Source organism: Acinonyx jubatus, chromosome A1 (assembly GCF_027475565.1).
Source record: "Acinonyx jubatus isolate Ajub_Pintada_27869175 chromosome A1, VMU_Ajub_asm_v1.0, whole genome shotgun sequence".
Lineage (NCBI taxonomy): Eukaryota > Metazoa > Chordata > Mammalia > Carnivora > Felidae > Acinonyx > Acinonyx jubatus.
In genome coordinates this window covers 101003977-101076065 of record NC_069380.1, presented here as the reverse complement: position 1 = coordinate 101076065, position 72089 = coordinate 101003977, and positions in this window count along the sequence as shown.

The following is a 72089-nucleotide window of genomic DNA, read 5'->3' as shown; positions in this document are numbered from 1 at the left end:
CTAGTCTGAAAGCTCCACGAGCTTTCTCTTCCTACTTTCTCCCCAGTACCTCTTACTTACGGGAGCTCAGTGAATAAACGAGCTGGGAAGAAAAGGCTCAGTCTTCGGTGCCATCAGAGTCCCGTTCTATGGAAGGAAGCACATAAAACCTAAGTCCAAGATTTATTTTCTACTGTCAGTGGTGAAATGTTTACCTAATGATCATCTACATTGCTGTTAGGTAAACAGGTGGGGGATTCTAGGAAAAACCAATTCATTTGTCAATACTTCCCTAACCTGTCTTGCTTCTGCTGCATAGATCCTGCGCCTTATTTCCTGCGCTGTCAATCTGGCAAGATGTGGGCACTAAATCACCTCCACAGAACGCCACCTAAACCTCCGTGTATGACAGTCCAGTTCGTGAGGCAGTAGATAGATGAACCACGCTCCAACATCGGAAAAGCATGGCTGCTTTTGTAATCTTTCTCCGTTTCTGCATCAGGGTTCACAGACTCAAAGGCAGGTAGGCTGTGTAAATGAGAAAGTGGGCGTAAATGAGAAAGTGGGCGTAAATGAGAAAGTGTTGGCCGTAAGAGAATGATGCCGACTGTGGTCTATATATTGATAAGCATGCTCCCTAGTAAGGTCACACCGTTTAATGCCACTTGACAAGGGGCCACCCGTTGTTGGCATATTGGCAGATGTTCAAGTGTTTGAAGGCAAGATGGAAATGTGGAGTTTTCTGTGCCATTTGCAGATTTTAAAAACACAGTGTGGACGGAAAGTAAGGTAGGTGACAGTTTTGCAACTTCCCAATAAAAATCAGTGGACTAGGGGCTCCTGGGTGTCACTTGAGTGTCTGACTCTCAGTTTTGGCTCAGATCATGATCTCACGGTTTGTGGATTCGAGCCTCTTATCGGGCTCTGCACTGACAGTGCTGAGCCTCTTCGGGATTCTGTCTCCCTCTCTCTCTGCACCTCCCTTGTGCGCTGTCTCTCTCTCTCTCTCTCTCTCTCTCTCTCTCTCTCTCTCTCTCACAAATAAATACATAAACTTCAAAAAAACTAATTAAAAAAATCAGTGACCTAAGCTGCCACTAACAGCTCAATTCTATTTAGTATTCTTAGAACTTTGAAAAAGCACGGGAGGTTTTCCTGAAACATTTTTTCCCCCTTTTAAAACTGGAGTTTTGGGGCGTCCGGGTGGCGCAGTCGGTTAAGCGTCCGACTTCAGCCAGGTCACGATCGCGCGGTCCGTGGGTTCGAGCCCCGCGTCAGGCTCTGGGCTGATGGCTCGGAGCCTGGAGCCTGTTTCCGATTCTGTGTCTCCCTCTCTCTCTGCCCCTCCCCCGTTCATGCTCTGTCTCTCTCTGTCCAAAAAATAAAAATAAAAAACGTTGAAAAAAAAAATTAAAAAAACTGGAGTTTTATAAAATGGCCATTTGGGAAAGACATAAAGCTTAATGGGCATCCAGCATCTCACCAACTGAGCCTCAATATCGTATGTAGGGAATGTGAAGTATTAGTCTTGAAGGTGATTGGTTCTTTAATTCGTAACTGAAGTGGTCTGATTTTCAAGTGAAGAAATTGACCAATGGTTGCTCTGTGAAGGTTCTTCTTGGTGTTACCAGAGTTTTAAAGTGATCTGAGGGTCTCTTTAACTGTCATGGCCTCCTCAAAGGGCAGATGCCTTCTCTTCTCCGTGAAATCACACCCTTCGCTGGTGGGGGTGGGTTCTCATTTTCTTGGTCAGTCTCCGCCCTCTCCTCCCCCCTCCCCCCCTCCCCCCCTGCGCCAGCCCAGCTATTTAATCTGACCGCGTACTGTAAGCATGCGTATTTGTACATCGACGCAACTTAACCGTTTCGGCTTCATGGGTTTTTCTGCCATGCTGACGCTCACGTATGGATCCAGGTCAGGGACCCCTGGCCTGACCCGAAATCACAACTGGGTAATTAAGAGGTAGGCACCACTCCACGGTGCGAGGCACCAGGCTAAATATTTTACATGCATTTCCTTATTTAATTCTCCAAGTCAAAATCCCATGTAGGTGGAATTAATATTACCATCTTCTAGATGAATAAATACAGGTGTACACAAAAGAGAGAAGAAAAAAATGACTCCGCTAAGGGTACACGTCTAATGGGTGTCAGTAATGGGATTGCCACGTTATAATGCAGACGTCAGGAACGGAGCCTTTGGCGTTAGCCAGACCTGGAGTTGAAACCTGGCTCTGCCACGTTACCTGACCAGCTTCTCAGGGTCTCGGTTTTTTCATCAGGGGGCCCAGCAAGGGCTTGGCACCTAAAGATGTAGGTATGATAGGTATACGTGAGCGATGCTCAGGTGCTGGAAATATCCAACTGCTTATTTTTTTTTTTCCCTAAAATCCAGCTACATTGGATTCTAGCCCCTATTTTGATGACATGGCAGAAAATTTATTTCCTGTCATCCCTGCTATGTAGAGTTTGTAGACTTATCAGGGCTATTCTTTTTGAGCAAACCTGAGTTAATGTCAGTGTTTTTGGAAGGTGGTGATGCACACTCCTCTGGAGTGTATCGTCCCTGAAAAGAAAAATCACTTGACTGACTTATAAATTTTTTTTAAGCATTTATTTATTTTTGAAACAGAGAGAGAGCACGAACAGGGGAGGGGCAGAGAGAGAGGAAGACACAGAATCTGAAATGGGCTCCAGGCTCTGAGCTGTCAGCACAGAGCCCGATGCGGGGCTCGAACTCACGGACCGCGAGATCATGACCGGAGCCGAAGTCGGACGCTTAACCGACTGAGCCACCCAGGCGCCCCTCACTTGACTGACTTATAAAGAAAGTCTCTCGCTAAACGCACCTTTAAAAGTAGCTGCGCTTTTTAAAGGGGTTTACGGTGGTGAGTTTGAGTGGGGAAGGTCCTGGTTCCATGGAAGCACGACTGTCTTAACGTTAGTTGCCACTTCTGAGTGAGCAATGGTTATGATCTAGCATTTCCATGACTGTTTATTCCTCGGCAACTCAGACGCTTTATATTCTCCATTTCCCAAGAAAATGCTATGATTTGTCATCATGACATGGTCCCTCCTGGATAGTTAGATTTTCCTATGTTTCTCTCTGTGTTCAGCTCCTTTTGGACTCTCATGAGTTCATTTGACTTTCACGTTGCTGTTAGGTGGTTGTTTCTGAAACATCTAAAGATACTTGGTGATCTCTCTGCCTTTTCAGTTTGAAGGGTTAGTATTACCAGCTCCCTCTCAAAATTAGTATAGCGTCAAATACTCATTTAACTTTAACTGCTTGGTATTGCTTTGCAAGATGCTTACCCCACCAGTTCTCCCACAGAACTCAGCGAACTGGTTATGCCTGCTGGTTATGTCACAGTCATTCTGTGGTTGTCCCCAGGGTCACGAACCCTCACCCACCCAGGAACCACATACCAAGAAAGTTACTCTACAAGGTGAATCACTCATCAATGGCCACCCTGGATTTCATGTCCGTGGGAAATGGCCTTGTGAAGGTTAGCCCCAGACTACAGCTACTGCTCTTGCAGACTTCATTGTGCCTCAACATAGTTAAGGCCCGTGTGACATTAGTCAAGACAGGAGATGATGTGCCATGTTGTGTTAGTCTTTTTGTAAAATACAGGTTCGTAGTCCGGGTGCCTGGGTAGCTCAGTGGGTTTAGCGTCTGACTCTTGATGTCACCATCGTGAGCCCCTCATTGGGTTCAGTGCAGAGTTTGGAGCCTGTTTGGGATTCTCTCTCTCTCTCTCTCTCTCTCTCCCTCTGTCTCTACCCCTTCGTCACTCATGCTCTCTCTCTCAAGATAATTAAATAAACAAACTTAAAAAAATAGTTTGGTAGTCAAAATCCTGTAAGTTTGCTATACTTTGTTTTGTTTTGTTAGTAAGTCAGACAATTTGGGCCATTAAGAAATTGTTCTTTTGCTGTTCATTGTCAAGCTTTAGCCCTCACAGTAATTTAGCCATCATTACGTGTATGAGAGCATGTGGGTGGGTGGGTGGTCCTCCTTTTGACAAATAATAAAATAAAAAAAAAAAAAAGCTGACCCCCTGATTCCCATTTCTCTTTTTTTTAATATCATAGCTTTCAGAAAACATGATAAAGAACATCTTGTTGATAAGAAGATTCTATTTGCTTTAAGTTACCTTGATTTTAAGTAAGAAAAGAGGACAAAAATAGGATTACTTATTATAGTCTTTGATGGCAATGTAAACAAATCAACGTCTGTTTCATAAATATGGATATGGCCTTGTTAAATAATGAAACTGTTGAAAATAAACTGTCCTTAAATTTGTAGGTATAACATATATAATAATAGGTATAATTTCTAAAGCATCAGCAATTTATTCTTTTTTGAATTAAATTTTTTTTTTTTTAATTTTTAGAGAGAGGGAGCGTGAGAGAATGCCCACATGTGAGCTGGCTAGGGGCAGAGGGAGAGAGAGAGAAAATCCCGAACAGTTTCAGCCAAGGTGGGGCTTGATCCCACGACCCTGGGATCATGACCTGAGCCCAAATCAAGAGTCCCATGCTCAACTGACAGAGCCACCCAGGTGCCCCCATTCTTTTTTTTTTCTTTTTTTTAAAAAAATTTTTTTTTAATTTTTTTTTAACGTTTATTTATTTTTGAGACAGAGAGAGACAGAGCATGAATGGGGGAGGGTCAGAGAGAGAGAGGGAGACACAGAATCCGAAACAGTCTCCAGGCTCCGAGCTGTCAGCACAGAGCCCTACGCGGGGCTTGAACTCATGAACCGCGAGGTCATGACCTGAGCCGAAGTCGGACGCTTAACCGACTGAGCCACCCAGGCGCCCCCAGGTGCCCCATTCTTAATTAAGAAAATTTAGTTTTGGCTTCCATATGAATGGCATAAGTGGGAAATGAGGAACAGAGATAATTTGACTCTGCCCTCTCGTGATCTTATGCAGAGACTACAAACTGAACTGGAAAAAAGATCCACATTTACACCAGTGAATTATAAAAGCATAAAAAGGATATTCAAGGTATATCCCCCCCAAATTACTACTTTTAGGTGTACTCCAAAATACATTCTTTGGATTTAAGAAACAGTCACTGCTCAAAAATTTGATTGGTTTCCTGGCCACACTGTGTCCTTCCTGTTACTCCATTTGCACTAACACGCACGTGCACACACACACACACACACACCCACACAAATGTACAGACACGTGTATGTGCAGAAAACTCTCACAGTGTATTGGAAAAGCAGGTCGTAGAACTTCTCTCCCAGCTAGAAAATTCTCCATGACAGCAGACCGATGGTACTGGAAAACACTGAATCCATTTTTATGCAAGCCACCCATTTCCAAATCCCCTCCACTCCTCAGATAGAAGCACTGTGGATCTTGGGACAGTTGTCAGCAAAATTTCCCCGCGGCTAAACAATTTAAGTGAAAACTCATGCCTTCTACTTTGTTCAGATTTCTTGTCTTCTGTAGTTAAACGAAATGGGGACAAGTGTTCAGTGAAATGTCTCCCCAGTGATTCTGTCAATTTAGGGGCAGGATTAAACAAGCCAATGAATCATGCAATAAGCTTCATACGCTCAAAAATGGGTCATCTTTCTCTGAGTAGTAAGACATTGGAAGCCAAACCAGGTTTAGGTGGTTGAAAATGTCATTTCTGTATATTCTTTTAACTTGTTCCTGAAAAAAAAAAAATGCCACTGACAGCTATTTGTCTTCTCAAAGACACTGCTTTCAAATATCTTATCCCGCAAGCAGAAGAATATATTTAATTCCAGAGAAAAGCCTTTCAGCGCCCTGAGAAATCCTTTTTGTTCAAAACTAATCAATTTTTGCTTTGTGCACAAAAGTAAAATACTTTGTCAAACTCTGTGCAGAAATCCTTTTAGCTATCTTAAAAAATACATTTGGTGCAGCCCTGGCTGATTTCTGTTATATGGGCAAAAATTTACTTTGTCAAATTACATTCTTCGCAAAGCCTTTCAGCTGACTTAAAAATCCATTTTGTACAAAACAATGACCATGCATCGGCTCGGAGTGATTGCACAGTAGTTACTTAGCCTGGCAAATGGCAGCGAAATGTCAGCTGAAATGAAAGACACACAACCCAGGGCTTATCAGGGAAAGTCCAGATGATTCATGTAACATCATAAATAAATAACGCCGACTTTGTGTTGAGGCAGGTTTAACAGTGGAGATTCCTTTCCCGGCCATGGTATGTTTCAAAGCGAAAGGAAGGGGAGGGCCTTACCTGGTGACAGTGACATGCGCTGAGATAAAGTACAGTGTCTTTAATGCTTATTTTTCAAGGTCACTAAATGTACATTGGTGGTTGAGCAGGGGAAAAAGAGCCTCTGCCCAATGACAGGCTGGAACGTACGGTATCATCAAAGTAATGATAGTCATGAAGAGAAGGAAATTTCTCAGCCCAGTGCTCAGAGCAGCCGTAAAGTTCTTCAGCACTCTCGTCTTCTCATTGGCCACCTCTGGTGGAAGGAGTCGAGTGAAGGAAGAAGAGAATTGGAAACGTGGAAAGATAAGGTAAAACATAGCGGAAGACGCTGGTCTTAACTCAGGAGATAGTAGCTCCTAACAATATCGTAGTGCCCTTGGGCAGCTTACCAGGGCAGTTGAACTCTGGCTTACATTAATGCTTTCTTGAAATCCACAGTATTTTGAACAATGGGCCCTTGCCATTTAAGAAAAAATGTTTTTAATGTTTATTTTTGAGAAAGAGAGAGCGTGTGAGTGGGGAAGGGGCAGAGAGAGAGAGAGAGAGAGGGAGACACAGAACCTGAAGCAGGCTCTGGTCTCTGAGCTGTCAGCACAAAGCCCAATGCTGGACTAGAACTTGGGAAGGGCGAGTTCATGACTTAGCCAAAGTCGGATGCTCAAATGACCGACCCACCCAGGTGCCCTGCCGTTTTTCGTTTTGAATATGGACCCTGCGAATTATGTAGCTGGCCATGATCATACATAACCAGGTCTGCCTTGTGACTTTCACAGATCCTAGGCCCTCTTGCCTTTATGAGCCCTTTCCTCTGTAAAAATGTAAAAAATTAAATTACACAACTGCATTGGCATAAAGATGAATATACTGACATCTTCTTGGACTTAATTACTTTTTCTGATTTTAAAAGAAATTAATGCATCTTCATGGGCCCTGAAACTATTGTTGGCCCCAGAATGTGCCTACCACACCTTGATGGAGTCGTGGTCCCTGGGTGACAGCCAATGGGGACCCGATGTCAGTGGCCCAGTGCTGACTCTGCCATCAAGTTGATGTGTGCTCGTGGGGTTTAAATGCTCCTGGACATCAGTGTTGTCACTGAACGATGGGGTCACATTCTCTGAGCCTATGTGTTATTTAACACAAAACACACATGGCCCTTGTGGCGACTAACAGCCAAATAATCAGCATGGCCATTGCCAAGAAGCTTCCCGAGTCCTTAGTCATTTCCGTAAGAACGTGAAATGTTCTAAAGGTTCGCAGCAGAATGGTATTTCCTCAGAGCTGATTCAGTTTGGGGCAACCACATCACAGCCTTTAACCTCGCTCTGCTGTATGTTAGTGTTCTGTAAGCAACCCAGGCACTAAACAGAACGGCTGAGTGTTCAGAATTAATTGGCAGACAAGTCTTCTACGTCTAGACCCTTTTATTTTGATTTGTCTTTTAAGTCCATCCACGGCAGCTTTGACTTCCTTGTACCCCTCTGAAACCCAGGGAACTCGGCTGTCGAGTCCCATGGGGACTCCAGCTGCTTTGGGGTCAAATTCCAGGTTTTGTGTGCTTCGCTTTCCTTCTTCACCGCCCTCCATCAAAGCTTTTCTGTCTAGGTGGTGGTGATTCCCGCCCACACGCAGCATGGGACTATGAATGATGAGTTTAAATGGAATTTAAGAATTTTCCATCTGTGTTTCTCAGCCCTGGCTGTGCAGCATTGTTACCAGTGAATAGACAAAAAAACCAGCTATCCTGGTCTCACCCCTAAACCTAGTGAGCCCAGATCTCCAGAGAAGGCATCTGGGCTTTTATGCTTTTATAGGATTGCCCAGTTAATTCTAATATTTGGGTTGATACTATACCTATTCTTCCAACTGGTCAAGGAATGCAGGAATCACTATGAAAACATTCCTGACCTTCCTTTGGTGTGCATTTGGAAGAAAGACACGCTAGCCAACAGATGTCAACTCTGATGACCCTTTACGGGAGGTCTTTATATAAAAACTTATTAGCTCCTCTCTCTTTGTTGCCTGCTATAGAACACTTGGAACCATGACATGGAGTTTTCCTGAATTTGAAAGGTACATTTAGAACGGCCAATTAAAGTATAGGCTGTGTGGCACAACTTATTTCAGGAGCCTCTGGGAGGATCTCACACAGCCTGGCATGTTTTCAGAGTGGCCGAACTGAGTTGCACAGTGAAAGACCTGTGTGCCTGCTTTAGAGACGGCGTGGAATACATACTAAGATGCTGTGGATAGAGAAGACCAAAAATGAATTCAAATATGCACCTCACATTAAGAGCCATGTGGGAGACCCTCTTGAATGTAGTCATTGATCTGCCATTGAGCTGATTCTTACAAGAACAATGTTTGCTGGGGAAGGGCAGAGAGAGAGAGAGAGAGAGAGGGAGGGAGAGAGCAGAGAATCCCAAGGGGCTCCATTCGGTCAGCGCAGAGCGCTCACTCGGGGCTCAAATTCATGAGCCGTGAGATCATGACCTGAGTGGGAATCAAGAATTGAACACTTAACTGACTCAGCCACGTGCCCCTGATAGATGAGCTTTTTGAGAGAAGTCATTTATAATTCCATCTTCTATGTTAAATAATCACCTTTTTTGATTTGTTCCCCAAATTAAGAGATATTATGTAACTTATTTTATACATTTCCTATTCACCTTTCCCCAAATGTAAATTAAAAAGGGGAATGTTCCCTTTTTTGAAGGTTTTTTTTTTGGATAGTCCTCATTGGAATTTGAGACATTTCGAAAAGCCTCTTATATTACCTAGAATTTGCTCTGCGGCTCGTTTCATTCTTGCCATATTCTGCAGAACGCTCTTTTAGGTTCAAACAGTAAAAGACTTCGAATGGTAAAAATGTTTCAAACATCCCCTAAAATGCCAAGGTTAGGTGCTGTAAGCTGGCTGAGAACCACCTTTGTTTTGAGTCATGAATGCAGGCCCCGTGGTGATAGTCTACCGACTGGCGTCTGTGCCCAGATGCTCAGGGCTTCAGCTGCTCTGTATGGTTGGCCACAATGAGAGAGTAGGAATTCAGAACCTCGTTTATATGGCTCATATTCCAAGGGTAGCTCACTTCACAGACCTCTGTCGTCGGTCGAAGTCTCAAATTCCAAAGTCTGTTGTCTAAGATACTCTTGTAAGTGCAACCGTCATTCCTGATGTGGTTATTCTTAATAATTACCAATTTCTCAAGGGTCTCCGGCGCTCTCAGGACTGCCCTGGATTTTTCTGTCCCCGTTCTTCTGCTCTTCCCTAACTATTGTATCTCCGTCGGGGTGTCCTTTTGTATTTTTCACTCCTCACTTTGGCAATGGCTCTGATTTGGGGCGATCCTGCAAAATCATGACCAAAGTAGCTCTAGTCATCACAACACCCCAGATTCTCCCAATTGTCTGCTTATATATACAAGATATTAAAAAACTCATTAGGTGGTGCTTATGTATGCCCTTTTCATGTTCGAGTTTAAAGATTTTTCTGCCTAACTCCATATCTCACTCTACGGTGTATTATATAAGATCAGGCAGTTAAGACAAGAGAGGATCATGTATTTATGACACAAGACCTTATGTGGAAATTATTTGCTTGCTCCTCGCACAGTTCAAAAGCATACCCTGGGGGAATTTTTCATAACAGTCTGTATGCTTTATGCTTCACCATTAGCAGATAACAGAGAAAGAACATATTTTGGATGCAAGCAAAAAATTTCGGAACATGCGTGCTTTTCTCAAGGTGGTTGGGAATATGGTTTTAGGTATTTCAATTTTACTGGGCTTTGTCAGAAGTAAATCACACCTTTAGTCATGGTCTGTGTCTCTACCATAGTTTTCTATATTTAAGTGTGAGTGAATTTGATTTATTTTTCCTATGTCCACTCAAATTATTCCATCCTATTAGTATTTATGTCAGTTGCATTGGGGGGTGTTTTATACCTGGGACCTACACTCTTTTCAGATTCCAATTTTATTGTGGGTCTGTTAAAAGGTCAGTTTAACCTCTGCAAAGTGAAGACATAAAGACATACAGCTTTTCTGTCGCTTCACCAATACGTGTCAGTAAACATACTACATGCTGTAGCAGGCGTGTGAAAGAAAAGTTGTCTAGATACAAAGGTAGACGTGATGCATAATCAAAATAATTCCGAGCTCCAGATCCAGTCCTATAGGAAGTGGTATGATGGAGAGTCCCGGGCAAAAATCACATGATAATTTCCATGTGGAAAACAATTGAGCTGGCTTTGCCTCCTTCCCCATGATACCATGCTGAGTAATGTCCTCTCGCTTTGGAGGCCCTCGGGTTACAGCCAAACATTGATTATTTGTCAGATAATGCTATCAGACTTACAAAGACGTCCACAGTGCTCTTGCAAGGAAATAAATGACTCCAGCGTTCTTTTTGGTGGAAAAAAAAAATGAGAAAGAAAACACAATGAGATTCACTGAAATAAACACCCCAAGAGTCTATAGCGGGTTGAACGTAGGCTATGTTTTCATATAATTCCAAATCCACTGCCGGTATTATTAAAATACATTTTCTCTGTATCACAAGACATGGTTTTTGCCTTTCAGAGCAAGGATAGCAGGGACTTGAAGTTTGTTAAGTGGGTACCCTGTGCCGCGTACAGGGATTTTAGTAGCTCCTCCCATTTTTTCAGCAATCATTCGAGAATAGACCTTGTCCCACAATCCAGGGGAAGAAAGTGAGATCCAGAGAGGGTTAGTGAGCTGCTCAAGGTCACCTGTAAATAAGAAGTTTCTTGTTGCGCCTGGGTGGCTCAGGAGGTTAAGTGTCCGACTCTTGATTTTGGCTCAGGTCATGATCTCACGGTTTGCGAGTTCGAGTCCCGCTGCCCTGATGGTGCACAGCCTGCCTGGGATTGTCTCTCTCTCCCTGTCTCTGCCCCTCCCCTGCTTTCTTGCTCTCTCCCTCCCTCTCTCAAAATAAATAAAACTTCAAAAAAAAAAAAAAAAAGAATTTCCTGTCTGCAAAACCTAGGGTAGGTTATTAAGAATTGTGGTTGTATGTCCTTAGAAAATTATTACTTATTTGTGCATCTTTAAGAATATTTGGTGCCAATGGGAATTAAGACAAAGTCCATCTTTCTTTCTTCTTTTTTCTTTTCTTTCCTGTGGGAAAATCTGGTGGCTCCTATGACTTTGAGAACTGGGTTCTCTCATACCCACACAAACTTCCATATGTCTCAGACATTTAGTCTTTGGTTTCTTGGGGTACCCACACACTTGGGACATTTTTTTTTTCTTGCCTACTGTTGATGACAAAGCCCTTGGGGGTGGTCTTTTGCCTTTTTGAGCCTCTTCCTTCATTTTGAGGGATTTACTGTTACAGGACAAATCTGAGTTGTGAGAATTTTCTCTGTAACCGGTCACAGCTGGGGAAGATTATACCCTACATTTACATAGGATTAAAGAAATCTTTTTAGAAGAAAAAAACAAGTTCCCGTGAAAATAAATAATGATAAGTAAAACAAGCACGGGTGCCTGTTCATGCTAGAACCTCTTCTCTCTTTAAAAGGGAGAGAATTTTCATCAATGGGAAGCGAGGTAAAGGGCGCATTCTTGCTTCCCCACTGATGTTGATATAAGAGCAGAATGAGGACGCTTATTTCCCTCCGAGCACTAACAGGCTGCCTTTTCGACTGTGCACTTCATGTTCCCTTGCTTTAACAAGATTTACACAGTCCTAACTCACTTATTAAAAGCTTCAAACGTGTTTTAAGGCGAAGATCTTCAAAAGCCGAACGCATGTCTCAGCCCTCGGTCTGAAGCCCACTGCATGGGGCTCCCTGATTTAAATATGTGTGCTGGTGTTGAAAGGTGGCCATGTGGTCTCTCTAATTCTTTGAGTTCTGATTTCTGCTCCGTTGCTTTAATTCCTTTTATTGAATCCCCCTTGTATTGTATTACAATAATGAGTTCTGAAAGTTTCACAGAAGAAAATTTGAGAATTAATGGATGTTAGATTTTTCAGTGCATGGCGAGCGGGGTGGGGGGGTGGTGGGGGGAGCAGGAGAAAGAGAGCGAGCTGTGGGTGTGGATGTAGAAGAATCCGGAAAGAGATGACTAGAACATGGTGCCGGCTGGAGTGGAGGGTTAAATCTGGCTGGCAGTCTTGTGAAACGTGTTTAGAGGTGGCAGGAATTCATTCCTGCGGTCAGCAATCTGTAAATAAGCCATCTCTGAAGTGGATGGGTAATGAAGCAAGGGAAGAAAACATTTCTCGAAAGAAAAGCACTCACTAAGCTCATTTGACCACTTAGCTATTGGAGTCAGCACCTCTGAAAACCCTGCACCAAGCTCTATTTGTTTTTCTGCCAGAGAAATAGATGAGGCAACTTACATGAGCTAAAAGATTTTTAAAATACTGATTTGGAGACATACAGGGTAATGAAAAGAATGAGCGAAAGAAAAGGGGGAATTGTCTTTTTCTTGGCAGCTCCCATTTGCGCACTCTCATTTGCATTCCTGCGATGAGGAGCGTCTCTTAGGGATGAAAGATTACGTAGGCAGTGGGAAGAGAAAGCCCTAGGACATGGACAGTTGGCGTCCATTTACCTCTATTAATATCATTAAGCCGGACAACCAGTGATGCCACAGCTTAAAGCTAGAGACGAACTAACCAGCGCTTTATCTCCCGTTGCCAAGGACTGCACGATGAACTCTGCAGTGACCCAAATTTATTACAGAATAGTGCTCATTGCTGCCATATGAGCACTCTGTGGCAATTACAGCACATTAGGCGGCAGATCCAATCTCAAGGGGAAATGTCTAGTCTTTTAATCAAGTAGTGGAAAAGTCAGGGTGTTTAAGAATCACCCTGTGAGATATATGTATGTATCTGGATATATATATGTGTGTGTGTGTGCGTGTGTGTGTGTGTGTGTGTGTGAGTGAATTTGATTTATTTTTCCTATGTCCACTCAAATTATTCCATCCTATTGGTATTTATGTCAGTTGCATAAATACTCCTATCTGTGTATGTGCATCTGTATCTGATAACAGTCCTCATTTTACCCAGAAATTGCTGTTAATGTACTCAGAGGTCATGAATGTCCAGTGACCTCACTTCATTTTGGCTCTACTGACATGCAGTTTTTTCTTATATTCTCAGTCTTCAAGAGCTTAGAAGCTCAGGAAGTTACACACGCACACAACATAAACACACGAGAGAATATTTTATTTTATGATATATTTGCGTCTCTTCATTTTTCCAAGAAGTACTCGTTTATTTTCCATACCTACCTACGTACCTATCCATCCATCAATCTGTCCATCCATCCACCTATCTACCTATCTTTCTGAATAGTAAGGGCTTTTCTGGTTTTCAGCAATTTGAGTAGCTCGGGACATACCAAATGACATCATTCCAAAGGACGTATTTCAGCATTTAGTGGAAACAGGAAAGCTCACGCTTCAAGCATGCTGCATCTGATAAGCCATTGATTGGTTGTAATGGATGGAAGGAAAGCTTGTATAAACACAGAGTCAGAAGATACTATTAGCATGTGCTATAGGAGACACAAACAATTGTTTTACACAATTCCCTGAAATGTCTTCCAAGAAAACTTTAAGAATTATAAATTTGAGTGACAAATAAATCAAGTCCGTGCAGTTAAAGTTTATCAAGAGACTTGGTGTAAACCTGTGAGAGGAAGAAAGGACATAAAAAAGAGGCAATAAGGAGGAAAGGACAGCCTGGAAGAAAGATACAGGTTAGGTCTGTACTCATAAGCCATCGTAAAATAGTTTGCTTTTGTTGGCATGGCACGGGTTATAAATAACTTAGAGCTCCCAAAGTCATTTGAAATGGTGAGACCAGTTTGTATGGGTTATCAAAGCCTAAAAAAAAAAAAAAAGAAAGAACGAAAGAACGAAAGAACGAAAGAAAGAAAATTCGGCTATTTGAAAGTTAACAGCTAGGGTAATTTTCCTGATCATAACATTTCAGGACGCCTCATCGATCCGTTTTTTATGGTTAAAGCATCTGCCATCCCCAAACCCTCGTTAAGAGATGTTGCGTGCGAAAGATCCTTATTTGCCTCTTCAGAAGGATGGGGCGTCAGTGAGAGACATTCAGCAAACCCATCGCAGCTGTACGGTCAGCACCGCCTGGGGAACATACCTATGTCTTTTTGACAAATACTCCTTTTCAGTCGGAAGTGCTGTGGCACGTGAAGTGGTGATCCTTTTGGCTTATATTGTCCTTGTGAATGTCTGTGGATCTCTCGCCCGCTCACATGATACTCTGTAGATACTCACGAAGACAAGCACATACGGAGGAATATTGAAAGGCTTCATTTCTCATTACGTTCACACTGCTCAGCCCTCCGAAGTGCATCTGGGGAGTTGGGACCCAACACTTTCCTGAAATGTCCGTGATAGGGTGTCAAGCCCTGAAGCGAATGCAGCTGCATCAATATTTCTCTACTTGCGTGTATGGATTTCCACTTCTTGGCCCTGCAATCAGAGGGAATTTACGTTTAGCAACGTGGTCAATTTTTACTACCAGTTGTGCATGTCCAATTTTGTGAGGTACTAAACAATCTATTGATAAATTAGATCAGTAGAACACCATTTTAGTAGTAGAGAGATTGGTTCTTTGTGTAATTTATAAGCTCACTCTTTCCCACTTCACCCTTTCTAGAGTATTAAATAAAGGCAGGCTGAGGTACATTGCAGAGCAGAGAAAGAAATGAGATGTCAGAGAGGTGGACAGGGCAGGGTTGAGGAGAGAACCTCAAAAACACAATCTATTTTTCAAAGTAAGATCTATGACAGAATAAGGGAAGGGCTGTAGAGAGCCTGAAATTAAATAAGACGGACTGACAGAGATGCAAAGATCTGCAGAAAGGAAGACATTTTTCTGGTATCCGTGGAAGTGAGAACTGGGGACGGGCTGATTACGGTACAAAGAGAAAGACAAATGAAGCCGTAGAAAAAGACACACATTCGCAAGTCCCTGTGAACAGTCCTGCAGGAAAGATAGCAGAGTGAGAAAGCACTCACCAATATATACAAGCTGGAGAGCGCTTTGCCGCTGTTTAGCCTTTGCAGGGTGCTTTGTATTCAGAAAGAATTTTATTTTGTTCTTCTCAGATGTAAACCCCCAAGAGAACAGTCAATATTGTTATCCAGCCAGGTACCCCGATCTTTCAGGGGGTCCCCTGGAGCACAGCTCCATACCACATACCTGTGAATGGTTTCCCCCAGGCTCACACTATGCCTGGGGTCATACTGGTCTTCCTGATCCTTCTTGACACTGCCCCTTACTTTTCAGTGTCCAACCAGACCTTTGCTGTGGCAGGACTTGGCCTGCCCTCACCCCACTTGGGAGATTTGAACAGAGCCATTAAGTAACACCCAATCACGTTCCCTCTCTGAGGTTTTCTTACATTCTACTCATGCCCTTTCTTCCCACATGGGCTTGATCTTTCTTCGTCTATTATACGGTACAGGGGCCGTGGGAGGGCATAGGATTTCTGCGGGGAGGGGCTTAAAAGTAGCAAACTGGAAGAGAAGGCAAGGGAAGGGAATGTATTAAAACTATATTGCATAGCAAGCGTACTGCTCTAACTTACCTTGAGAATTCCAGTGCAGATTTTGGAATCAGTGAAGGTTATGTAGAGGTTAAAGGGGCCCCTCCGATACCCTTTGGGAGCACCAAGTATGAACTGTAGGGTTCGCAACTTATAAAACATGTGTCAAGGGCATTTCTAGAGCTGAAATGAGTTTTACCTTTTTACCCGTCACCGAATGTAACAGAAAGTACTGCCTTTTGCTTAATGTTTGCTGAAAATAGAAAAACTGTGACTGGATTTTGAAAATATCAATGTTCGAAGCATTAACTCTTGGTGTAAAGCATGAAACTCAATCAACTTTCTAGGTAAGTGAATTTCAAATGTTTTCTATTTTTTTTCCTATAATTTAGCCAAAAAGTAGATTTTCTCCCTGCCCCCCATCTGTCTGTCTCTCCCTCCCTCTCTCTCTCTCTCTCTCTCTCTTTCTTTCTTTGTCTCTCTCTTTCATTTTAGGACATTGAAAAAGCTGACCCTGAAAACCGTTTCTTAGGCAGGATGCCCAAAATTTTCAGAACCACATTTTATTACATGGCCAGGCAGAGAAATAAATAGACTGAATTTTTTTTAAATGAAATCTTTATATGTAGAAAATGTATTTTTGACCATCTGTTTTTTTTATAGGAGGTATGAAGTCCAGGGCTTATATGCAAATATTACCAGTGACTGCTAACTTAACCAGATTGAACAGTAAGGGATTTTGCATTTAAAGAGAGTGCGTGTCATGTCAAATACCTGCCCTGCCAACTGGTCATATGGGTACTCTCTGTAGCTGATGTAGAGAATCACCATTTCTTATACCAGATGTATTAGCATTCTGCAGAGAAGCAGAACCAACAGGATACATAAGAAAATATATAAAGAGATTTATAATGAGGGGTTGGCGTATATGGTTGTGGAGGCCAAGAAGTCTCCTAATCTGCCCTCCCCAAGCTAGAGAACCAGGAAAGCTGGTGTGGTTCCAGGTCACACTTGAGGGCCTGGGAAAGAGGGGAACCAATGGTGAGGGCCTGGGAAAGAGGGGAACCAATGGTGAGGGCCTGGGAAAGAGGGGACTCCAGTACCTGAGTTCACATGTCTGAGAAGCAGGAACAACAGTATCTGAGAGTAGGACAAGATAGATGTCCCACCTCAAGCAGAGAGAGCAAATTTGCCCTTCCTCTGCCTGTTTTATTTGGGCCTTCAGTGGGTTACCTGATGCCAATTCATGTTGGCAAGGGCAGATCTTCTTAGCTCAGTCTACAATTTAAATGTTAACCTCTTCCAGAAATACCCTTGCAGACACATTCAGAAAAAGATGTCTTTACCAGCTCTCTGAGTATCCCTTAGCCCAGTTGAGTTGACACATCAAATGAACCATCACACCAGCCCAGGAAATGAATCAAATGTGTGAAGCCAGGTTTGAATTTGCAGTTAGAAAATTCAGCTGAGTTCTGGCTGCTATCATTATAAGCAAGTGAAGTACAGGTCGGTCTGTCTTTCTCTTTCTTTCTTTCTTTCTTTCTTTCTTTCTTTCTTTCTTTCTTCTTTCTCTTTCTCTCTCTCTCTCTTTCACATTTATTTATTTATTTTCAGAAAGAGAGAGAGTATGTGCGCACAAGCACAGGAGGGGCAGAGAGAGAGGGAGAGAATTCCAAGTGGGCAGTGTGAGCCCGATGCGGGACTCCATCCCATGAACCCATGAAATCATGACCTGAGCCGAAATCAAGAGTCAGACACTCAACTGACTGAGCCACCCAGGCACCCTGGCCTACGGGTCTTTCATATATGAATCTTTAGGATAAAGTCACTTGACTTGCTCATTGTAAAAATGCCAGGATCTGGTTTCTGCTCTTCACTCATCTTCCCACGCAGTAGGGATATGTTCACCCCAGGTCCAAGATCTATGGTAATTGGAACAGAAAATCAAACAGTGACCCTTTGGAGCAAGAACTTTGGTTGGCTGACTCTTTTTACTCCTTACAGGGCATTTGCTGTCCCACTGTTGACCTTTAAATGTTTTAATTGGAATTAGAATCATCACACGCTCAGTAATGTTCAAAGAGTGGCAGCCATGTTGTACCTCTACACACCCTCATTCTGTTATGTGTTCTTGGGCCTGACTTCCTGAGTCCCTCACCCACTTGTGGTCATATACCTCAGATCCTACATGTATGTCTACCTTCCTTCCAATGTCTCAGGTGCCTTCTCAGATCCTGCCTTGCATCTGTCTTTGTTATCTCTGGATATCAGAGTCCTCTCTCTGAACATTGGTCCAATAGCTCCACGACTGTACTTCATGTCACTTAGTGATATTTTCTTTGTTGTATTTAAGCATCGCTTGATATTTTCTTCTTTGTTGGTTTCTTGGCTGTCTTCCCCCAACTGAACTGTAAGACCCATAATTTCTTGGGCCTTTTTTGTCTTGTTCTTTATTCTGTCTCCGGTACCTAGGACCACGTGGCTCAGTGACAGTTTAGTGAAAGAATCAGCCCGGTAATGGGAAATGAGTCAAGATGTGCACTGCCTTTCTGCCTGGAGTTTTGAATGTTGACTTTCTGGACACCTTGGGGAACTGTTACTTCATGGAGTTGTGGTGCTGACAACTTGTGTGAACACGGTCTGGAGTGTGGAGGACACTTGATGCCAAGACAAATCCACGGTCAGCTGAGCCCTAGCCAGCTAGGTGGCTCTTGAGCCAGGTTCTCTAGTAGGAAACATCTAGTCCAAGGTCAGTGGTGAAATGACGTTGAGGCCATCACCTTGCGGTGACTCTGTTATCAGATCGCTCATGGAATTAACTGCTCAGATGCAGGGAACTTAAGAAACAAGTGCTTTGGGTTTCCAAACTCTTGGTGGCTTGGGCTGGGTTACCGTCTGGTATGACTATCTGTCTATGGCATACGGTCTCAAGATGCCTGTAAAGACCTCCGTGAGTCTTCCAAACATTGCTCTCACTTGCTTGCCTAAAATATCTGAGTAAGTATGATGTTCTTTCACGTCACAATTTCAGTTCTGTTGGTGAAAATTTGTGGAAGAAAACAGGCTCTTAGAAAGCATTTTTATCTTAGTTTAAGGGGAATCAGATCATCATTTGATGGAGAAGAAGATGAAGGTGCAGCTCTTGAGTGTGAAGGAAGGCTGGCTTAGGGTCAGAATGGACCAACCAACCAGCTGTCTTCACCTTGGGACCTTGAACCATGTACGGAACTTGTACAATAGTTAATGCAGATTTGGGTTCCCCAAAGCGTATTCCGAAGGACCACTCTCCCTGCAAGATTTGCCTCAGAAAAAGGGATTCTGCCGTCCAATAACTTTGGGAAACGTCGATTCTAGGAAGACGATCTGGTAAACCAGATTTAAACCCATGTTTCCTAGATGACTCACCTTGGTAGCAGAGGAGAATGGTTAGCTAATGAACATTCCATGGGTTTTGTGTTTCCTGGAATACATTGTGGGAAACACTGCTTATTCAACTTCATAGAAATATAAATCAGCCGGAGGGCTCTTGCTAACAGTTACCACATTTCATCCATAAAGAACTCAAGAAGAAATTAGATTTCTGTGGAAGGCCCTTGTTTGTGGGATTTTTTTTTATTCGCCATGGTCTGGTCCAATCCTTTTCTAATGACCTTCTATGAGCAGTACTATAAAGCACTGAAAGACACATCCCTTTATGTCGACATCTTATTTATTTTAATACATGCCAGTTGTCGCTCTACTCTTTATGCATTCTGATTGTTATCCCTTTGAACTTTGGCCCTGAGGCGATTTAATCATGATTGGTTTAGTTGTGTAAATCCAATCAACAAATCTTGGCCAAGGTCCCCTGGAGGTATTATCCTGACATTTCTCTGAGTGTGTTTATAAAGCCCTTTTACCCCGTTTGAGAACCATAGCTTTTGCCCCGTGTTCCTGAATTCAGAGAAACTACGGAACACGTGTCTTGGATCACTTGAAGGCTCTTCACTCCTAAAAAGAACACATTTTTGATTGGTCCCAAGTCTCTAATTTCCTTCGTATTTTTACCTTAAAAACAGTCTTGGCAAAAGCATAGCCACAAGGAGTCAATTGCTATAACCACCCTCAGCCCTTACACGGAAATATGACGAGCAAACTTCACTTTTCCTATCTCTTTCCCCTGAGGATAATTTCCACGTCTTTGACAACGTCTAAGTGTAGCCTAGACTAGAAGGGTATTTTCTATGACCTTTGCACAGGCACTTTTATTTAAATGTGAAGATGTTCTTTTCCCTTTTGGTTGATACAACCTCTGACCAAATGCTAAAATACTGCTCAAAATTGGTCTTCTGCGGTAAATAAGCAAACTGGAGGGCACTGGAGTTATCACATATCACCCCAGGGTAATCTAAAAGCATAATTTGGGAGCTATATCAAAGACATGCGTCTCTCCCAGTCTTCCCTCAGAATTGTAAATAGAGGTGGCGGATCTTATTATTAATTAACAAACTCGAGAAAATTATCATTTTGATAGCCCTCGTCTTCCTTTTGAAAGGGAGAAAAATGGGCCACTTATGCACACATAATTTCATTTCTCCAAGCTGTTTAAGATAGTTCTTTTCATGCGGAATATTCACGTCAGCTTGTAAACTGAGATATAAGAACTTAAGTAAAAATGTTTCTACTCCATATACTGATGTTTAGCTCTGGGATTCATCCAAGAATTGGGCCCCTCACAATTATAGCATCTGTCTTTGTTTGGTTAATTTCATAATCTCAGATGTTTCCATAAATCCCGAATTAAAGAGAAAACTGCTGGGACCAATTTGTGTGGATAGGTTACGTGTAATAGGATACGTCACTGTTTTGCTTTCTATTTTTTTTTTCTTTTGGTTTTTCCTTTTCCTTGTGGCTTGTTATGACAGATATCACATGTTGGCAAATGCTTCCATGCCTTTAGAAAAAGAAAAGAAACAGCAGTACGACACAGAAAACAGTCCATTTTATCTTGTTTCAGTTAGATTATGATATTTGGAATTCAGGCCGTTTGTGCCATTGAGAAGATTGTGACAAATGGGCTGGTCACTTACAGCTGTATCCTGAAACATTCTGCGGAGTTCATAGATGTTTCCGGTTCCTTCAATTAGTTGAGCGCCCGCTGACAAATCCTTCTCCAGTAGTGAAAAAACAGCGGCAATAAACAGGATGACCAGGGACACAGAAATACCTTCTTGTTTTCTTCCTTCTATGTACGTCGAGAAACATGGAGGCGAGGCATATGTGGAACGCCATTAAAAGGGCCACAGTTGTTTTTTTTTTTTTTTTAACGTTTATTTTTGAGACAGAGAGAGACAGAGCATGAATGGGGGAGGGACAGAGAGAGAGGGAGACACAGAATCGGAAGGAGGCTCCAGGCTCTGAGCCATCAGCCCAGAGCCCGACGCGGGGCTCGAACTCACGGACCCGCAAGATCGTGACCTGAGCTGAAGTCGGACACTTAACCGACTGAGCCACCCAGGCGCCCCATAAAGGGCCACAGTTTTGTGTCTTTGCCCATCATGCGGCGGACGCTCACGTTCTGAGTGAGAAAGAAGCCACACAGCTTCTTTCTAGATCCCTTGCCAACCACATAGTAATGGAGAGCTCAGCTTCCCATTCCTTATTCCCTTTACCAGGGATCGAACAGGCAGTGACTTTTTCAAGCGGCCCTAAGATGCCCCTGAAACCTAGAGAAGCCTAAAGTACTTGGAAAATACGTTCAGTGTCTTAAGGTCCCTTCGGAATGTAGGTTACAGCTGGTAAGACAGTACCTGGGGCTTGTAACAACTTAAATATTTATTCGACCATTGTTAGGGTATTTAAAAAAAATCTCATTATCCCTGATGAAATAGAATCACAAATAAAAAGAAGCATCTTTGTCAGCTCCTGCTCCTTTGCTCTCTAGGTGAAATCCTCTTTTGAGTGTGTGCTCATTTGCGGATGAATAATTTGGGGGACTCTGCTGGAGGATTGATATTTTTAATTGAAGGCGAAAAGCCTCCAGTTCTCTCTCTCAGATCGTAATAATTTTTCTCAATAAAATGAAGTTATTTATCTAATTTTCATTGAGGAGACAATTGAACTTTTCCAAAATGGTGCCAGCTCTTTTATAAAAATTAATTGATGGCCTTCATTTACGTCTCACTTCTGAATTTTTAATTTTGGAACTAATTTTATGTGCTCTGGAGAAGATAGTTTCCTCTTTATTGAGATATGTAATATAATTTCACTTATCATTATAACTCTGAGGGATGCCCTTAAAATAATACGTTATCCTCGAGCAAGCTTTCCCCTTCAGGTTATCTGAATCTTGCTTGTTTCAGATAAGAACTCGCCATTTTATTCAGCGAGAACTTCGTAGTAGGTTTCAGCCGGGGGACATAGTAGAGGAAGGTGTAAAATACACCCGAGGAGAAAGTAGTAAATCTGTAAGGTAAGGAACGCGGGGGGGACAGGGTCATGGCTCTGGAGTGTGACAGATATGGCACACTCAGGCATAAGACTTCACATGAGGTATCTCATATCTCTGAGCTCAGTTATAAGTGATGATAATGTTGAAGGGATGCTCGGAAGATCCAGGGAAAAATTAGAGTACGTGCCCAGCATAGTGCCTGGGAGAAAGACACTATTATATAACATTGAAAAATATATCCAATATTAAAAACAAATGGTTTTCCAGTCCGACACGGACAGTACCAAAACCTTCCACTGATTTTCAGGCCTTTCTTTGCCAAGACTTGTGTGGTTTAGATCTGACGAGCAGGAAAAAAAAAAAAATACCAAAGAACATGAAATCCTTCTTCCTTTATCTTATAATCTGCCCTTTCAAGTCTGTCTGGAAGTGAATACATGCTTTTTTTTTTTTTTTAAGTTTACTTATTTATTTTTGAGAGAGACAGAATGCATGAGCAGGGAAGGGGCAGAGAAAGAGAGAGAGAAAGAGAGAAACCCAAGCAGACTCTGAACTGGCAGAGTCTGATGTGGGGCTCGAACCCACAAACTGTGAGATCACGACCTGAGTCAAAATCAAGAGTTGGATGCTCCACTGACTGAGCCACCCAGGAGCCCCATATATATATTTGCTTATTTAAGTAATTATAGGAAGGATGGTGAAAAGGATCAATAATATTGCAATTAATATTTATATTATTGGAAATCTATTTAAAAAAAATTTTTTTAACGTTTATTTATTTTTGAGACAGAGAGAGACAGAGCATGAACGGGGGAGGGTCAGAGAGAGAGAGGGAGACACAGAATCTGAAACAGGCTCCAGGCTTTGAGCCATCAGCCCAGAGCCCGCTCGAACTCACGGACGGTGAGATCGTGACCTGAGCTGAAGGTGGACGCTCAACCGACTGAGCCACCCAGGCGCCCCTATTGGAAATGTATTTTAATGCGGGTCGACTACTGGGGTACACAGGAATATTTTTGATATGCACCTGTTTCTCAGATTCTGGACTTCTCACCTAAAACTTTTATGAGACAGTTTCCCAGAAGCACGGAAGAGCCTGAGAGCTGAAGTATTGTTAGTATTATTATTCCCGGTACTATACTGTGTCCAATTAGAAGGTTTCTTTTCTTTACCGCAGATACCCAGGAGACAGAGAGAGAGATCCCGGCAAATATCTCTTGTTGCTTTTTTCTTCTTTTGAGGCACTTCTGAAGTCAGCGATAGCACCGAGTTTCACTTCTGGGTCTGGAGGAAGCTACGTCCTCCTTACCTTTCTAGGACTAAGAAAAAGAGCACATTTAAGAGACATTAAAACACTTGCAGTTCCTAGGTCACAAGAAATATTTCTTCACAGCTTAAGTGTGGTAGAAGACAGTTTAACTTTGCACATAACTTATATAGATTATTCGTGTATTCGTTGCATTCTTATTCTGATGAATTTATACAAGTGACTTGAGCGTTGCCACATGCACAGTTGAATGTGTTCACACGAATGGGAAGGTTACACGGCCCCTGTTGAATTTTTAAGAAATCCTGGTCAGCTGTTGGCAAGCTGAATGCGTTGTCAGAGACCTAAAATGGTACACTGATTGTGCGATGGTGGCTATTTCTTTATTTGTACTGAGAACAGAGCCAAGAGCCTCCTGCACAAGCCACGAGCCAAGAGAACAACGAGTTGGGAGAGTTATTCCCAGAGGGCAGAGCTGGTCCCTCATCAAGTAACATTCCCTGTCCCCATAGTAGGGGACCTAAAAATATGTCCCTGGCCAGGTTTCAGAATTGCTATGGAGCGGGTAGCTCTGTGTACCTTCCATAGTCCCCTTTCTTGAACAGGAATCCCTGTTACAGTTTTCCTGCCCCACCCCCCTCTCACTATTGCATCTTGTATATGTGGGGGGCGAGGGGGGAGGCAGATTAACCAGTCATTTTCATTCACACATCAAGAGAGCTACACTTGAGCAGGTGCATCTGACTAACTGAATCCGGGGAGAATTGTCTACATATGGAACAGATTTAATGATAAAATCCAGGACTTGGAGCTAATGCTGTAATTGGATGAGATGTGGGGGTCTTGGGAGGGGGACTGTGTATTCTGCAGGTGCGAGGGTTGTGCGCTGTGGCCTCCAGAGGCTCAGCTCTAGTCGCTTGCTTGCCTTCAAAGATGCCATTCCAGCAATTCCTATCATCTCCCTATTTGTGCGCCTTTTCCATCAAGAAGTAGAAGCCATATCTGCTTGAACTTGGGCTGGCCTTGTGGCTTCCTTTGAGCGACAGAATGCTATGGAAATAGTGCTGTGCATCTGAGAATCTGAGCTTTAAGAGGACTGGCAGCTTCTGTCTTTCTTTGGTATACACTTGGGGCATAGCCATCCCAGTGTTTTAGCTGAGCCCAGCTGCCAGTTAACTCCACTGAATTCCTCTCCATGAGCCACCTCAGGAAGACCAGCAAAAGAACCATCCAGTCAATGTAGAGAATTGTGAACAACAAAACACCACTACTGTCTGAGGTCACTAAAGTATGTTACACAGCCACGAGTAACTTGAACACTAAGCGTGCCCAATCCGATTTCGGTCAGACATTTCTAGCCAAGTCTGGCAAACTGGTGAAATATGCCTGACAGGATGCCACTTATAAAATACTTTCTGGTTAGAAGAACATGAGACGAGGGGTTTTCATATACAGGGAGAAAGGAAAGGAAGAGGCTGGAAGGAATGGGAAAAACTGTACTGTCTGCCCAAGACTTTGGGCTGTAAGCCTGGACTCCTGACAGGGTCCCGTGGGCAGAGAGGGTGGCAGGAGGAAACAGAGGGCACTTAGAAACACGGCTTCTTGCCAGTGTGACAAAGAGTGACTTGGATATGGTGCCAGTGTGTTGTGCATTCTCTCGCTCTGTGTGCAGGACAGGAGCACAGCGGCACTCTGGGCCCTTTGATCATCAACCACTTTGGGGGGTGTGAAGGTGACATCTGGATGCAGATGTCACTTTGGACGGGTAGGCTGGGACGAGGTGGCACGGGCACCTCTGATGGCTTCATGGAAGTATTAGGGAGCAGAACCAGGAACACGAGAAGACCTTCCATAAGCTTCCCCTTGTTTCCTAGAACAAGCTGGGTCCGATTTCGAGGTGGCTTCATTAGCATCTGGGCAACGGAATGTTGAAATTAGATTATTATTGTTAACAACCAATGGCCCTTATTTGAACTCATAGTTTGGTGACTCCTAGCCTGTATCATAATATTTGTATTTATATTCATAATTATACTTAATATATAATACCTAATATAATAACATACAAGTATATACCTAATGGTGGTATCTTTTTGTGATATCAAGTTTATTTCATACATATGAGCTCTTTGAAATGCCTCCTGGCCACCTTCTGAAGCATGTAGGGCAATATTATTGTCTTCGTTTTAACTGAGAAGTAAAATCAACTTAAATAAGAGATGAAGTGACTTTCCCAAGATGACTAAATAAACGTATAGAACCAGGCCTTGACCTTGGTTCTCCTAATTCCGGTGATCAGTAGAAGATTGGAGTTTAGGTGCCAGATCGGATGCATTTATGTAGGTATTGACTTTGGAATTTTATCTATATGCATATGTATATCTATATAGATATATAGAGGTGTACGCACGTTAGTGAGTTCACCTCCACACACACATTTATTCTGAAGACAGAGGTTTACATCTCATCACAGGCTTAAATAAAAATATAATAACAATATTATTGGGATCTGCATCACTATCTTATCATAAAAAATATATCCCCCCCAAAACTTCCTATAACATATATGCTAACACACTATACTAAACATACTCCTGCTTACTCTTAGGTAGTCATTTATCAACAATTATTCTCACACATTTCTAGGATCTGGTATCGTTTTTTTCAGGTATAGTCACCACTGATATGATGTTGTCTAGCAGAAAGGTTAGGCATCAACAGTTTCCACTGAAATCAGCTGTCATCAGCACATTTCTTTATGAAATAATATTCATTAAAAATAGGATATTCTCTTAGCTAAAGTGACAGCTCATCACCCTGTCAATTTTCTATAATAATATACACTTTACAATCCGGTGTTAACAAGACGCAAGGTAGCATTTCAGTCATCTACTAGGGTGTCAAAATGGAGATTAGATATACTGTATTCAAAGAAAAGATGCCAATTAAATGTATTCTCTCTACAGTCAGTGCTCCGGCACCATACAATAATGTGATCTGTATCCTTGTTATCCAATATTAGATACTAGTGTTCAAGCACATTCACTTTCTCTTTCTCTCTCTCCTTTTTCACTATTAACCCCAAGTATATTGTTATAACTGCTACAAGACTTGGCAAGGAGATTGCCGAATCAGCGGATATCAAGATCGAGAGCCTAGGCAGATGGACAGGGATGGGGAGGGAAAAAAAGCAGAACATTCATAATATAGGAGGAAGCATAATATATCAGATGAATATATTTGCAGTCTGTCGCAGCTAAATTGAAATCTTTACCACTGGTGAGCTGTCCACATTTATGTATATCATTAACTTTTTCAGGCCTCAATTTCATTTTATTACAATGGGGACATTAATACAGCCCAGTTTGGGGGCTGGGGAGATAGGAGGATTAAATGGGATAAGGTCTGTGAAGCGGTTAGGCTAAGGAATGCTAGCTCTGTCCATGTGCCTCACTTTAAATTATTTTAATGTTTATTTTTGGGAGAGAGAAGGCCCAAGCAAGCGAGGGGCAGAGAGAGAGGGAGACAGAGAGATGGAAGCAGGCTTCGCACTGGCAGAGCAAAGCCCAAAGTGGGGCTTGACCCACGAACCCTGAGATTATCACCTAGGTCATTCATGACCTGGGCTGATCATGACCTTGGCTGAAGTCGGATGCTCAAGTGACTGGGCCACCCAGGTGCCCCCATTGTGCCTCACTTTAAAGATGTCATTGCATTGATAAGTGAGCTCTCAGTCTGAATGTCGCTCCTCTGAATGCCTGGAGAACTTTCTGTTTTTGTCAACAATCTGACTAGACGTATGTAGCTGTGGTTTTCTTTATACTCCACGGAAATGCTTGTAACTCATTTCATTAACTGAATATGTGGCTTGAAGTCTTTCATCTGCTTGGAAAACTTCTGAGCTAGTATGTTTTAAAAAATGCTTCTATCCCGTTCTCCTTCTCCTTCCCTTCTATAATTCCAGCTCTATGTAGTATTTATAAATCACTGATTCTAGTATGACTGATGCACCCTTCTATATTTTCAGTTCTTTTCTTAATTCTTCAGCCTGACTACACCTCTCTTTAGCTTTGTCTAATTTCTTGGTAAACTCCTATGTTAAACTCCGATATTAACTCCTACATTACTCTCTTTTGTTTTCTCTAACATTTTATGATGAAAATACTCAAACACGCAAAAGAACAGAAAGAAGTTCACATTCAACACTCATATAGCCGTCAACTATATTCTACCATTGACAGTATATTATAGTTGCATTATCACGTATCTACCTACCCATCTTTGTATCTATTCATCAATCCATCTCATTCGTTGATGCATTTCAAATTAAATTTCAGACATCGGTACCCTCCTTTCCAAATGCCACAGACACCTTTAGCTAGAGTTCAGCATTTGTTTATAGGGTGTGTTTTGTTTTAGGTAGAATTTACGTACAATGAAATGTACAAATTGCTAACATTCATTTGCTGAGTTTTAATAATTGCAGACACTTGTGTTAACCAACCCCTTATCAAGATATAGAACATTATCATCACCCCAGAAAGTTTTCTCATACCCATTCCCAGTCAACCCCAATTTCCACGCTCATAAACAAGCACTGTTGTGATTTTTTTCCACCACAGATTTACCTGTCGTAGAGCTTCGTATAAAGTGAATTATACAGTACGCATCTTTCATGTAAAGCTTTTTTACTCAACATAGGGCTTTTGAGATTCATCTATCTATTCACCTGTATCATCTTCTGAGAGTAAATTTTTTTAGTAGTTGTATTCATTTCCAGGGTGGGCATAAAAAACAGCAAAAATTGAGCGGCTTCAAACAATGGACATTTATTTTCTATGTTTGGAGACCACAAGTCTGAAATCAAGGCACTAGAATGGCCATGGTCTCTCTGGTAGCTCTAGGGCAGAGCTCTTCCTTCCTTCTTCTAGCATTTGCTATCTGGCAGCCACCTTTGGCATTCCTTGGCTTATAGATGCATCGCTATAGTCACAGGACTGTCTTCTCCCTTTGAATCTTCAGACCATCTTCCCTCTGTGTTTCAGTCTTTGAATCCAAATTCCCCCCTTTTATAAAGACACCAGTTTTACTGGTCATCAGCCTCATTTTAACTTGACTACTTCTATAAAAATCCCATTTCCAAGTAAGGTCAAATTCTCAGGTATTGGGAGTAAAGGCTTCAATCTTTCTTTTTTGGAGGATACAATTCAATCCATACTGGTAGTTCATTCTCTTTTATTGCTGAATACTATTCCATTGTATGAATATTATACAGTTTATTTATTTATTTTTAAAATTTTTTAATGTTTATGTATTTTTGAGAGAGAGACAGTATGAGCAGGGAAGGGGCAGAGAGAGAGGGAGACACAGAACCCAAAGCAGGCTCCAGGCCCCGAGCTGTCAGCACAGAGCCTGATATGGGGCTCGAACTCACAAACTGGGAGATCCTGACCTGAGCTGAAGTTGGACGCTCAACCAGCTGAGCCACCCAGGTGCCCCTATTATTTTTAATTTATTCTATAGATGGACAACTGAACTCATTCTAGTTTTGAGATATGACAAAACTGCTATAAATACCCTCATTCGGGTCTTTTTTTTGGTATGCTCATTTGTCTTAGTTTGAATGCTAAGATCATAGAAATTGCTGGATCATAAGGAAAATACATTACTTACTTTGATTAAAAACCGTCACATCTTTTCCCAAAGATTTTGTATTATTTTGTATACCATGTAACAACGTGTAACAACTTTGGCTGCTCGACTTTGTCACGGTTCCTTACAACATGGTTACTGTCGTATGTAATTTTTGGTTTGTGTGCTCATTAAGACTTTATTGGTGCTAAAAGAGCTTAAGACAAATTGACCAAAAATCCCAAGTTGCCTTGGTACAGATGCTCCTTGGTTTGGGAAAACTCAGAATCACTGCCACTAGGAAGGTAGAGAACAAAGCACATCGCACAAAGTGGCAGCAAAGCATTCCAATGAATGGAACAGTGAGACGGGATTGGTGGGCACGGAAGTCACCAGGGGCTGCGTCACACAGTGGGTCATGCCTCACACATACTGTGTGTCTATGCACCCCACCAAAAAAGGGGGGAACCAGAACCCGATAGCAGCGGTAATAAATAAGAGCCCTGGCTAGTAGGAAAGTGGCCTGGGTGTCCCTGTCTCTCCAGTGCACAAGCTGGAATCTGGAGGCTTCGAAAAAGTGCCAGTGTCTAGGGGAGATCAGGGCCCCTACCACCTAGGAAGGCACGGTTCCCAACTAGGTGGTCACTGGGGGGTCACCACGGTGAGCAAGAACCTAGGGGTGGTTCTCCAAGCTCCAGTATGTTTTTCAGTTGCAACCCCCATCCAGGTACATGCCTCCTTCACTAGCTGATGTGACAGACTCCTCCAAACTCTGGCACAGGACCAACTTATTTCTGATACCACCCCCTGCTCATCGAACCTGTGCCCACAGGTAGAGGGTCTTTAAATCTGGGGGTGGTTCGGAGAACAAAGAGGGGTGGGGCACTCAGCTTGTCTAACAGGCCACAGGGACTGTGAACATCTCCACGGACATGGGCCTTCTTGGCCATTGTCTTCCACCAAATCCTTGGGAAGGACTCTGGGAAGAAGCCATTGGCCTGAGAATAGCCACCTTCCTGCTCTCTGGCCTCACGGCCAGTCTTGCCAGAACCCCTTGGAGTAAGGGGGTGAGGCCACCAGACATGGTCAGCGCTTTGATTTTCAGAGTGCAGCAGAGAACCGGGGAGCTGTCTGGCCTGGCACGGTGCCCCCTCACCACCCTCAATGTGGGAACAGCCATTGGCAGCTAAAACTGAAAGCAGAACTGTTTCTCTGGGTCTTGTCACAGGTGTTGATCCTAAACTCGAGGATCCTAACCATCTCCCATCTCCTTCATCCACCACTAACACGTGAGAGACAAACTCGGCGCGAAGACATTTTTCAGTACTCCTTTGAAAAAATCTTTAAAATGCAGAAAACCAGCAAATGCTGTTTTTTCTTTCAATGACAGCCCTCTGAGAACACAGACAGGGGGCCAGTGTGGAACCTGGCCACCTGCAAGGAGCCACCTGCCAGGGACCTGCTGGGGCACTCAAAGGCGAAGTTTTCTTCTTTCTAAAACACCGTCCCCTTTCTATAAAAGAGAAGAGAGCAAACAGACGAAAGGCCTACTCTGAGATAAGGGGCTTCCTCCCTCCGCCCCGGGTACTCAGTGTGGCTGCTTCGGCATGGGGCCTCCCTGCCCAGGGGCTGGCAGAGGGCTCCCATCTCCTCGTCCTGTGGGCCAGCGGTGGGTGCTTGTTCTGTCTCGGATCTTCTCTCCCTCAGTTGCTCCTCTCCTGTGGCTAACAGTGGCCCTCCAGTTTCAGCAGTGGAAAACAGATATCCATTGATTTATTTTACTTTTTATTATTCAAAATAAGAGCTGCTGGACTGAGTCCCCTTCTGGTACTGGGACAGCCCCACCACTGCACTGTGCCTCCGAGAGGAGCCTTGCAACAGTGGCACGTCAATCGATGTGTGACTGAAACTGATTGCCAAGGGTAACTGTCCTGGAACAGCTCGGGCTGGCTCACCTTGGAGGGCTGGCTTCTGAAGACAGAGCTCTGAGCCAGGGCGCCCAGTGAGAATGGCTGTAATGCCACCTCCTGACTGGCCTGGTGGGCAGGGAGATGCCTGTGGCTGGGCCCAGGGAGCTCAGAGCTGTTCTTCCAGCATCCCCCAGGATCGGCCTTGCCTTTTGGGATTCCCTGGGTCGGCCTGTCCAAAATACCCCCGAGGCAGCACGGGCCACACAACCAGGTTGAAGGGGATGGGGAATGTCCCTGGCAGCCGTGTGGCTGGCCCTGGCACGGATCATGCCCATCTGGGTCATGGGTCTGGAAGTACGTGTTCCAGGGCCAGCTCTGGCTGCTCTGATCATAGCCTGGCCCTGGGGTCATAGCCTCCTGGGGTCATATCTGACCCCTGCATAGATGGTGTTGACCGGCTCCCTGGGCTTCTTGAGCAGCAGGAAGCTTTACTACAGGTAGAGTTCAGGAGCCTCAGCAGGTGTTTCCAGTGCTGCTGTGAGGACAGGACCTTTGGGTTGCCTATGACAAGGACCTCACATCATGCTTTGGTCAGGGCCATGTTAAGCTGTCTGGGCTTGTTTAAAAATCCAATGCCTTGTTGCTCAGTAGCCCATATGCAGGAGCGTTAGATAAAGTCCTTTTGCTGGCCCTGGAATGTGTCCACGTGAGTGAATTCTACTTCCCGGGATGCAGGGAGCCTCTGAATTGCATGTGTTGCATCAGGTAGGATGCTAGCCCCGGACAAGGGCCTGATGATGTCGATCTGGTCTGGCTTGGCACCTTCCTTCAGCAGCTTTGGGACGATCTACTCCATGTTTGCAGTCTCCTTCCTATTCAGGCAGAAGCTGCTTCAGCTAGCAATCTCCTCTGGGCTCTGGGCCACCTAGAACATCCGGTCGGGGGTCACTGGAAATCCAATCCCTTCTTCATACGATCTGCTGCAGCAATGCCTTTCTGAAGAGGGACCTCTTCAGGCATTGGTCACCCGTGAAGAGGAGCTACTTGGCTCCCAGGACCATGCATTTCCTCCAGCTCAGTGGCATGGGAGCGTGCATCAATTAAAAGGGGCCTCCGTTGCCCACACCCATACCTACATCTGTGCTCATAAGCAGCTCGTTCTCCGTGGCGAGCTTCAAGTCAGGTGCGGCTTCTCTTCTGCCAATAACAGCTCCCCGTCTCTTCCTTCAGTTGGTGCAGCTTCTGGAACTTGGCAGGCTATCCGTGCTCTTGACGTGGTTGTGCAGGGCCAGAAGTGATACTGAGTCCTCATCCAGAACAGCGTGACTCGCAGCCCTGTCTGGTGGATCTTCTCGTTAGCTGATCGATGCCTATAGTACTTGGAACACAAATAGGGGCACACTTCCCCCGGCCAGGTGGTAACTGATGGGGGCCAAGGTGACCATCTTCCCGGTGCCTGACAGTTCCTGCATCCTGGCTTGTTGGTCTTTACTGCACAGTCGTTATCTGTAAACCTGAAGACTGGTTCAGGTTGGGGAGTCCTTCTGCCATGAAATTTTGGGGCAGCTGGCTTCTGACGATCATGTCCTCCAGCTGGTGGCTGATGTAACCCCATGTGGAGGTCTCCTCCAGTGCAAACATTTTCAGCGTGCTCTGCGTGTTGTGGAACGAGGTTGACTTCCACCTGAAATCCACCTGGAAGTGATGATTTCCTCCACAGGCACGTTCATTACTGCTCTGCAGCTCAGTGGCGATCTCATCACCATAATTGACAGGGATCTCGATGACGTGGCTGATCACTTTGCACAGGGGGTGCCAACTCCATTTCCTTTGTGCGCAGGCATATCTAGTCCCCTTGGGTAAGCTGTATATCCCAAACAAATTCTGGCGGAAGCCTCATTAGCAGAGCACTCATACTCAGTCTTAGGCAGAGTAAAGTAGGCAATTGTGTTCTCGTTAAGGACCACGTGCCGCCTTGCCATAATGTTAGCTTGACACTGGGACTCTTTCCGGTTTCTTATCATAGTTGGCCTCCACCTTGATGCGAGGACCAGCTAGGATCCGGTCGTGGTAGGCGTCCTCCTATAGCCGGACGACGCTCTCTGGCTCCTCCCAACCCTGGCTTCTCTAAGTCCTGCAAGGTGGCGGAAGGATTTTCCTGCCCCAGCGCTTCCACACGGCGGGTTGATCTGCAGGGTGGTGATGTGCCCAGCCCAGAGCTACTCCTGCTCAAAGGGGATCTTGCCGCGTTAGCGCAGGAAGCTTCAGCTCCAAGCGGTCCGGATGGTGTAGTTGAGACTGTTTTTACTGGGCCGTTCGGACGGCAGCGCTTTGACCCAGTTGGCACTGGCAGGATTGAAGCCGAGGAGGAAGACGGTGAGCCAGCCACCCTTAGAACATTCCAGAACCGTCTGTCAGAGAGGCCCAACCTGGTGGCGAGTCGCCTCTGTGCATGTGGCCCCCAGGAAGTGATTTACATTGCGGCTGCGAGGCGTTTTTACACGTGGGTTACAGCCCTTCCTCTTGCTGCTCTTACAGTAAATCAGGCAAACAGTACTGTGTATTTTGCAGAAACTGCGTGCAAGCCCTGGGAGACCCTTTGCCTCACAGGTGTCTACATATTCGAAGTTCAACTCGGTGAGCAACTGGCGAGGTTTGGCTACGCTGTTATCCATGGGCCCCGTGACGCAGGATGCCGTCGGTGCTTCCCAAGCTGCTGTCGGGGTTGCCCGCCCGCGCACAGCCTCCTCCAGGCCCTTCGAACCTTTGCTCCTGGCTGGGGAGGGTGAAGTCAGTGAACTTGGGCTTGAGTATGCAGCCCAGTAGTTTGTCCCCTTCGGAGTCCAGAAGGATGAGCGTCCGTGAGCTGGGCCTCTCCGCCCGCCAGCGCATGGTGCCATCGGGTGGAGTCCAGAGGCCACCGGGACTTTGGTACAGCCGGACTTGTGGCGGCGGCAGGGCGGGCGGGCGGCGAACCTAGTGCACCCAGACCCTGCAGCCCGCTGGGGCCGCCCCTCACCTTCACCGCCAGCAGCTCCCCGCAGAATGCACCGCAACCCCCTGCGGTGAGTAGTTTTACTTTGATCCCTTCTGGCCAGTGTGAAGTGGCCTGTCTTGCATTCCTGACTTCCAATAGTGTTGTTTTTCAGTCTGCGTTTGAGAATTTCCATTTGATGCTTTTGATAGAAATTTCCGGTTTTCTGCTTCATTGTTCCATTTCGTTATCCCTTGTGATCCATTAATCAGTTAAAATCTGTTTCTGAAAACCAGTATCTGGATCACCTGTGCATCAGTTTCCTTTTTGTTTTGTTTTCTGAGCTTTTATTTTGTATACCTGAGAACTTTTTTATTGAATTATGGAAATTAAGTTTAAAAATAATAGAGATTTCTGGAAAAAAAAAAAAGTTACCTTTCTCCAGAGAGGATTTCTTTAGCTTCTGGCAGGCAATTAGAGTAGGCATGGATTACTTTAATCCAAACAGATTGAGCCGATTCACAGCTGGGTTTCATTCTTTGTAAGGCTGGTCGATTTCTTTTTGCCTTTTTTTTTTAGTAGTTCCCCCTCCCCCCACCCACCCCCCAGCTTTATTGAGAAATAATTGACCTACATCGCCGCATAAATTGAAGGCATACAGCTGATGGTTTGATTTACATATATTATGAAATGATTAGCACAATAGGTTCAGCTAATATTCATCTTCTCCTAAAAATACAATAAAAGGAAAAGAGAGTTCCTTGTGATAGGAGCTCTTAAGATTTACTCTTAAGAGCTTTCCTACATGCGTACAATAGCATTAGCTACAGTCATCATGTTTATGTTACATCCATTGTGCTTGTTTGTCTGATAACTGGGAGTTTGTACCTTTGATCACCTTCCCACCTTCCAGTCAGTCCCCCCTGCCCTCCATCTTTGGTAACGCCAAGTCTGATCTGTTTTTCTGTGTTAGTTTTCTTTTCCTTTTTTTAAAGATTCTATATAAGTAAGATCGTATACGGTATTTGCCTTTTTCTGTCTGACTTATTTAACTTAGTCTGTTGACTTCAGGATCTGTCCATGTTGTCATAAACGGTAGGATTTCTCTTTTTTGTGTGGGGGTTAATAATATTCTGTGTGTGTGTGTGTGTCTATCACAACTTACTTATCCATCCATCCATCGATGGACACTCAGCTTGTTTCACTGTCTTGGCTGTTGTAAATAATGCTGCTATGAACATGAGGGTGAAGATACCTTTTTGAGTTAGTGTTTCATTTCCTTTGGACATATTTCCAAAAGTGTAATTTCTAGACCAATGGTGGTTCTTACTAACCTTTTGAATATCCTCTATATAGTTTTCCATAGTGGCTGCACACATTTACATTCTCACCATCAGTGTATAAGGGTTTCCTTTTCTCCACATCCCTTCCAGCTTTTGTTATATTTTGTCTTCTTGATGATGGTCATTCTAAAAAGGTGTAAGGTGGTGTCTTCTTGTGGTTTTAATTGGTATTTCCCTGATGAGTAGTGATGTTGAATGTGAGGATGAACTATGTCTAGTTTAACCTCACTCTTAAGAGTGTAGCCCTTCTGGGGTTCAATTGAATACTTGGGGTTTTTATCAGAACCTTACCTATTGGTGATCCTTTCATGCCATTTATTATGTCCCCAGAACCCTTAAACTGATAAAAGTCCTGCCCAATTTCTCAGATTCATAGCGGTTACTTTCTTCTCTACTTTTTTTACTTCTTGGCCTTCTTGTGTTATGTTAGCAAATGACTTAAAGGGCAAGGAAGATCAGACTGTTGAGCTGAATTCTTTGAATTTTTTATCTAAAATCTTTGTGTTTTAGGCCCTTGCAGCCTTGGTCCCTGAACTCCTGTTTTAGTCTTCTAGACTCATGAGATTGCTGAAGTTCTTTAAAAGACCATTGACTGTTTGAAGCAAAAATAACAATAATGGATTGTGGGGTCTATAGAATATGTTGAACTAAAATATATGAGTTCAATACAAGGAATTGAGTGGGGATTAAATGAATTATACCATTATATGGTTATTTACGTAGTATAATACTTGAATTGAGACTGTGATAAGTAAAGGTTGCATATTGCAATCTTCAGGTGAAACACTAAAACACACAGACACACACACACACCAAGAAATATTGCTAAAAATCAGAAAGAAGATACAATTGTATAGTAGAAATACTTTATAAGCTCAAAAGATAATTTCAAGAAATGAATGTTGGAGCAAATAACAGATGCTATAAATAGAAAACAAATAGCAAGATAGTAGAATTAAAGTGATCTGAACAAAGCCATACTGATTTTAGATATAAATGGATTAAGCACTTCATTAGAAAGAAATTATAAGAGTAGATAAAAAGCAGACCCATTTGCGTGTTGTATACAAGATACATCTGTAATATCTAAAAACGCAAGTTGAATTTAAGAGTGGAAAAAAATGTGCCTTAAAAATACTAAGTGTAAGTAAGCTGTTGATAATGTGAAATGGAAACCTGTCGTATGACACAGCAATTCCATTTCTAGGTATTAAGCCAAGAGAAAGGAAATATGTGTCCCTAGGAACATGTATACGATGTTCATAGCAAACTTTATTTATAGTAGGCAAAATATGAAAACAGTCCAAAGAAGAATCAGTACAAACAGGGATTAAGAAATTACAGTATATTTATATAATGGAATATTACTAAACAAAAAGGAATATTCTTTTGATTGCTGACACAGTATAGCTAAATCTCAACAATATTACTTCTGTAAATGAGTCTGGATGCACAAGAGTATTTTATATGTGACTTCATTTTCACGAGTTCCAAGATTTGGCAAATGTATTTCCTGTTAGTAGAACTTGGAAACTGCTTATCTCTAGGGGAAAGCAGACTAAGGATGAGGGACATTGGGGGGGGTGATGAAAATGTTCCAAATATTAACGTGGGTGGTAGTTACATGGAGGTGTACAGGTACAGCATCACTTAAAAATGAATCTGGACTGAGACATTAATGTATTTGTTTCTTTATAACAAGATAATAGGTACCTATCACTTGTTTAAAAAAAAGAAGGGGAGGGGGAGGGGGGAATAATAATTCCAAAGGTAGAGCTGGACTTTAGGTCATTTTAGTGGGTCACTTTGTAATATATAAGTGAACATGTTGAAACCATTGAAAAATTCAGTGGATTTATGATTGTTTTCTTCCAATAATGGTGGTTTTCCCAAAACTCCTAACTTGAGTTCCAATGCACATCTCCTAGTTACGTGTCCAAACTACTGGATAAATGGGACGGAGAGGGTTTAGGTTTAAAGAGTACAGTATTTATGCTTCTAGTTTATATCAAAATGCCTAAAACATTAAATCAGTCATCTGCTGAGATGAAGATGTCACGTATTCACAAATGCCTTAGAATTTGAACCAAAAGAAAATGTAGCCTGAGCCTTCTAGCCCAATGGATTTAATAAAATATTACAGATATTTTCAAAAATTGACGGTAAAGGTGGGTATAATCTTCGAACACATTGGGGTCCAGAGGAGAGAAATGAGAACTACAAAAGGGTCAAATGGAAATTTGAGAATTGAGATGAGAAATTCACTGGAGTTTGCAACAACAGATTGGAAAATGAGAAGAGATCAGTGAACTTGCAGATAAGTCAATATAAATAAGCCAAACCAAAGCCCAGAGTGAAAATAATAATAATAAAAAAGAAGAAGACTCAGTGACCTGTTTATTATAGGACAATATCAAGAAATCACACATATGGGGAACTGGAATCAAAGAGGGGGGCGGGCTTTGCATTAGAGAAAAATATTTGGAGAAAAAAAATGTTGAAACATTTTCCAAATAAATTAGGAAAGCTTCGTTGCTTATTGAACCTCGAAGCTCAGTATGACTTGCAAGGTGAACTTTTCTTTGCAAACTGACCACTTGACAGTGAGTTTTAAATTTTATTGAGATATAGTTGAACAAGACAAGTAAACATATTTTCAGTGTACATTTCAGTGAGTTTTGGCACGTGAATATACCCTCGCCCCTCAATTGACTTCTGCCCACGTTTAATTCCTCCTGCTGATCCCTCTCCCTTGTTCCAGACAACCAGCGATCTGTCATGAAGAGAGAGTTGGCATTTCTAGAGTGTCACATAAATGAAATAACATTGTATGTACTTCTTTCTGTTTGCTTTTTCTTTACAAAAAAAAATTTTTTTTTATGTTTACTCATTTAAAAAAAATTTTTTTTCAACGTTTATTTATTTTTGGGACAGAGAGAGACAGAGCATGAACGGGGGAGGGGCAGAGAGAGAGGGAGACACAGACTCGGAAACAGGCTCCGAGCCATCAGCCCAGAGCCCGACGCGGGGCTCGAACTCCCGGACCGCGAGATCGTGACCTGGCTGAAGTCGGACGCTTAACCGACTGCGCCACCCAGGCGCCCCTTATGTTTACTCATTTTTGAAAGACAGAGAGCACATGCAGGGGAGGGGTGGGGGGGGGGGGGACACAGAATCTGAAGCAGACTCCTGGCTCTGATCTGTCAGCCCAGAGCCTGATGCAGGGCTCGAACTCACGAACCGCGAGATCATGACCTGAGCTGAAGTTGGACGCTCAACGGACTGAGCCACCCAGACACCCCTGTTTGCTTTTTCTTCTTAGAATTTTTTGGAGCTTGATCCGTGTTGTTGTCTATCAGCAGTTCTTATCGCTAAGTAATAGAATTCTCTTGAATGAATTTACTGAAACTGGTAAAATTAAGCTACAGTGATGTAAGAGTGATTGCCTCTAGCAGGAGGATGAGGACATGAATTGGGAAGGGCCTTGAAGCAAGTTTCCGGGGTGTGGGTGCTGTTTTTAGGGTGTACACGTTTGTCAGAACCTGTTCAACTGTTCTTAAGATACATGCGCTTCAGCGTGTGTAATTTCTATGGCAGGGAAGGGAAAAATAAAGGGGGGAAGGGTGACTGAATTGTCACCCTCATCTGTTGATACTCTTGTGCGCTTGAGTCAGTGGTTTATTTCTCATGTTTCTGGTTATCCGGAAGTACTGTCTCTGGACCTATTTTTAAAGCATTTTCCTGGGATTTTACTCTTTTGCGAAGGCAAACGTAAGGAAAGTGTACTTTATGGCAGCCTTTATCAAAACACTCTAATCATTACTCCTCCCGCACTGTCTCTAGGGAGATGAAATCTTTGCCCTAAACTGAGTGTATGTATGATAATGCCCAATATATTATATACTAGAATGGAGTTGCAAAGGTTAAAGCGTCATTTTTGGAACGTTTTTCTTCATCAGTAAAATGTGATAGAGCATCATGCATCCCTTACATCAGGAAGACTTAAATTTCATTAAATGATGAGACATTCAGACTAACTTGCAAGTCAAATAATTGCAATTAAATACATATTTTTATTAAATGGCGATTGAAGTTTGGACATTCCTTTTTTTCATTCAGACTTTTATTAACACCTTTATTTTAGAGTAAGTAGACTTTATGTGCTTTGCCTTCTCCCAAAACCTTTGGTCTTTCTAATAATAAATTCTAGCTTAAGTAGCAAAGTAATTATATTTTGTATATGGTTTGGTGTACATGATTCTGTGTTAGGCTGTAGATAATTAAGTTGGATTCAGTATTGGAATATTACTGAATATACACAATATTTAATATCACTCAATATTAGGTTCAATGTTAAGCTATATGTAACTTAAGCAAAGGCCGTCGGCTTTTATCAGAACCTGCTGGTGCGTGGACCAGCTCTTGTAACAGACCCTTTTCACAGTATGCTGCTCAGTCTTCCATTTCATTTAAATACCATTCATTACAACAGAGCAAAAAATGTACAGTTGAGTGTCCAAGTGTATTTGAAAAATAATTACTCAGCCAGACAGATCTAGAGCACCCCTGGCTTGAGTTTTGCTTCTTGTAGGGTTTGGATCATTACTTTACCACTAGAACTTCAGTACAGTAATCCCCATTGAGTGATAATTTATGAACATACCTGCTCTTCTTAGTTCAAAATTCCATCATCTGACACTCTGAATCATTCACGATGGGACCAGAGCACCCCCCACCCCCACCCCCATGTGTTGAGACAGTCTCATGGTTCTGGGATCTCCAGCATCACTGTCTTGAATGGAAGGAACTCTCCCTAGTTCAAACTCCTTAGCCTATCAGCTCCTCTGAAGAATGGCCTTTCTGTTCCTTGACTTTGCTTCTGCCTCCCCTTGCTCACCAGTCTGGCTGCTCAGATATTCTCTCTGACCCCAGGGACTGACAGACTCATTCTTGTGATCTGGTACCTAGGACATTCTTCCTCAGATAATCTATCCACAGGGCTGGATCTTTCTTTGCAGGGAATCTCAGCTTAAATGTTCCTTCTTTTTATTTTTTCCTCCACTTTATATAAGTATAATTGAAAAACACATACCAATTTTAAGGTGTACAGTGCGATGTTTGGAAATACATACACATTGTGGAAATGAGCACCACAATCGAAGTAATTTAATATAACCATCACCGTACGTAGGTACCATTTTGTGTGTGTGTGTGGTGAAAACACTGATGATCTACTCTCTTAGCAAATTTCAAGGATACAGTAGAATATTGTTAGCTGTTGTCACCATGCTGTACGTTAGGTCCACAGCACTTACTCACCCTCCCTAACTGAAAGATTCTACTCTGACCAATCACTCCCCGTGTCCCCCACCTCTCAGGCCCTGGCAACCACCATGCCACTCTACGCTTTTCGGAGTTTGACTTGGTAAGACTTCACATACAAGTGAGATGATGCAGTATTTGCCTTTCTGTGTCTGGCTTCTTTCACTTAGCATAATGTCTTCCAGGTCCTTCCGTGTGGTTGCAAATAGCAGGATCTTCTTTCCCACCCCGCCCCCCACCTTCTCTGAAATGTCCATGTGATGCAGCCCCTGTTTGTATTTCCAGTCATTCTTTATAACGTTCCCTGTATTATTACCTGTATCTTTATGTTCATCAAACTCTTAACTCTTACCTGATTTGTCTGTTACTTACTTGTCCATTTTCTGTCTCCCTCTATTGAACTAGAAGCAAGGTTGTGCGTTCTAGTTCACAAATCCAGGGGGAGGGCCCTTTTGCACTGCGGTTTATATGAACAGTGCCCCCCAAAGGAGGGTCAGATAAATCAACACAGCTCCCTACCGTGGCCCTGCAGAACAGGCAGCGCTCTTGCTAAGTGATGTTATTCTTAGTCCCTAAAACAGTGCCTGGCCCACAGCAGGTGCTCCAGAATTCTTGCTGAAAAACAAACTCTTGAGTTTCTGCTTTCAGGAGGCTAAGGGAGCTAGTGAATTTTCCTCGGCTGTAATCTTTTCCATTTCTATCGCGGTGCTGATTGCTTGCAAAAAAAAAAAAAAAAAAAAAACAACAAAAAACCTACATTGAATCCACAGTGAAAATATACATTGCAAAGAAAAGAATCAATGATTTAACTGAATTGCTTAAGAAACAAATTACTTAAGAGTGATGTGCTCCTGTTACTGATACTTGAGTTTAATTTTAATGATTATGGGAAGAACGTATTTGTTTCTCTTTGTCATTAATATTTGGGTATGTATTTGTGTTTAATCATTAATAGCTAATGTGCTACCAATGTGTGATATTACCCATCTTTCTAAATCTTTTGGGATAAGACCACTTTGCTAGGTACATTGGATTTCAAAATAATTTATGTGAGTCTTTGAAATGAAAAATATTCCTCATTCTCCAACACTAAATATGTTAATGAAAAATAATACCACAGTTTATTTATAAGGAAGTAGAACATTTTCTTCCAAAACTTGAAACACAGTCAGTAATAGAGATACATGTAGGAAATCTAAATTTGCGAGCTCAAATTTTAAAGGGCCGGGATCATGAAATTTAAAATATATTTTCTGCCACGGAGCGTATACTTATGCCCTTTTAGCGTTAAGATCCTGCATGAAATCTTTCCCATTTTCCGTGTCCTGAGAAGTTTTTAAACACTGTAGGGTTGGATTTGTTTTCATCCAAACTGATCTTTGGACTCAGGGTTGAAGGCATGTGTGCGCTTTGGTAAGATGAGGTGAGGTTGGTGTACCTGATGAGTAATTGATCCTGCGTGCCGACATCGACATCGCGTTCTCTGGAATTGATCACAATCGCGAAAAGCCAACCCCTTTGCCTTCCACACCCAGGTACAAAATACAAATGCTGCAGCTAGCGTATTTAAAAAAAAAAAAAATAGGCTTTTTATTACACTTCGGCGTTTCCTCCTTTTTCTCTGCGGTATCATTTGAAGTCTGCTTTTTAAAACAGAAGTTGAACAAATGAATCCTTCTGTCCTCACTTTTGGTTGTCAGCAGTGCTTCAGCGTGAGATGAAATAAATTGCCAAGCCCTTTCATCTTCTGTAATCAGCGCTGCACAGCTGAGTACACCCACAGCCCCGTACGCCGCCTCTGCCGGCACTTTGTGCCAAACAGGAAGTCTTGGGTAGTGCCCTTTCCAGGCCTCCACACCGGAGTGGGTTTATTTTGCTGCCTCCCTTCCTTTCCCGTTTCCTTGCCTCTTCCACCTCTTTGCTGCCTGCCCGCAAACGCGTGAGCGATCCATTTTCTGCAGGAAAGAAGTTTTAGGGAGTAACATTATTTTTCAAAAGGTCTGTTTGACATAGGCTTGTTCCCCCCCCCCCGCCCCCACACCCTATGACACACTCAAATGTAGCGTTATTGCTGTAGTCAGACACCTAGCCACAAGATTTACAAGTGGAAAAATGCTTGGCGGGGCCTTGAACCGTACCTTTGCCATATCAGAGTGCTTTCTTTTTAAAAGCATAGAAAAAGCAACACGTTAATATTTATGTCACCAAGCAGGACATTCACAGAGATTTACTCACAACACATGTTCTCTTTCCAGTACCCAAACTATGTGGGAGTCTATTAGGGAACAAAGCAGAGGCTAGAGCTTGATGGGGGGGCCAGGGACAGACACCTGCTAGTTTGGGAGGGATTTTTTGTTGGTTCGTTTTGCCAGTAACCGATTCCTTTTTCAGACCGTCCTTCCTCTCCTCTGTCTGCTTCTGGTGGGGCTCTCAGTTGCCGATTCCTCTACTTCCTTGTCCTTCTCTTCCTTCTAGTAGGCTGCCCTGCTGATGTTGACTGAGCTAGTAGTTACTAGGGAGCTGGTACTGTTCTAAATGCCTTACCTGTATGAACTCAGTGACTCCAACAAAAAGATGAGATAGGTATAATTTATTGTCTCCATTCTTGGGATGAGGAAACGGAGGCACAGATTGGCTGAACACTTCACCTGATGTCACTTTAGCAATGGGTGGGACCGACATCCAAACCCGGGTCCTGTGTCTCCAGGCTTGTGCTCTTATCTCGTACACCCCAGTGTTGCCCTCAGTGTGGACAGATGACCCGTATCCCTGCCTTCTGTACTCAGAGGATAAGGCATGTGGCCCAGTAGGACAGAGAGGTTGCAGGTGATGAAGGGCTCATGCTGTCTCCCTGCATTGGCTGCATAGCTGGCAGGATGGGACTCTTGGGTTGATAGGGAGCATCATGCCCATCACATGCAAAGATGAAACTCTAATGATATTTATTGAGTTCTGGTGTGGATACCTCTAATAAATTCGATTTATATCATGATGCTTTTGTTTTTTGCTTTAATGAGAAACAATAGGTTCTTTTTGTTTGCTCAAGCCAACTACATTTGGATTTCTGTTTTTAAATTTTTTTAATGTTTATGAAAAAAAAATTTTTTTAACATTTATTTTTTGAGAGACAGAGACAGAGCGTGAGCTGGGGAGGGGACAGAGAGAGAAGGGGAGTCACAGATTCCAAAGCAGGATCCAGGCTCCGAGCTGTCAGCACAGAGCCCGATGCGGGGCTCGAACTTAGAAACCGCAAGATCATGACCTGAGCTGAAGTCCGACGCTTAACCGACTGAGCCACCCAGGCGCCCCATATTTATTTTTGAGAGCGAGAGAGACCGAGCGATGAGTGGAGGAGGGGCAGAGAGAGAGAGGGAGACACAGAATCCAAAGCAGGCTCCAGGCTCCGAGCTGTCAGCCCAGAGCCTGATGTGGTACTTGAACTCACAAACCATGAGATCATGACCTGAGCTGAAGTTGGATGCTTAATTGACTGAGCCACACAGGCGCCCCTGGATTTCTTTTACTGAGGGAAGAAACTTTACTGAGTGATGGAGGGAAAAAGCAGAGTTTCTAGAAGTTCTCAAGTAATCCTGGATGGTCCCCGTCTACCCTCACCTGCCATCACCAGCTGCCCCCACTCCTCACGGCTATTTTGAAATCTACATTAGCCCTCTGGAAATGATAGAGTCCACTCACCTAAGCTGTCTGCTTCTTAAAAGTAGCCTTTTTGAAATGAGAGAGTATGGTAGCCTGGAATTGTTTATTGGTCTTATAAATTTCAATGTAGAAATTTAAATTTTATCTCCAGTGGAAAGAAACTAGAAAAGAATTAGTGTCTTCCAGCCACTTTCTGGTGAGGGATCAACAACACTTGGAAACCAATTGTGTCAACAGACCAGAAAAGGCAGTGCCTGGGGAATGAGTCTCTTCCTGGAGACCTCGTGGGATGGACGGAAGGGAAATTATTTCTCCTTGGGCTTTCATTCAAATGCGCTCTTTCTTGAGACCAAACTCTCCCTATTTTTAAATGACTCTATCACTATGCAGATGAGCTGTGTAGGAAGTATACAATGAACATCTCTCATTGTTACCTCTTAGTTGTCCACAATAGAGCGCTCCCAGTTGGGATTATGGAAAAGGGCAACATGATGGCTGCCAAATTTTGCAGAGCTGCCTTGTTTCATGGGAGAGAGTTGTGTTGTATTCACACTGTATCCTAGCAGCAAACACAGTTCCTTGCACACAACATCTGACGTTCACGTGATGGTTAATTTTATACGTCAACTTGGCTAGCCACAGGATGCCCAGATTAAACGCGATTTCTGGGTGTGTCTGGGAAGATGTTTCTGGATGAGATTAGCATTTGAATCCATGGAGTTTGTAAAGTAGATTATCCTCCCCAGTGTGTGTGGGCATCGTTCAGTCTCTTGAGAGCCTCCATAAAACAAAAAGCAGAAGGAGGAGGAATTTGCCCCTTTTTTTCCTGCCTGCCTCCTTGACATCTTACCTTCTCGTACCTTCAGCCTGGGATTTATACCATTGGCTTCCCTGGTTCTCCTGCCTTTGAACTTGTACTGAATTACACGACTGGCTTACTGGGTCTCCATCTTGCAGAGGGCAGATAATGAGACTTAGCCTCCATTATACTGTGAGCTGATTCTTCATCATAAATTACCATATATAGGAAAATACATACTATTTATAAAATATGTATATATGTTAACATGCATAAATGTGTAGGTTACATATATATATGTGTATATACATGTAAATGTAGATATGTATGTAGATATATATGTACTAATCTTTTGTATAATTTATAATAGGGGTATATATATTATATTTTATATATAATGTGTATATCATTTTAGTTCTGTTTTTCTGGAGACCTCCCATACAATTAATTGAACACTTCTGGCATGAAAACTTTATGTATTTAATGTTTTATTTATTTTTGGGAGACAGAGACAGAGTGCAAGCAGGGGAGGGGCAGAGAGGGAGACACAGAATCCGAAGCAGGCTCCAGGCTCCGAGGTGTCAGCACAGAGCCTGATGTGGGGCTCAAACTCACCAACTGCGAGATCATGACCTAAGCCAAAGTCGGATGCTTAACCGACTGAGGCACCCAGATGCATCAAGACTTTTAAAGAACTTAACACACATTTTTTTGTTTGCTTAAACTAATTTTGTTCTTTAAGATGGGTATTGTCCTCATTTGACAGGTCCGGAAACCAAGGCACAGAGCTATGAAGTAACTTTAGCAAATGGCAGTCACTCAGGTATAAAGCGGTAAAGCGAGGAGTTGACCAGGCATTTAGCTCCTGACGCCCGTTGGGTGAACCAGTGTGTTACTCTAACTCCTTTTGTAGAAGGTACCTAGTGAATACTTGCTGAACTGAACTGACATTTTTGAATTCACCCTGTGGCTTGTCTAGCAAGAGACAGGCCTTGTCTGTTATGAAAAGTAAGTTGTACCTCCAGGTTTTGGGAAGTAGCCACCTTCAGAATTCCACCCTTCCCCTGAGGCTTTGATGACCTTAAGATAACTCAAGTCTGCAGAATTACTGTACTGGCATTAGCATACATAATTGAGTCTTTGTTGGAAAAATTAATATATTTAAATTTGCTTAAAATAAAGCTGACCACTAACAGCTCGGAGACTCTGTGTTATTCCGCAGCCTAGGAACATTTTAATGGCCAATAAAACTGCTCCCTAGATCCTAGCAGTTTTCAGAGTTTGAAATTATAGCTGAAGATACTGTTAATCATTCCTAAATTACCAACTGCTCACTCTTAACCTCTCAATTGTCTAGCTGATCTTTACATTTGAGAAAAATAATCAATAGGACTTCCCCAGAGGTAGATTATATGCAGGGCTGGTGTGCTTTATATACGTGTATAGACATACAATATATAGACGGCTGTAGCATGGAAACTAACCACCCTGTCTAAATATGGATATATTTGAATGTAGGTCTAGGTATTTAACTCACTTGGAGGGAAGGGATCAAAAGATTTGACCATTGTAAAGTTGATTACATGAATGCTATTATTCAAATGTTTCCTTGTATAAATAGAGATTTATCAAATTTCCAAAATATTGATATGTATTTCTATTTTGTTTACTTAGTGCATCTGCTTAGGGACAGATGTGAGGTTCTGCATTCCCACTATAAAATAGGGCAGAACAGTAGGCTTTTGAGTAGATATCTGGTCATTTGGAGATTAAACATCACTTAAGACTGTTCATCCAAACTCAAATTATTCCATCAAACACTTTGTAGCTATGAGTCAAAATGGGAGAATAGTAAAAAAAAAAAGACAGTGATTGTAAAAAAGATTACGGTCTCTGTGTATAAATATAAAGTAACATATTCTGAACTCTCAGGGTGGAGAGGATGATACTCTTGAACCGTGCTTTGCAAACCCATTTAAAAAAATTTTTTTAAATGTTTATTTTTTTCTGAGACAAAGCATGAGTGGGGGGAGGGGCAGAGAGACAGGGAGGCACAGAATCGGAAGGAGGCTCTTCAGAGCCTGACGCGGGGCTTGAACTCACAAACCGTGAGATCATGTCCTGAGCCAAAGTTGGTCGCTCAACCGACTGAGCCTCTCAGGAGCCCCAACAAACCCATTTAATTATGCCAGCAGCACTTGGCAGTCTGCTCTGATGTAGCTAGATTCATGCTGAGGTTGAGGTAACTCTTGTATCTACTTTTGGGGATATTTCTTTGACTTTAAAAAACCAGACTAAAAACACATGGTTTCATCTGGCTAACTTCATTTACTCTGGAAATTCCATGATCATCTTATAACTCCTTTAAATTCAGTTGAGTAAACATAATAAAAGGCCAGTTCTGTACAAGATAATGTGCTTAGTGCTATGGACAGTACACAAATCATCAAACGTAGATCTTATCTTTAGGAGTTTACTCAAGGGGGGCAGATAGGCATAAATTAATTATGAAATGTGTGTGTGCTATACAAGAGGTGCCAAATCTGTTAGGAACAAAGCAGAGGCGAGAGTAATTTGTCTGATTGAGTGAAGGCAGGATGGCTCCAGGAAGTAGTAACATTGATGTAGACGACGATTTTGACATAGGAAGAAGTGGTGGTGAGGATATCCCATGAATGCGATCGCTTTTCATATGAACCCCAGAAACCTTTTGGGGATGAGGAAGGGGCACATAGCATACAGATTGGTAAGAGTCCAGACTAACATAGGAGGCTCACCTAACAGCACCTTCTATTTACGTGACTTGAATCCCAACATCTACTGCTTGGCTTCTTTCCATGACTTCTTTAAGTCACAGTAAATACACATTAGGTTATTACAGTGCTAACTGAACTTAATTTGTTATGAATGAGAAACTCTGGGTTTCCAAATTGATGTAAATTCTAGAAAGCGACAGCCAGAACCTTTGCTTTTGGTCACTGTCATCTCCTGGCCCTGGGACCCTCACCATTTTAAGTCTCTAGAGGCTCAGCACTCTTTGAGAACTTTTCCATACCATCCGTTCTGTTAGAATTGTGCTAATGAATTTCTCACAATAAACATTACGTTATAAAAACAGTACTTTGGGTGACAAAATAGGGGGGTTCAGGCTTACAATCATGACCGTTTTCCCCCACTGTAATGCCTTCAATAATTATTTTTACCACCAGAAGTGAATGTTGTTATTGCCTTCTAAAAATAATACTTTGGTTCATCAAAACTGACAAAACACACTCTTCAATTCTTCCTCAGTCATCCTTCATACTTCAGAAGTTTCTTGGTTTTCTTGGTGATGTTTAAATTTAAATCTTGGTGATGGTTAAATAGAAATACACTTCTACTTGGAGCTCAGTTCACCGTTGACAATGATAAACAGAAGAATAAAGGAAGTTATTGTCAAGAAAACAGTCCACAAACGGTGCAGTAGTATGTTTTTAGTTTCATGAAATATATTTTGTGGCTCAAGTGTGATCCATAGGGGGAAAACTATAGCATTTGAATCTTGGTATACATAAGAATCGTTAGACTGTTTATTAAACACATAGATTCCTGGCCTCATCCCAAACATTTCCAATATGGTAGATTTTTGGGTGGGGAGCAGGAATCTTCATTTTAGGTTTTTACAACTTAATCAGATGGTTTTGGTGCAGTTGGTTTGCAGAATATTTTGAGGAAAAAATACAAAAGTGGCTACTCATAACTAATCAGCCCCTTTTTATCCAATTTCAGTTTTTTAATTAAATTAGTGCCATAGGGGAAGAGTGTGTTGACTTTGTGAGTTGTAAAGCAGATCTAAATTTGCAATTGAGAAAAACACTTAAGTGCCCACAATTTCCTGTGATTTGTCCTTTCATTGACTTTATGAACCAACCAGAAGCCCTTTGAATATTTCCAATAGGCCGTGGACCACACTTAAAGAATCACTTTTCTCAGCAGTCTTAAAATTATGGCAGAATGCCCAGAAACTGATATTTAACAACCATGGAAGTATATCTGCTTGAAATCTTACAAGTAAAAACAACTTTGGGAAGCCAGTTTCCACTTCATTATTTGGCACTGGATACATGTTTCACATCCACATTGGAGATCCACGTTCAAAGACAGAGACACTTCAATATTCCCGTTAATTTTATTGGCTTAAAAATAACAGCCAAAGAACATGCTGCTAATGTTGCTCTCTGGCGGCGTTGTTTGTTTATGTTCGGTCTTGGCTGGGCCCATTATCATGTCTGCATCCTTTGGACATACTTCGAGGAGCCACACGCTACAGTCTAATGATAGAGAAGTGTAAACGTGTAAATTTCTGCCTGCTCATACCGAAATATTTTAAAGTGAACAAAAGTTAGAATTGCTCAGACTTAAAAGCAGTAAGTGAGTAAGCAAATACATGTAAAATGATAAAATGATGTGAGCTCAGGTGATACCTGTATTTCATTGTTATTTTCCTGAAGTTTTTTTATTGTGTAATTGACATACAATAAACTCTTCAAAATTAAAGTATGTAATTGCGTAAGTGTTGGCATAGGTGTATATTTGTGACATTACCACTACAGTTAAAGTAATGAACATACTCCTCCATTCCCTAAGTTTCTTTGTGTCCTTTTGTAATCTCTCCACCTCCTCCCTGTCCTCTGTTTATCATCATATAACTGCTAATTTATCTTCTGTTTCTACACAATATTTTATATTTCCTACCTAAAATTTTACGTAAGTGGAATCATACAACATGTACTCTTTTTTTATCTGACTTCTATTTTTGTTTAATGTTCGTTTATTTTTGAGAGAACAAATGCAGACGGGGCGGGGCAGAGAGGGAGGGAGAGGGAATCCCCACACTGTCAGCACAGAGCCAAATGTGGAGCTTCACCTCGAGAATCACAAAATCATGACCTGAGCCGAAATCAAGAATTGGATGCTTAATTGACTGAGGCACCCAGTTGCCTCTTGTCTGACCATCTGTTATTCAGCAGAGTTATTTCTAAATTCATCCATGTTGGTATATGTATCACTTGTATGCGAGAGGATATTTGGGTTTCTCTTATCCCAACCCTTGGGTTGTTCTTGTAATATAGCTTACTTTTACATATGTTATAAACCCCACTACATTGTTTTTATTTTTGTTTAAATGATTATCTGCTGCAAGGATTTAAAGAAGAAGAAAATATAGTCTATCCATTTCCAGGTTTTTAAAAGTTCCCTTGAGTCTTCCTATTTGACCCATAGATTACATAGAAATCAGTTTGTTTAGTTTATAGGCATTGGAAGATTTTTCTCTTACCTTTATGTTAGGGATTTCTAGTTTGGTTCTTCGTGGTTGGATAATACGCTTGGCATAAGTTCAGTTCTTTTACATTTGTGGGCCAGGCTATGGTCTATCTTGGTATATATTTCATGGATGCTTAAAAAACATGTGTAATCTGCTCTTGTTAGGTGCAGTGGGCTATAAATAGTGATTACATCCTGTTGGTGTCATTACATTTCTCTGTAATCTTGCTAATTTTCTGTGTAGCTGCTTTATCGGTTGTTCAGAGTGCAGTGTTGTAGTATTCATTACGGATTTGTCTACTCTTTTAGTTTTATCAGTTTTACTTCATATATTTTCCAGCTCTGTTGTTTGGCACATAAACCCTCGAGATGGCTTTGTCTTCTTCGTACTTGGACCTTTTTATCATTATATAACATTCCTCCTTGGGGCTGGTGATTTTTTTGCTTTGAAAGGTGCTTTATTTGATGTTAAGGTAGCCATTCTTTTTATTAATGTTTACATGATTTATTTTTAATATCCTTTTATTATCAGTCTGATTATGTCATTATATTTGGAGTGGATTTCTTGTAGACAATTTCTTGATTTTTTTTTAAATCTACTCTGTCAATCTCTGTCTTTTAGATAATGAATTTATACCACTTAAATTTAATGTAATTATTGAGGTGTCAGGGTTTAAGTTAGCTGTTTTACATTTTGTTCTTCTCTCTGTTTTAGCTTCCCACTTGGTCTCTGGTGACACCATGGGGGGTAGACTTGTTACTGGTTGTTGAAATGAAAGACCTGACTCCCTTCCTGGCCTTCTCTAATATGACCCCAACAAGGGTGTCTCACAAGGATGGAAACTCAGGCTTTCCACTGGCCCCTTGCTAGTGTGGATTTGGTGGATTTTTTCTGTATTGTCTGGCTGGAGTTGAGAGGTTGTTGTCTAAAGTTTTTTGTCTTGATCTGCTGTCCCTTTCGTGATCTTTTGGCTCGAAAGAGGAGACTTCTGTTGAGGAGTGTTTTTTGTTTGCACATGTTGGTGTGTTGGGTTTGTCACTGTTCAGCGACAGGTCTAGGATATATGAGGCAAAAAGAAAACATAGGCAACCCAACACTACATTGTTCGTAAGTTGTGCACCTGGTCTGCTGTTGTATTTTTGGCCTTCAGAGTCTTTTTATGTTTGTTTTATATATAATGTCCAGGGTTTGTAGTTGTAGTCAGGAGGAGAAATAGGCAAAAGTCTGCATCTGTTTTGATTGATTGCTTTTTCTTATTATTATGGATCACATTTTTCTGCTTCTCTGTATACCTGGCAATTTTTTATTGGGTGCCAGACTTTGTTTTCATCTTGTTGGTTGCTGTATATTTTGTGTTCCTGTAGATATTCTTGAACTTTGTTCTGGGACTCACTTAAGTTACTTGGAAACAGCTTTAGCTGTTTTATCCAAACAGCTTTTAGATATTGCTTTTTAGATATTTTAAGCACGACCAGAACGGTGCTCACTCTAAGGCTAATTATCCCCCAGTGTTGAAGAAAGACCCATCTGTGTACCCAGTGCTCCATAAATCTTGATTTTTTTTTTCCATTCTGGCTCATGGGAGCAGGCACCATTCCCAGTCCTGTGTAAGTGATGGGTACTAATTTCTCTTATGGGTGTTCCTTTCCCTGGCCTTGGGCAGTTTCTTCACATGGATGCATATATAGTACTCACTTCAATACTCCAAAGGACCCTCTTTTGCTCTCCAGAGTTCCATATCTCTGTACCTTTCTTTTGTCTGGTACTCTGACTTGGAAACTCTAGCCACCTGGGTCTCTCTGACCTCTCAGTTCTCTATCCACAGTTGAGGGATTCTGCTGGGTTCTCCCTGGGGTTTCCCTCCCTACACTGCAGCATGGAAACACTCTCAAGGCAATAAACTGTGGCAATCATAGGGCTCATCTTCTGTTTTTCCCCACCTCTGTGGGATCACTGTTTTTCATTGACTAATGTCCTAGTGAAAACTTGTTTTATATATTTTTTTCATTATTTCAGGTGGGAGGGTAAATGTGGTTCCTGTTATTCCTTTATGGCCAGAAGCTCAATATCTGTTTATGATATCCGAAAAGTGTATGACTGGAATGAATTATCTTTCAGCCTGCCTCTAGCTCTTTTATCCTATGATTCTGTAGTTTGGAGTTCAAGTCTATAGAGTAGATCAAGTCGTTGCTCTCACTTTTTATATGTGCAAACAATCATAGGACAGACGTTTAAAAACTAACTCTTCAACACGTGATAAGTGCTGGTTACTGTTCTAAGGCCACCGTCCCTTATCTGCAACCCTTAGGAGCCAATTGTACATCTTTCTATTTTAAAAAGGTGTATGTACCAAATATAACTTTATCTGCCACATTGAGTCTGAGGCAGCACTCTGTAATCAAATACATTCATATTTCTGTAGCAAAAACATGAACATTAGCACTCAGGATAAATAAAGATTATACATAGCCTAATTTAAGTTTCGATCAAGATTTGCTGCCAAGTAAGTTTGTAATTTTTTTAGGTTTATAGCTATTTGGTTTCAGAATTTGCAAGGAGATGTTATATATGTGTAGTAACTCATTTGCTTCTCGCAGGCTACCTTTGAAATAGGCATTATACTAATGACTCATTTTACAGATGAGGGAAATGAAACATAGGGAATTAAGTAGCTTGCCCAAGGTCATGAGGCCTGCATGGGTTCAAATCCCATATCCTGCCCTCAGAATACGTGGTCTTATCCATTGTACATTGCTGCCTCTCCTCCGGGAGCATCCGTCTAGGGCAGTCCAGGAAGTCCAGCCTGACTTTCAGTAGTCTTCACGGCAAAGGGCTTCTTGGGGACTAGCCAATTTAAAGTAGGAGGCACTCTGTGTCCCACCATGATCTCAGGACACTTTTGTACTTAGCTCAGATCCCAGGTAGACTCTTTGCCTGTATTAATGGAAGCTCTTGCATTTCTTTCAAGTATACATCAGGATGCTGGGGCACCTACTCTGATCTAAACTGGAGTCCGATATCATCAGAGTTTGTGTCTAGCATGCCACATTATCTAGTAGTTGTCTAACATGGAAGGTAAATATTTTAGGGTGGGCTTTCACTGTGTCCATAGTTAAAAGATGGCTCTGATTGTCTTTGCTGAAGGCCCTGTTTGTTATAACTCATGTTCCAAGGTGTCCCAGGCTCTTCTTGAGAGTCTTCATATCCATTTTGCTTGTCTCTATTGTGTCGTGCAGAGAACTCATGACTAAGAGGGTAATTGGGGGCCACGATTGAGTCTGTGTCCCACATCACAAATCTTGTGGCCGCGCACCCTGATGTACTGCATTAGGAGACCACATCTGCTGAAATGAATGGGTGCCTTGTTCTAGTACATGCACAAGTATCCTATGGGGTATGTGTGACCCTGCCCCAAGGGTTTCCTAACCCTGTGTTGGGAACTGAATTGCATCCCTCCAAAAATTCATATGTTGAAGTTCCAACCTGCAATGTGACTGCGTTTGGAGACAGGGTCTTATGTAAGACCTTATGTGTAATAATGATTAAATGAGGCCATAAGGATGGGGCCCTTATAACCTGAGGATGGGGCACCTGAGCTTGCTCTCTTTCCAAGCACACACACACACACAAATGACCATGTGAGGATACAGCAAGAAGATAGCCATCTACAAACCAGAAAAAAAGTCCTTACCTGAAATGTAATTTGCTGGTACCTTGGTCATGAACTTTGACATCCAAAACTGTGTGAAAATAAATGCCTATATAAGTCACCCAGTCTGTGGTTTTTGGTTATGGCAGCCTATGAAGATTAATACACCCTCATACCTTATGGAGGCAAGGTAGAATGACCCTGGAAGCAACTCCCTCCAAATCTGTAGACTAAGTACCTATCATATATCAATGTGGCAAGCTAAGGTAGCTCTTAAAAATTACCTTGACTTAGAAAACTATTAACCATCCAACTCAACACCAAAATAATGGTAATAATAATAATTATTATTATAAATGTAACTATTATTAATATAATTAAAAATAAGTAGAGGACCTGAGTAGACACTTTTCCAAAGAAGACATACAGATGGCCAACAAACACATGAAAAGATGCTCAACATCATTCGTCAGGGAAATGCAAATCAAAACTACAGTGAGCTATTATCTCATACCTGTCAGAATGCTAAAATCAAAAACACAAGAAATAATAAATGTTGGTGAGGATGTGGAGAGGAAGGGACCCATAAACTAGTGCAGCCACTGTGGATAACAACATGCAGCTTCCTTAAAAAATTAAAAATAAAATTATCAGATAGTCCAGTAATTCCATTGTCTGTTGACCGAAAGAAAATGAAAATATTAATTCAGAGAGGTATATGCAGTTTGCATGTTTATGTTTGTTGCAGCATTCTTTCCATAGCCAAGATACAGAAGCACCCCGTGTCTATCCATAGGTGAGTGGGTAAAGAAGATGTGGTGTGTGTGTGTGTAGCATATATATAGATGTATATACATGTATGTACACACACACAATGGAATTACTCAGCCTTAGAAAATAACGAAATCTTGCCATTTGCAACAACATAGATGCACACCTGGATGGTATAATGCTAAGTGAATTAAGTCAGAGAAAGCCAAATAGCATATGATTTCACTCACATGTGGGATTTAAGAAGCAAATGATCAAAGAGACCAACAAAAAACCAGATTCTTAACTATATAGAACAAACAGATGGTTGGTTACCATAGGGGACCTGGGTGGGGGGATGGGTGAAATAGGTGTAGGGGATTAAGAGTACAGTTCTTATGATGAACACTGAGTCATGTAGAGAATTGGTGAATCACTCTATTGTATACCTGAAACTAATATTTAATTCTACTTGAATAAAAAAAAAATTACCCTGGCTTTTCCATATTAATACATTGTACCTATTTTTTAAGCTCAATTTTACACCTCCGTCTTTTATTCTAGCTTTCCCAAAAAGCTAGATAAACATCAGGCGGGCTTTTACATGTCAGATTCCTAGAGGTCTGTCTTCTGCACAAAGCTCTCGTATTATGCCTGACCCACATGTAATACTATGCATTATTATTTACTGAAGAGAGAAATAGAGAAAATGTGGACACAGTTAAAATCAGTTTACCTTTGGAAGACTCCTTGGGTTTGCATTTGATAAGTTGGAGGGAAAAGGATCCATACTCACCTTTTAACATTTTAAGTCAGATAAACAGGCATATTGTCCCTTTGTGGTCATCTCTGCTAGGAAAATATTAGTTTGGTCATGATTTTGTATCAACTGTTTTGCCTTAACCTTTTCTCTACAACTCACTTTCTTTCATCGAATTCTGTTCTTTTAAAATTTATTCAGCAAAAAATTATTTCCTTTTGGCTCCTTCTTTCTATTTTAGGGGGTAAAATGCCTTTTTACGTAACTTAATAGTAGGAATACATTAACCCTGTATTCCTTCCCAAAAGAAAACATCACCCTACCATCAAATACTAGGATTTCCCTCCACCTTTGGGTTTGTACCTAAGGCTAGATCTATTGGAAGAGCTGGACACTGATGGCATATGAGATAGGTTATTGGTGTTAAGCTTTCCCCATTTTTTTTCAGGTAGAACTGTATTTCTGTATCAACTGTTAATTATAAAATTATCTGGGAGGTTCTTGATAAAAATACAGATTTCTGCACCATTCAGCCTGCTTGGTTACATGAGTTTAAGAAGCACTGATTTATTTTATTTTTATTTTTTTAACGTTTTATTTATTTTTGAGACAGGGAGAGACAGAGCATGAACAGGGGAGGGTCAGAGAGAGGGAGACACAGAATCTGAAACAGGCTCCAGGCTCTGAGCGGTCAGCACAGAGCCCGACGCGGGGCTCGAGCTCATGGACCGTGAGATCATGACCTGAGCCGAAGTCGGCCGCTTAACCGACTGAGCCACCGAGGCGCCCCAAGAAGCACTTATTTAAAACTTAGATTCTGTGGTCCCTGGGTGGCTCATTTGGTTAAGTATCTGACTCCTGATTTTGGCTCAGGTCATGAGCTCATGGTTCATGAGATCAAGTCCTGTATCAGCCTCTGCACTGGCAGCATGGAGCCTGTTTGGGATTCTCTCTCTCCCTCTCTATCTGCTTTGCCCCTGCTAGTGGTCATTTCCTCTCTCTTTCTCTCTCTCTCTCTCTCTCTCTCTCTCTCTCAAAATAAATAAACATTAAAAAAAATAAAAGTCCGATTCTGAGAAGGCAGGTGCTCTTTCTATACTGTTCCTTATAGCACCTTAATACAGGAAGCAATGGTATGCACAGGACAGTTGTGAACAAATGTTCTTGTTTGGATTTTCTTTTATGACATAAAGGTTAGATAAGATGGAACTATTTTTGTTTCATGAATGAATAATTTCCTCTGGTTTTGGACTGACTTGTACAGGTCAGCTAACTTCCTCCTGCATAATTAGTGCAGGAAAATATCCTTTACCAGCTTGCCATTATTGACAATGACAAAGAAATTTGCTTTAGAATACTGTGTTATCACGTATGTGGGAGAGTCCGGAGGGTGGAGAGCAAACCGGTTTCTCTTCCAGATAACAGTGCCTTGCCATAACCTTGATATGGTGCACATTAATTTTATATTATACCCAGGAGTTGGGGAAAATTAAAGCTCCTGCTGTTAGCTCCTCTAAAGGGCTGATAACCTTCTGGCAGGAGGCGCAGGCATGCCAAGACGATGCTTGTGTCATCCATCATATAATGATGTATTAACCAGAATGCCAGCACTTGGACTGAAAATCCCGAACACATTCACCTCTCTGGCTTCCATTTTATTGAGCATTTATGTAGTCTTTGGTTAAAAAAACATTTCCAGTAAGATCAGAGCTATAGAATCAGATTGTAACCTACACTATAGGATTTTTCTTTTAATACCCTTCGACATAGGTCGGTGTGTAATTTTAACCTAGGAATCATAATATTGGGAGAATGAGAAATCGCAATGACCAAATTTCTAAGATGAAGACTAAATAAATCAACTGCATGAGCTAGAAAAACAGAGCACCCTGCGGTGCATGGTTTCACCAGCCAACATGTCTGTAGTTCAAAATGAAGTAAAATAGGCAACTTGGACCCTCACGTCTAAGCCCAGATATTTGCAGAACAATAGTAACAGATACGTGGTAAAGGGAAAGGTAGTTAATATTTTACAGGAACTCACCCAAAATAATGAGCAGTTTTCTGCTAGCTATTCAAATAACAAAGCTTTCTTTGAATATCTCTTAAAGTGCAGCATGAAGTGTTCAGGATTCTGGATGGACCATGACACGTTACACTAAGACCCTAATAACAATTCCTCAGAGTAAAAAGGAAGTTTCAAAATAGTTATATTTAAAAAAAAAAACAACAAACCATGTTTATCTACTCATTCCAGTGTCCAGAGTCAACGTGTTAGAACAGCATTCCTTTCCTTTTGTCTCATTTTGTGTGTTGTGTGTGTGTGTGTTGGGGGGGGGGGGGGCGTTGGATATTTCTGTTATAAACATGTACTGAATTATTTTGTAATCCTTCCAAAGGCAACTCATTATCAACATGGCAAAAATCTGGGCCAAGTTTATATGCCCTTAACCTGGGAGCGAATAGAATGGTTCCACCAAGAGAAACACAGGTACCATCCCCTCAAGATGCGTTTTAGCTTTTGTGTGGCTCTGAGAGACACTTCTTAAAATAGAATTCTTCTTGGTGAAGTTGAGTTCTTCTTTACTTATTTTTTTTTTCAACTGATGAGGTTGTTTGTGTCTCCATTGGATGTGCCAGATGGAAAGGTTTTCTCATTAGAGGCAGCTGTTTTAGCAAATTACCTCACTCCAGCATAATGACAGAATTACAACAGACTATTGAAGAAAATCCTTTCTCTTCCCAGTGAGATCATGAACACTAGAAACAATTTCAGTGAGAGTTTTGATTTACTTTGGAAATGGTTCAGTTGGACACATGGGTGATAAGATGAGGTATTTTTTGGGTGCGTATTTCATTCAATATTTAGGTATAACAGTATAAATATAAGATATAGATTTCCAGTTTGATTTCTTTTGTCAGCTAATGGAGTCATTATCTTTGGCAGATGATCTTATTAGTTCCTTAAGTATGGATGGTTCTACTGAGGGAGATTTCTCCCTTTACAATATCCCATTTAACATATATGCCTGCCTACACATGATCAGAGATCTCCCTCTTGTATTGGAGCCTCACGGTTCCAGTGTTACTCTTCAGATTCTTCAAAGATAGCGATCTTCCGCTCAGGACTTTTTTTTTTTTTTCCTACTGAAATCCCTTCAGTTCCTCAGATAAAATTGCCACAGTAGGATGCAACATTTATACAGAATTTCCCCTCTTGCAACGTAGATTTTTGACAAAGATGTAGCATTAGTATGTGTGTGTCAGATAACTAGAATTTATAAAGTGTGGCTGTGTGTGTGTGTGTTCTCATTTTAGTCTCCTGATAATCTTGGGAAGCAATTCTTCTCATGTAACAGAGGTAGAAATTTCAAGTTCATTTACATTGGATAACTTACATCAAAGAAGTTGTTAGGTGGTGAAGCCATCCTAGGTGATGTTCAACATTAGTCAGTATCTGCCTGTATCTGGGGGCACTTGGGTGGCTCAGTTGGTGAAGCATCTGACTTCTGCCCAGGTCATGATCTCACAGTTTCTAAGTTCGAGCCCCGCACCAGCTGTGTGCTGGCAGTGCAGAGCCTGCTTGGGATTCTCTCTCTCCCTCTTTCTGTGCCCCTCCCCACTCATGTTTTTTCTCTCTGTCTCTCTCAATAAATAAACTTAAAATTTCAAAAAATCTGCCTCTATTGGGAGGCAACCAGTTAGGATCGTATCAGGAAAACATCTACCTGATGTGTGAAGATACTCACTTAAAAAAAGAAAATTGCAGACACGGGGCACCAGGGTGGCTCAGTCGGTTGAGCGTCCAACTTTAGCTCAAGTCATCATCTCACGGTCCATGGGTTCGAGCCCCGCATCAGGCTCTGTGCTGACAGCTCAGAGCCTGGAGCCTGCTTCAGATTCTGTGTCTCCCTCTCTCTCTGCCCCTCCCCGCTCATGCTCTGTCTCTCTCTCTCTCCTTCAAAAAATGAATACACGTTAAAAAAAAATTTTTAATTAAAAAAAATTGTAGACACACATAGGCATATTATGGCTGTGGGCACCATGTTGTGAAGTTGGGGGGAGTCTCCTAGTCTATTTTGGTCTGTGGTCTATTTTGTTTTCCCTAACAGCATGTGGGTGTCCGTGACTAATAGCACATAGTTAATTTCATTTTATTTTCTTAAAATATCACATAGGTTAGTGGAAGTGTAGGCACCTAGGTGACATAGCTGAACATCTTGCACAGCAGGGTTTTTCCACATGGCCTTTAGTGCTGAAACTTGGCCATGGGTTTTATATATTGTCATCCAGGGTTCATTATTATTCCTGTAAGCCCAATTATTATTGTAATAATTTAGAGTCCAGCTCTAATTACTTTCTTTGGTGACATTTAGTAGAACTAAATTATAGAAGTCTTATTTCATGAGGAGTCAAGTTTACATGATCCTGTGTATATATAGAAATTTGCTTCTTAGGTTTTTCTCATCAGAATGGTCTCATGCCCTGCACACAAGTGCACGTGCTCACCCACATACACAAATAAATATTTGTAATTGCCAGAAGGTGAGTAGCAGAAGGTATTAAAATTCTGTCATCTTTTGACTCCTTCTTACTGGACCCTAATCTTTTGGACTCCCATCCAAAGAAAGGAGATTTCCAAAGAAATCTACAGAAAATGTTGAAACCCTCCCTCAGCAGGCTGTCTGGAGCATCAACACATAAGGAAGAAGCACCAGCTCACTAAATTGGAGGGAGCAAAGGAGGTGGGGCAAAATTGAATGACTCTTTGATGAGGCACCACAGTTCTTTGCAAATCAGGACAAGTTTACCTGGGGAGAGTCTAACTCACTCCAGAATGACGGTGTCTCTCTTGTCATGTTGACACATTCTTTAGAAGTATAAGAGAGCTGTTAGAGCCCATAGTGCTGTGTCAGGAGCCATCCCTGGGGTCATGGTTACCAGTGACAGCAGTGGGACAAAGAAGGAAACATGGCTTCCAGACTCACTGGTCACCACAGTTAAAGGAAGGAAGAGCTCCTCCCCGCGCGCAAATTCTGCTGGGATTATGAGCAATTTAAGGAGGCTCCATATTCATTCACAACTTCAGATTCCTAAGCAGATTTTCAAGATGCAAGGTAGAGGCCCATCTAGTGTACCACATACTTCATGCGTGCGTTCCTGTGTTGATCATTCAGAAAGCATGGGGTATGTTCTCTTGGATCCAGATTTCTACAGAGTGTCTTGCACGTGAATTGCATAGCTGAGGGGCACCCCTCAGATGACCAAACACTAAAAAAACAGTCACAACATGGCTGAAGTGGACTTACTTGTGTCTTCTACAGAACGAATGTCTACTAGTTTTGTTTTTGCTTATTTATGAACAAAAGTATTCACAGCAATTATCTCAGTCCTTAATCAAATTTAGTCTTCTCTGGAATATTCAGAATTTATTCTTGAATAATGAAGCTTCTCTCATCCTTCCCCCACACCCCCACCCCTGAGGGACTTCAGAGCATCCAGGCTTCTTCTTTGATTGCTTGCTCATTTTAGTAGTTTAATACGGGGTTTCCTTAGACGTTTTCCTATAGTAGTTCGCTGTCTTCCTTAATCTTTCAATTTTGTCATCGACAAATTCAACTACTTTTCATCTCATCCATCTTCCAGGTTGTTAATAAATATACCAGAGGATTGCAGTCCTAGTATTGATTGATCCCAAGGGAGCTTGCCTATTGATCACTTCCATCTTAAGGTTACCCGTCTCTCCTTACTCTGTGTTCTCCTGTTAACGGCTCGTCATTCTATATATAGGTTTTCAGTATTCACACCATAACAGTTTATTTTTCCTATGTTGTTAGTGTTTCTTACGAACAGTTGTCCAAACCCTTCCACAATTTTTAGGGCTTGTAGAGTTTGAAACCACGCCTATAATGTATGACGCAGGGGTCAGACTGATGACTTCATTACCCTAACATTCACTGATCTTTGTCCCAAGTAGAAACCAAACAAGTGCCAGTGTCTGTTACAGAGAAGAATAATTAGCACATCCATTAACTTGGGTTCCATTAACAACTAAAGTCAAGTCTAATTACTAGTACATTTCAGCTGAGCTCTCCTGTCTATAAGTGACTGGTGGCAGATGATAGTATGTTTGGTTTGACATACGTCACACATACTGAGGGCTAATCCACAGCCGGCTTTCATATGACTACTGGCAAAAAGCTGAAGGTTTTAAGTAACGGATTAAAACTCTGTGTGAATGATAGCGATACAGGAACATGGCATTAAGGCATTTGTTGTTGCTATTTTTGATAAGTCAAAATGTGGGACTTCTATGTAATACTTTTTACCAGTGTTTATTAAAGTGGTTCGATTTGTCATTTTAAGAAGCCACACACCCTACTGTTCGTAATGCAAATCTGTAGCCTAACCACATACGTATGTTAATAAAAAAATTTAAAACTGCGTTTCCCTCATCAATTCCTGAGATAATATATACATTTCTGCCATCACATGAAATTATGTTGTCACTGGGAAGCATAGTTGGGTTTCTGTCACGGCAATGCTGAGTGTTTCCCTGCAGAGAGCCTCCTGCTTGCTGAGTCCTAGTGTGATAAGAGATGCAAATCACAAACTGTGTCACCTTGGCCAAGAAACAAAGGGTCTCTTAGCCCCACCTCCTCAGACAGGTGCCAGAGATGGCCAAATTCAAAGTCTCCCCTGCCATCCTTTCTGAAGCATATCTTAAAGGAAGATCCCTGCCCTGTGTGTGCCTGTGCGCGGCTCTGACCTATTTATAGTCTGCAGATTATTCTAGCTACTAACATGATCAATTTCGGTAGTTATAGGGAGTAATAAAGCACTCTCTGTGTCTTGATCTGCACATTTTATGATACTAGTTGGCCAGGGTCTTACAGTTACACTGCTATAAAGTCAGTAGTGTTTGCTCTTACGTTAATAACGATAAGCAGCAGTGGCAGCAAAGTATTGTTAGTCTTTTTACTTGAACTTGAGTACAATGAGGCACAGGAAGGCTTAATAACTTGTCCAAAAGTTCGCCTTCCTTGGGGCTGCACCTGGAACTGCAGCCTGTCTGATTTGAAGTGTTAGGTATCTGACACTCCACCAAACCATGTGGGGCTTTCAGGAAAAAAAAATCCCTCTGGGGGCACCTGCGTGGCTCAGGGGGTTGAGCATCTGACTTCGGCTCAGGTCGTGATCTTGTGGTTCGTGGGTTCAAGCCCCACCCACATCAGGCTCTGTGCCGACAGCTCAGAGCCTGGAGCCAGCTTTGGATTCTGTGTCTGCCTCTTTCTCTCTGCCCCTCCCCCACTCATGCTCGGTCTCTCTCTCTCTCGCCCTCAAAAATAAACAAACGTTAAAAAAAAAATCCCTATGAGAACAGATGAGTTACAACTAATGATAGTACAAGTAATAATACAAGTAAAATTTCCTTCCTTTTTAAAAGAGTCATTAGAAGCAGAAAGAATATTTCACACAAGTTGATCTGAAATGTATGAATACCATCCCTAAACAGAGACTTCTCAGGGTCACCCCCAGGGAAAGCATCACACCCACAGAGGGGAACCTGGGCTTTGAACCTGAGCTTACTGACTTCCCAGTTGTATGACCCTGAGCAAAGATTTAACCTCCTGGAACCTCAACTTACTTCTCGTTGGAAACTGGAAACACCGCCAGCCTCTTTGCCGCACTCTTCCGACAAAGTAGTGAGATGATGTGTGTCAGGCACCCAGATGAAAATAACAATGACTCTCCATTAATGTAAGTCTGAGCTCTAGTGATTGTTCCCATTTGCCTTATAGATCCTTTTGTTCTTAAAAGGCTATACAAAGAATGGATTTGAGTGTTCCACTGGCAGATGTGGAGAAGTTGAGATGCTTGGGGGCGGGGTGCTGCTGCTTGTGTGTTGTACAGCACCCTGCAGAAAATGGGTAGGACCCACGACAGCACCCATCGCCCCTTCATCCTGGGAGCTTGCTCTGCCTAGAGCCAGCCAAGGGATTTCATCCCAGATGTTTCGGGTGTCAGGGTCCCCCAGCTCATATACCCCAGCACCTTCTCACCAGAAGTGGGTCTGTGTTGGAATGAGGGGTGAGGGATGTTGGGGACCCGATCAGAGGCTTCACAGCTATGCAGTTCAGGTTTGTGATGTGCTTTTGGATCCACAAGGTCAATCACAACTAATCCTGCCACCTGCAGAGGGGGATGCCAGCCACTGTTCACCTTAATAGCCCAGAGAGTATTCCAGAACCAGGGGAGCATGGATTCCAGTCTCAGCATTTCTGTGATAGAGTTGTGTGACCTGCATAAGTAACTGTGCCTCAGCTTTCTTCTCTGTAAGATGGGTACTGTGAGACCCATATCGCTGTGTTGTGAAGTATATGTTGCTGCAACAGTGAACCTTTTCCATGGTTCTTCTTCCACCTGATCCTCTAAATATCTTGTAAAGTAGTAAAATGATACTATCATCTGTTTCACAGGCTCAGAAATAGAGACTAAAAGAAATTGCGCCATTTGTTTGTGGTTACAGTGCATGTTAATGCAGGGATACCTGGCCTGCAGCTCGTTTTCTGACCCTGAAGATGGTATGTGTCCTTGCGGAGCAGGGATATCTTCTTGATGCTGACCTTGCACGCGTAGTCCTCTGGCATGCCCCATGTGCACCTTCCCAGAGCATTTGGTTGCTCTGTGCTGCTAATGGAAGCTAAACCCTTGCACAGATGTCCTAGAGCTCTCACCCTGGAGCCCTGCAGTCATCTTCCTGATCCCTCCTATAAATAGCGATCAACCTGGAATAGCCAGACCCAGACCATCTCTTCAACTGCACCATCGCCCCAGGTCACCCTCTGTTCCCCGTCAGACACGCGTTGTGCAAAATTCCAAGTTCACCCGCATTTGAGGCCCTGGCTCAGTCAGTCCAGTGCCTTCTGCTGGAAGTTCTCTTTGTTTCCCTCACCACACCCACACCTTCTTTATGTGTGTGCCTCTTCATATAATTAATAAACCTCATTTTTCAAGAGCAGTTCTAGGTTCACAGCAAAACTGAGCAAAAAGTACAGAGTGCCCCCCTACCCATTGTCTCCACGTACCACCTTTTTTTGAAGTTAAGGTAACAATGCAACTTCGCTCACGGCCTCATTGCACATGAAATGCTACTTCTCAATTGCACCACCATAGCACGATGCAATAAAGAATCCATAACAATAGTGGTTGTACTTGACATTATTATTCTAATCATATATTTTATTGGAAGCCATATACGTCTTAAAGCCAGCATTTCATTTGCCTCCTTTGCCTTATAGAAACCCTGCTGCTGTGACAACGGGTAGCAGTAAAGCTAATGGTCTTTTCCAAACTCCCCCCGTAGATTCCGAGCAAGAGCGAGAGTGCGGAAGAAAGAGAGAGAAAAATCACACAGTCATTTCCAGCCATTTGTGTTAAAATACAAAGAAAACAAGGCACATTCAAAAATGGTATGCTGGGCAGCCTCCATTAATATTTATTTTGGCATTAATATTGATAAGAAAGTACTTTGTAGCTGGGCTTTGTTGCTGCCCCCCACCCCAGTGTCCTCAAGCTCCCTGTTCTTCAAGCTGGTGGCCATTAGCTCGCATCTTCCTCTGTACCCAGAGCCTCCAAGAGCCTTGGCGGGCCTCCAGCTCACTTACGCTTAAATGGACACTCAAACTCCGACGGACACACAGCTAAATAGAGGCCAATAATTCAATACAGTATGACTGTACTGGGGCTGCTAGTAAATCCATCAAGCAGTAAATATCATCTGAAGCCAATGCAAGCTTTTATCTTTCCAATTTTTTTGTATGTCTGAGCGAAGCCCAGGCATTCAGCGAATCATGTAATTTATTCTGCGGTGCTGAGCCTGGGCTGTCTCAGACATCATATTGACTTTTTTTTTTTTTTTTCCATCTGTCAGGGGCAGTCAGCAGCTCCGCTCTTGTGAGAGCGCATCACATTACATGTATTTATTTATTTATTTCTGCAGCTTCTTTGTAGCGTGATTGGGCAAGAACGCATTATCTCAGATCAACGGATACGAAGAAAAGCATCTGAACATCATTACGACAGCATGTTAAACATTTGTCCTACCCAGTTTGTTAAATCAGCAAATGTATTTCCAGCAAATGCTTGTAATTGTTCATAAAGGGCTCCCTCCTGCAGGATTTTATTAAGCTGAAAATATGGCCTGTTATTTTCTTCAGCTCTTTAGGTCAGCAGTGATGCCAATATATTGTAAATAACGCTGAGCAGCTGTTGTATTGACTTGCTCTCTGTCAGCGTGCGTGTACATGCGCACACACCCACACACCCCGAGCGATATCTGTGAATGTTGCACGCGTACTTTGTGCGCGAGTAGGTCGATACGATGTAAAGTACTGTGTATTTACTTGGCAAAGTTAATCAAACGGTTAGGTTATGCTTCACAGTGGTTAGAAAAGATCTTGCCTCTTAACCAAAATTTGGACTGAAAACAGAGCTCTTTGGGTTACTGTTGCTGTTTGATGGAACATTCAAGAAGCGTAGACCCTAAATTTGAATGTCCATTAGAACTGTCTTGGTTTTCTTTCTGTGTAACGTACCCAACCAAAAAGAGAAGCAAAGAGGAAGACGGATGGTCCCACAGTGCTCGCTTCACGATGGGGTCTGACATTGCTGAGGACACTCGTAAGTGCTCATCCATAGAATGGGTGAGGTCACCCCAAGTACAGCCTGCTGCCCCCTGAAGGTATCCCCAAAGCCTCCTGCCCTTTCTCGAAAGCTAACTTCTTCTGAGACTCAGCTTGACTCTGAGTTAATTGAATATAGGTTTGATTAGTGTTCCATCCTAGAAGCACACATCACAGAAGTGTCTTTTAAAACTAAGTTTCTTGGTCTGCTCTCAGTAAATTAATAGGCATTATAAATTTACTTCCTCCAAGCATCAGTGCAGAATGGAGAAGTTGAGCAGAGCCTCGGAATCAGTTGTGGTGTCTGCCCAACCTTTCCTTAAAAATAATATTTAAGACAAAAAGAACAGACCTTTTTATATATGGCTAGAAGTGAGACGATTCGTATTTTTGAAAGTGGCAGAAGAACTATTGTTTCAAGAACCCGACTCCTTTGTATGTGTGATCAGATTAAAAAAAATAACATTGCATTCCTTCGGAAGGCTAAGCACTCTTTGCAAAAATACTTGTGGGTTGTACTTGAGAGGAAACATCCCCTGTGGACGGATCGTGAAAAATGACTCTGTATTTCATACTCCATTATCATTGTCACTACCTCGCAAAGATACGGAATACCGAGTGGATTTCTACTGCCGCATCCGACCAGGAGAATCTGGGTAAACAGGAGTCCTCTTCTGATAGTGGAGAAAGCGCTCACATCCTTAGGTGTATAGTTAAATACATCCCTCTCCTCCACGTGGCAGAGAGCATCCGTGCCTATGTTCCCTTTATTAACCTCCAGTTAGAAAATCCTGTGCAGTACACGATGCTTTTAGTATTCCAAAGAGCAGCCACGCTGTCTTTCTAAAGAAACACATTAAAAGGCAACTCACCGAGCCATTTTCCAACACCTGAGAGCAATTAATGTAAGCAGAGACAGGAAACATCATTAATTATTTAAAATAAAATGAATATGTAATGCTGACCTTCTCCAACTGCCATCAGTTTTATACTTACACCTGAATAAACTCAGGGGATCACAAAACCCACAAGGCACACTTCACGTTGCAGTGTGCAGCAAGGCCAGCGCTAGTTGGTCACAGGGAGAGCTGCCTGGCAGGCTGCGTTCGGACTGGGGAGGGTGATGCAGGAGCCCTAGGTGCCTGGTGCGGGTGGACGGGACCTTCAGTTCCGTGGATGCTTGGCCACCTGGGACCAGCAGCTTCGTGTAAGAGCTTTCCACACCCTTGAGCTTTCCCAGTTACTTTTACTCAGTTCTGATTCCTTTATTTTACATTGCCATCATCTAAAGGGGAAGGGCTGGGGCGCCTGAGTGGCTCCGTCGGTTGAGCGTGCGATGTGAGCTCAGGTCATGATCTCAGAGTCCGTGAGTTCAAGCCCTGCCTCGGGCTCTGTGCTGGCAACTCAGAGGATGGAGCCTGCTTGGGATTCTGTGTCTCCCTCTCTGTCTGCCCCTCCCCCGGCTTACATTCTGTCTCTCTCAAAAATAAACAAACATTAAAAAAAACTTAGAAAAATAAACGGAAGGGCTGGGGCACCTGGGTGCCTGTTGGTTAGCGTCCCACTCTGGGTTTCGGCTCAGGTCATCATCTCACGGTTTGTGAGATTGATCCCCACGTCGGGCTCTGTGCTGACAGTGTGGAGCCTACTTGGGATTCTGTCTTCTCCTCCCTCTTTCTCTCTTTGTCCCTCACCTGTTCATGCTGTCTCTGTCTCCAAATAAATAAACTTTAAAAAAAATACAGGGGAAGGGCTAACATTTCTTCTTACACATTGCTGAATGAATATATATATATATATATATATATATACATGTATATATATTTTATATATGTGTGTGTGTATGTTCAGTTACTCTATTAGATCTCTTTATTTGCTCATATAAAGTCATTAGCCTTTTCCTTTTCTTTTTTTGCATTCAGCCCTGTCTACCCTGGAAAAATAGAAGTGGTGAGTGTAGGCCATGCTTACTTTGGAAAGTCACAGACATGTGTTTATATAGCTGCAGTAGTGAGTTACTGCGATTAAATGAATCATCTGCTTTCTGAACAGAGGGTCTTTTTACAAATAGGAGAGCCCAGACCATTCTCTCAGGGCAGTGTCACCGGCTGGGGATAGAGGAGGGTACATCAAGGGGACGTGGAGTTTGTTACCTAACGTAATTGCTGTGCATGACATATGGCATGAGCCAGGATTTGGCACAGTCATGGTCAAAGATTTTCAGAGCAAAGCCTATTAGACACCAAGTACAAAAAGTCCTTTGTGACCGTTCAGGCCAAACAAGGCTTAAAGTACTAGTGTCTGTTTTTCCCCTGACTTGTATTAGTGATTCCAAGAAAACACACAGAGGGCCTCCTGCAGAATGACCCAAGCTTTTGACTCGGTCATCATCTTAGGATCCCCCTAAAGATACTCTGAGACTTGGGCTAATAGTCTTGGTTGTGAGTCACAGTCATAACTCCAGAGGCAAAGTTGATTTTTAGTTTCTGGGACCAGATTTGTCACAGAGCAACTCCTGGGGCTGTTATTAGGAATCTTCCTGACTTGCTGTTATAAAGCTTTAATTTTTATTTTAGGAATGGCCCTTCACGTTGGCATGGAGCCTCCTTACACACAGGGTTTCATTTGAGAAGCTTAAAAAAACAGGGGGAACCATTTGCTAATGCTAATTATAGCTAAACAGCAAGAAGTTTTTTAAGTCTATCTTTATAATCCTATGGCCAAAACTGGCTTGCTTTCTTTTAACGTGGCATTGTCCATCTTAAATTTTAATGTGAATGATTGATTTTAGGGGGAGAATGGCCACGAAGAATGTTTTTGCAGTCACTTGTCACCGTTTTTTTTTTTAATTTTATGTATTTTTTTTTGAGACAGAACGAGCAGAGGAGAGGCAGAGAGAGAAGGAGACAGAGGATCCAGAGCAATCTCTGTGCTCACAGCAGACAGCCCAGTGTGGGGCTCAAACTCACGACCCACTCGATCATGACCTGAGCCGAAATCAGACGCTTAACTGGCTGAGCCACCCAGGCGCCCCTCCAGTTGCTTTCTTTGTCAGTTTTCACATCTCCCACTAAGAAAAGATGCTAGGTTTTAGAAATCCATGCTAAGAAGCAGAGCTGGGATAGGTAAACAAAATTCACAGCACAAAACTAACTTTTTACCCAGAAATTTCTGATTATTCAGCTATCTGTGCAAATAAGGAGACAGGGATGCTCAGCACTGCTGTGTTACGGATCCTTTTTTTTTTTTTTTAATTTTTTTTTTTTAACGTTTATTTATTTTTGAGACAGGGAGAGACAGAGCATGGACGGGGGAGGGTCAGAGAGAGAGAGGGAGACACAGAATCTGAAGCAGGCTCCGGGCTCTGAGCTGTCAGCACAGAGCCCGACGTGGGGCTCGACCTCACGGGTCACGAGATCGTGACCTGAGCCGGAGTCGGATGCTTAACCGACTGAGCCACCCCGGCGCCCCATGTGTTATGGATTCTTGCGACCACAGGTGGAAGCATGGCTTCAGGGCAAGTGGTAGACTTGCCCTTGTAGAAATCCAGTTATTTCAGTGACATTTGTGGCAGTGTTCATGTCTGGCTCAAGTAATTAAAAAAAAAAACAAAAAATTAAAACTGTAGGTTGTTACTGGGGGGTGTAAGTAGAAAAGGAAATACTGGAAACAGCATTACAAAATTCATAATTCTGGGATTTTGGGGCGTTTTATTCAGGATAAACAATGAGGAAGCTAATACCCCTCTCTAAAAGCTAGAATTTAATATAAAATTGTCTTATGGATCCTGTGCCACTCAGAGCTCCTGTGCCCAGAACACATCAAACCAGAGAGAGGGACATTTCCCAGGTCATGAAGTCACAGCCCAAATTTTAAGGAGCATAAATGAAAACTCAGCTTTTTAAGTGCTCTCATTGCAGAATTCTGTGTAGGAGCCATTACTTAAAAAGCATAGTCCCTGAGACCATGGCCTTGAGTCAGTTTAGAACAACTGCCCCTGGAGAGACTGGGGATTCTTTGTCGTCAAAGTCTTCCCAATGTGAAGTGTGTACATGGAAAGCAAATGGTGTGGGCCAGAATCTGATGATAAGTGGATGAATCGGAAGAAGCCCTATAGTCCGTAGTCAAAGCAGGAAGTCTTTTCCATAATGAGAAAGTGTTACCAAAGTCTCTTGGCAACCGGAGAAGATACTTAGCTTGGTCTTAATATGAGGGGGAGTCAGACTGGACAGTGGAGAGATTGAGGGACAGGGATTTTGGGGACAGGGGCCAGTATCATTTGGTTGACATTTGTGGAGAAGCCAGCATATAAAGAGAGACCCCATCCTTTGGATTGCCTTTAGATGGGAGCTTTCAATGGTATATTCATTGTTTCATGTAATATTTTCTTCATCATAGTCTCTTTCTTTTTTTAATGTTTATTTATTTATTTCGAGAGAGAGAATCCCAAACAGGCTTTGTGCTGTCAGCACAGAGCCCAATGCGGGTCTCGATCCCATGACCTTGGGATCATGACCTGAGTGGAAATCAAGAGCTGGGTGCTCAACTGACTGAGCCACCCAGGTGCCCCTTCCTCATAGTCTTAATATCGCATCTGTATATTTGTGTTTGGTTACTTGTTTTTGAAAGCATGCTCTTACATTTGGAAAAGGTATCCCAGCTCCTTCAGCTATAACTTCTATTCCAGAAGTTACATCCCTGCAAAGTATTCAGGTTGGCAGAGTCACCCTGATGAGATCAAGATCTCTTAGAGAGTTAGCAGATGAAGGGAAAAACAGAAACACATAACGTCCTGGAAGTCGTCCACTTCCAAAACTTAACAGCTTCAGAGCCCCGTGCGTCTTCTTTGCTTTTCCTTTCACCTTCAGTTGTTCCGGAACTAATGACACTGTTGTTTTTTTTTATCAGATTCCCCTCAGGCTTTGTATTCTTTGCAGGCTAAACCACTTTTAATGTGTTTGCAAATAGGATGACAAACTGCACCTTTAAAATTTTTTGGTATAAAATGTAAAAGTGCACGATCTCCAAACCACCACTAGTAACACTTTTGGTGGATGGAAGTTTACTGCATGTCATTGGTGATTGTGCCCTAGACAGTTGTATACTATGTTCATGCTTATATTGCCTGTCTGTTAAACTGATACAGTTAGCTCTCTTTTCAAGATACAGTTTAATCGCTGTTAATTAGTGATGCTGTGTCCATAAAGATCTGAGCTGGAGGTTCCTTCTAGGTGTTGCAAGATCCATCTTTCGATAGAAGTATTCCAAACGCGTGTGTGGAAAAACCATGGAGGGAAGTACTGTGGCATGTTGAAAGAACTAAAAGGAAGCCATGTGTAATACGGTTCTCAAATAGAGTGGGTAAAGATAAGGCCTGAGCAGTAGGCAATGTTGAGATCTTGCAGAGTCTATACTGGCCTGGTAACAGCAATGGGACAGTACTGGAAGAATTTCAAGCCTGAGCTGGGAAGGAGGCACGTATATTGGTGGGGCTGGGTCATGGATTGAATAGGGGGAGAAAGGAGGGTGTGATCTCAGGGCAAAGTGCTCAGATTTCTGGTTGATTAGCTCTAACTATGGTGTTTTTATGGGATACAATAGAAAAGCAAAAATAGGCTTTCAAAGAAAGATCGCGACTTTGGTTTTGTATGTGATGGATAGCTAGCTCTGGAGTATCCAAGTAGAGATGCCAAGGGGGCAGTTGGAAAATAATGAAGCATGTTAGTCCCAATAACACACAGAGCCATGCATCATATGACCTGCTGGGCTGATAAAAATTTTCCAATCGACAAAAACCTTACAATTTGACCAGTAATTTAGATGCTTTCA